Source organism: Gracilinanus agilis, chromosome 3 (assembly GCF_016433145.1).
Source record: "Gracilinanus agilis isolate LMUSP501 chromosome 3, AgileGrace, whole genome shotgun sequence".
Classification (NCBI taxonomy): Eukaryota; Metazoa; Chordata; class Mammalia; order Didelphimorphia; family Didelphidae; genus Gracilinanus; species Gracilinanus agilis.
Genome location: NC_058132.1, coordinates 519,252,862 through 519,324,950, shown reverse-complemented (window position 1 = coordinate 519,324,950; position 72,089 = coordinate 519,252,862). Strand labels below are relative to the sequence as shown.

General features: G+C 33.1%; 1 pseudogene; it reads left to right on the top strand.

Annotated features, from left to right (window-relative positions):
* Nucleotides 1-34,747: 34,747 nt before the first annotated feature.
* On the top strand, nt 34,748-60,082 carry LOC123241798 (annotated as a pseudogene).
* The last annotated feature ends 12,007 nt before the right edge of the window (nt 60,083-72,089 follow it).

Genomic DNA, 72,089 nt, shown 5'->3' with positions numbered 1-72,089 from the left:
TAATTTTTTATAACTCTTGCTTGGTTTTAAAATCTTTCCTTTCCCATAGATCTGAGAGGTATACTATTCTATGTTCACCTAATTTTCTGATAGTCTCCTTCCTTATATTCAAGTCATTCATCCATTCTGAATTTATTTTGGTGTAGGGTGTGAGATGTTGCTCTAAACCTAATCTCTCCCATAGTGTTTTCCAATTTTCCCAAAAGTTTTTGTCAAATAGTGGATTTTTGTCCCAAAACTTGAGCTCTTTGGGTTTATCATACACTGTCTTGCTGACTTCACTTACCCCAAGTCTATTCCATTGATCCTCCTCTCTATCTCTTAGTCAGTACCATATTGTTTTGATGACCGTGGCTTTATAGAATAGTTTAATATCTGGTACTGCTAGGTCACCTTCCTTCATATTTTTTTCATTATTTCCCTTGATATTCTTGATTTTTTGTCCTTCCAAATGAACTTTGTTATAGTTTTTTCTAATTCAGTAAAAAGTTTTTTGGTAGTTTGATAGGTATGGTGCTAAATAGGTAAATTGATTTGGGTAGAATGGTCATTTTTATTATGTTAGCTTATCCTACCCAGGAACACTCAATATTTTTTCAATTGTTTAGATCTAGTTTTAATTGTTTGGAAAGTGTGTTGTAGTTGTGTTCATATAATTCCTGTGGTTTTTTTTGGTAGATAGATTTCTAAGTATTTTATATTGTCTAGGGTGACTTTAAATGGTGTTTCTCTTTCTACCTCTTGCTGCTGTGATGTGTTGGAGATATATAGAAATGCTAATGATTTATGTGTATGTATTTTATATCCTGCAACTTTGCTAAAGTTGTTGATTATTTCTATGATCTTTTTAGTTTATTCTCTAGGATTTTTTAAGTAGATCATCACATCATCTGCAAAGAGTGATGGCTTAGTCTTCTCATTGTCTATTTTAATACCTTCAATTTCTTTTTCTTCTCTAATTACTATTGCTAGAGTTTCTAGTACAATGTCAAATAATAGAGGCGATAGTGAGCATCCTTGTTTCATGCCCGATCTTATTGGGAAGGCTTCTAATTTATCCCCAATGCATATGATGCTTGTTGATGGTTTTAGGTATATACTGTTTATTATTTTTAGGAAAGGTCCTATTCCTATACTTTCTAGTGTTTTCAATAGGAATGGATGTTGTATTTTCTCAAATGTTTTTCAGCATCTATTGAGAGAATCATGTGGTTTTTGTTGGTTTGCTTGTTGATATGGTCAATTATGTGAATGGTTTTCCTAATGTTGAACCATTCTGCATTCCTGGTATAAATACCACCATGATCATAATGAATAACACTCATGATCACTTGCTGGAGTCTCTTTGCTAGTATTCTGTTTAAGATTTTTGCATCTATGTTCATTAGGGAGATTGGTTTGTAGTTTTCTTTCTCTGTTTTTGATCTACCTGGCTTTGGGATCCGTAACACATTTGTATCATAAAAGGAGTTTGGTAGAATTCCTTCTTTACTCATTATGTCAAATAGTTTGTATAGTATTGGAATTTGTTGTTCTTTAAAGGTTTGATAGAATTAACTTGTGAATCCATCTGGTCCTGGGGATTTTTTCTTAGGGAGTTCTTTGATGGTTTGTTCAATTTCTTTTTCTGATATGGGATTATTTAAGTATTGTATTTCTTGTACTGTTAATCTAGGCAATTTATATTTTTGTAAATATTCATCCATCTCACCTAGATTGCTATATGTATTGCCATAAAATTGTGTAAAATACTTTTTAATGATTGCCTTGATTTCCTCTTCATTAGAGGTGAGGTCCCCCTTTTCATCTTTTATACTGATGATTTGGTTTCTTCTTTCCTTTTTTCAATAAGATTGAACAGTACTTTGTCTATTTTATCTGTTTTTTTCAAAGTACCAGCTTCTATTCTTATTTATTAATTTAATAGTTCTTTTACTTTCAATTTTATTGATTTCTCTTTTAATTTTTATAATCTCCAATTTGGTGTTTAGGTGGGGATTTTTAATTTGTTCCCTTTCTAGTTTTTTTCATTTGAATGCCCAGTTCATTGATCTTTGCCTTCTCTAATTTGTTAATATATGCATTCAAGGATATAAAATTTCCCCTGAGTACTGCCTTAGCTGTATCCCACAGAGTTTGGTAGCATGTTTCATCATTGTCACTCTCTTCAATGAAATTATTGATTGTTTCTATGATTTTTTCTTTAACTGGTTTTGGAGAATCATATTTATTTTCCAATTAGTTTTTGATTTGCCTGTCCAGGTGCCCTTACTAATTATTATGTTTATTGCATTGTGGTTTAAGAAGGTTACATTTATTATTTCTGCTCTTTTGCATTTGTCTGCAATGTTCTATGCCTTATTATATGGTCAATCTTTGTGAATGTACCATGTGCAGCTGAAAAGAAGGTGTATTCCTTTTTGTCCCTATTTATTTTTCTCCACATATCTATTAAATCTAATTTTTCTAGGAATTCATTTACATCTCTTATCTCTTTCTTATTTATTTTTTGGTTTGATTTATCTAAACCTGAAAGAGGAATATTTAGATCTCCCACTAGTATGGTTTTACTATCTATTTCCTTCTTGAGCTCTGCTAGTTTTTTCTTTAGGAATTTGGATGCTATACCATTTGGTATATACCCGATGAGCACTGTTATTTCCTCATTGTCTATACTGCCTTTTATCAGGTTGTAGTTATCTTCCCTATATCTCTTTTTTTAAACCCTTAACTTCTGTGTATTGGCGACTTGGTGGAAGAGTGGTCAGGGTGGGCAATGGGGGTCAATTGACTTGCCCAGGGTCACACAGCTGAGAAGTGTCTGAGGCCGGATTTGAACCTAGGACCTCATGTCTCTAAGCCTGACTCCCAATCCACTGAGCTACCCAGCTGCCCCACTTCCCTATCTCTTTTAACCAAATCTATTTTTACATTGTCCCTGTCAGAGATCATGATCACCACTCCTGCCTTCTTTTTCTCATTTGAAGTCCAACAGATTTTGCTCCATCCCTTCACCTTAAACCTTAAACCCCTCTGTTTTTATTTACCTTTTCATGTTTCTCTTGCTTTTTGTGGTTGTATATTGAACTTTCCATTTAGTCCTGGTCTTTTCTGTGCAAATACTTGAAAATCTTTTATATTGTTGAATGCCCATACTTTCCCCTGGAAGTATATAGTCAGTTTTGATGGCAGATAATCCTTGGTTGTAGACCCAATTCTCTTGCCTTTCTGAATATCATATTCCAAGCCTTGAGGCCTTATAGTGTGGAGGCTGCCAGGTACTGTGTGATCCTGATTGGTGCCCCTTAATATCTGAATTGTCTCTTTCTGGCTTCTTGTAAAATTTTTTCTTTACTTGGAAGCTCTTGAATTTGGCTATTACATTTCTGGGGGTTATCTTTTCAGGGTCTAGAGTTGAGGGTGATCTATGGATCCTTTCAATGTCTATATTGACCTCTTGTTGTAGAACTTCAGGGCAGTTTTGCTGAATAACTTTTTTTTTAGTATGGAGACCAAATTTCTATTAATTTCTCTTTTTTCAGGAAGACCAATGATTCTCAAATTGTCTCTTCTCTCTTCTAGACCTATTTTCTTGATCTGTCAGTTTCTCAGTGAGGTATTTCATGTTTCCTTCTATTTTATCAGTCTTTTGACTTTGCTTTATTTGTTCTTGCTGTTTTGAGAAATCATTGGCTTCTAATTGCCCAATTCTAGCATTTAGAGCCTGCTTTTCCTTTTCAATATGGTCTATCTGGTTCTTCAAGACTTCTAGCTGGTCATTTCTGGTCTTCAGTTTGCTTACCAATTTATTTGATTTCTGATTCTCACTTCCCAATTGTGAAATTCTGCCTTTTAAACTGTTATTTTCTTGCCAGATCTCTTCCATCTTTCTCATAACCTCAGATTTGAACTGTTCAAGATCTTGTGACCCATTTTTATTTTTTTGGGAAGGTTTGGATTTTTAAAATTGTTTGTCCTCCTCTGTTTTCTGGTTTTTTTCTGTGCAGAAGTTATCAAATGTTTGAGCTTTTTTCTTGGTCTTCTTATTTATTTCTTGATTGGCCTTGATTGGCATCATTATGTTTTATCTGCCAGAAGGCTGCGTAAGGCAATCTGATTCTCTTTGTATAGAGTTAGGGAGCAGTTTTTTGCCTGAGGATACTTTGTGAGTCTCTTGGCTTCTCTGGAGACCCTCCTGGGGTTTCTGGTCTAGCTGTTTTCAGGGTCAAGCCCCCATGTTCCTAGCTAGCTGCCCAGAGTTTGGGACTTGGCCCACTCTTGCTCCTCCATCTTAGATTTTCTCCTGAGTCTGAGGGCACTGGGTGCTGCTGCAGCCTCTCTCAGCCCCACTCCTGTGTCCAAGGTCTGAGTTTTCCAGCCCCTTGGGATTTCAGGTCTTGCTTCTCTCAGAGGCAAGCTCCTGGTAGTGCCAGCTAGCTGCCTGGGGGCTAGATTTTGTGCCCTCACTCGCTCTAACTCCGATACTGTGGGTGCGGTGAGGGAGGGTTGATCTGCTCACATTTTGATGGGAGCTATTTTCCCCCTTATAGAGTGGAAGTGCGCAAATCCCACTTACCTTCGATACTGAGCCCTTTTTGTGGGGTCCCTTCTTTCATCTGGATTTTATTTTCTTGTCCTTTTTGGAGGTATGCTATATCTGTTTGTAAGGAGAGAAAGTCACCCTGCCTCTACTCTGCCACCATCTTAACCCAGAACTCCCTTGATTAGCTTTCTAATAGGTCTCCTGGGTTCAGTATCCTGTTTTTTTCATTCCATCATCTACAGAGGTACCAAATTTTCTTTGTCCCATTTGGCTTTAGTATTATCATATTTCCCCCAGGATGAAATGCAGATTCCTCTGTCTCATTTAAAGTCATTCACAGTCTGGATTCAGCCCATGTGCTATTTCCTTTTGCAAACTCTTCCCAGGAAACATATTGAGTTTCTGTTCTTCTTGCACAATATTCCTTTTTCCACTTGTTTTCCCCCCATAGTCTCTTCTTGTACCTAAGTTGCTTTTCTTCCTCACATTTGCTTCCTGGCACTTCTATTCACAGTTCAATTGAATTGCTGCCTCTTCTAGAAGTTTTTCCCAGTTAACTCTTTGCATTTCCCTTCTTTTAAAATATATTCATATGTATTTTGTATATATGTTCTATAAATAAATATTCAGCTTTGTAAATATTAATTCTGAAAATTCTCTTCCAAGATTTTAAGCTTCTCAAGGTCAGGGACAGACTTTCCTTATTCTTTGTAAATTTTAACAACTAAAGACCATAGTAGAACCTGACTAAATCTAATTGATAGATTAAAGTTCAACAGTAACATAGCTATAACATCCAGTGGTAAGTTTTATCCTCTCACTATTTTTAAGGAAATGTGTCATTTTTCCATCTCCCTCATTTTCCATTTTGAAGTTATCAAATCTTCAAAAATCTTCAAGTCCCTGTGGTAAATCTGTGAGTGTACCCAAATAAACCGTCATATATAGGTTGGGATTAGAATTACTTGAAGAATATAAACATTGATGAGATCAATGAGTCATTGAAGGATTAAAATTCTTTGGCCATAAAATTAATTGATTGAATAATCAGACTAAATATTTTAATCTCTACTTACCCATTCAATCAAATGCTTCAAAAAAAGCTAGGCAAATATTCTACAAAAACATAATATTTAGGGTTATTTAGTTTACCATTTGGGAATAATTAATTTTAAAATGCTCTAAAATATATGTGCTGGATTTCAGTGTGAATTGAATGAATTACAACCAACACAAAATACATTTTTGATGCATTTAAGTACTAATGTTTAGATATACTATTATAATGCTCAAGATGGATATATTAATTTTCCTTTACAGGTCTCAATGGTAATGTTCAGAAAATATTTATAACAATCCTTAAGTCTAACAAACTAGAGGCTAGTAAATTATGGGAGTGAGGAGGAGTAAGAGGCAATACCAAAGAAAAGTGTATTTCTTAAATCAAGTACATAATAAAACAAATGGAACATTGTTTGAACATGTCTAACCTCTGTTCCCCACAGACAAGTTCCATAATATCCCATGAGACTGCTATTGTTTCTTCTCTGTGAAATATCTACTGATTTTGTTTTGAAGTAATAGGAAGGGTTATGATAAATAATCAACCTCTGTTGCTTTTCTATGTTGATATTTATGTCATCTCAATAGATGCTGATTTCACTAAGTATATTAGTAGATATTCAAAGCTTCTCATCTTTTGGTATTCTCATCCATGTCATCACATAAATACTCCACTGATCATCTACCTTATGGCTGCAGTCTTTCTTCTTGTTATGTAAATATTTCATGGGGACCATTATAGCAGTCAGGGTATGGCTGTTCTTGCTACACAACAAATAATAAAAATTAATATTTATGTAGTACTTTAATATTTACAAAGTACTTTTGTTTTTGGCTTGCAAAGGTCCTTTGTAGTTGGTAAGGTTAGATTGTCATGAGCAATGAAACTTATATTTTGAGATGCTAAGTGAAATGCTCAAGATCATAAGTATTTAATGGTGAAATAATGCCTCCTTAATCTAGAGCAAATATCCTTTCTAGGAAGCCACACTGAAACTCATGATAAATAAATCTTTATATTGAAAGATTGGTCTGCCTCATAACTGAATTCAGACTTTCTTACTCAGAGGCTAAATTGTTCTCTTTTGCTGATTTCTTCTTGAACTTCAACATTCAATTCCATTTCAAGGAAAAAATCATTTTTCCTCATATAATATTCAAAAATGAAAAAAATTCTGTTTCTAGCTAATACTCATTTTCTTCTGATTTTTTTGTCTTTATCTAACATAGAAAAAAATTGATGATAGACATGAAAGCAAAAATAAAAAGAGAAGCAAACATTTTATTGGTCAGTTTCACAGGAAAATGTATTTCTCTTATTCTTATATATAGCAGCAAATAGGAATTCCGATTTGATAAAATCTCAATTAGCTTAATATTGCAAGGGTTAGGAGACTAATTTGGATAATCAGGTTTTCAGATAAGGAAGAGGAGTTTCTAAAGTGAATGATGCATATAGGGAGACTTCACTTCATTCAGATAATTGGGCTGTTCAAATAAGAGATTTCTGCAATCAATATTTCCTGGGAATAAGAAACAAAAGGTAAGAAAGTCTCCCTATCTGAGAAAAAAAGCTAAAGTCTTGGACAGTATAAATAGTTTTTAATATATATGAGTATAAAAGTTAGACAAGACTTTTAAAGGAAGAAAAAAGACACAAGTGGCACCCTCCCTACTTCCAACAAAAGAAAATGGTTTTTTAACTGTTTAAATTATTTTGGATAAAAACAGTATAAAATAATGCAAAGGATGGTAGGAGGGATTTTAGGCAATTTCTCTCTCACTCTTGCTCTCTCTCTCTCTGTCTGATTGTGCGTGTGTGTGTGTGTGTGTGTGTGTGTGTGTGTGTGTGTGTGTGTAAACATACTTGAGAGGTAGTTTCAAGTTGGTAAGCCATCAGTCAGAGAAACTGGGGTTCTAGTAGTAATTTGATCACATGAATATGGACTGTGTGAGAGGGATAAAAGCTCTCAATTTCCCTAGTAGATTTTGAATACAATAAATTGTGCCAATCCACAATGAAAGAGGAAGTTTCTTCTTTAGGAATTCTGGTTACCAAGGAAATAACAAGACTGGTCAAAAGAAAAAAAAAGTTTACATAACAGCTAGCATTTTCATAGTAATTTAGAGTTTGCAAATTGCCTTTTAAATATTCCATTTTATCTTCACAAGGTTGGTGAAATTATTATCCCCAAATGCAGAACCCAAGAGAAAGTTTTTTATTTACCCAAGGATATATAGCTATTAAGAGTCTGAATCTTCTTTCTTTCTCCCTCTATCTTAGGGCAAAGACTTTTGAGACTATGCATATGCGTGTATGTATAAATATAAATGTGTCTGTGCATGCCCAGGTCTGTGTAGGTTCCCAAATACACAGCTGTGGATAGACACTTATATGTATAGATTCCTTATAGATTTACTGTTATTTAACCTCTGACTGCCTCACTTTCCTAATTTATAAAATGGGGATAATAGTACTATCTTCTTCCCAGTGGGTGAAGTCCCCTACCCCCTTTTCTTGATTTTTTTATTAGTAAGATTTGTTTTATTTAAATTATAGGTTTAGCATAGTTAATCATTGTTAGCATAGGCCTCAGTTTTAGTGAAAGCCTTAAACTTGGTATATTATGCATTCTCAGCTTGTGACTTGGCCTTACCCTGGAAATCTTAGTACACATCATTAACATCATGAGGTTTGGAAAGTACCCTGACCCCCTTTGTCTATCAAGTGACTTCTTCTACCAATGGAAAGTATTTATTAGTTGCCTCAACCAATGAACACTGATTGCACATACTTCTATTTTTAGATGGGTATACTTATTGTTTTACATTATCTTTTCATTGGCATATAACTTCTGATCTTCTTTGAACATAAAAGAAATGCTCTCACAAGACCCTTGGTCTTTCGGTCTTGACCAAAAGTCCAGGTTTATTGTGAGACTGACCCTTTCTTCATAAACCTATTTCTTTTTGGCTTGGAGACTTTTTTTTTAATTGTTGTCTCTGCTGTGTGTGTGTGTGTGTGTGTGTGTGTGTGTGTGTGTGTGTGTGTAATGTGTGTCTATGTGTTGGTGTGCATGTGTATATGTTTGTGTATAAATATATATACATATATATATATTAAATTATGAGTGTGTTTGTTTTCTAAAGAGAGGGCATTTAGGAAATAAAAGTCAGGATCAAATATAGTACAAGAGTAAATTTTGAGTTCTCATTACACATTCATGAATTATTAGACAGAGAAAAATAATACTTGTATAAACTTGGATAAACTTCCCTTCATTCCAATATTTTCTATACCTTATAAAAAATGGTCATCTATATGTTATTAAAATAGTACTCAAATTAGGGCCATTCAACCAACCAATCTTTGAAATAAAAAGAATTACATACGTAAATCTCATATTAATGGGAAACACTCAAGTAGTCAAGGCCGTTTTACTCTATGTGGCATTGCATATTGTTTTGTTGGTTTATTGTGTGAGCATGTGTGTGTACACAACCCAATTTCCCCATTCATTATAAATATAAAGCTACTCTACTATGTGTGGACAGATCTTAGAAATCTATTATTTGTCAACAGAAAAATAAAGATAGAGTTAGGGTCAGTTATATCACATAGAACCCCCTGGTGAGGAAAGTCACTTTACTAACATAGGTTGGCACTTTCTCAGCTATTTATAATCCTAGAAAATTGCCTCAATCAATGAGAGATTAAGTGGCATGCCCAATGTCATCTTTTAGAATCAAGACTTGAACCTTAGTCTTTCTGGCTATGTGGTTAAGTTTCTATCCACTAGTACCAACTGCCCTCTTGTAGACTTAGAGAGAAAGAAAAGAATTGAAAGAAAGAAAAGAATTCTAAATTCAAACATATGTGCATATATGTGTTTTTAGTACTAATAACTCTCATATATACTAATAGTAATAGAAAAATTCTTTTATTTCAAAATACTTTTGTTATGTACGTAAAACATTTGTGCACTTGTCTATGATTATATGTAATTGCTTATAATTTTATTATGTTATATAAATATATATTATAGGTTATTACATAAAGATAGAGATGTAATGGGAATTTAAAATATGTCTTTCCTTGGTACAAAACAATGTTGATAGAAATGATTGGCATCCCTACATTTCCAAGTCAGGTAAAGAGGCAGCCCCTAAAAGTCTAAGTAATCCATTCTTAATTCTTCAGAGAGAATGGTTTTTGAGTCCGAGAAACAAATGAAAAGAAATAGAGGTGATTTCCCAAACCTCTCCCAAGCTCTCTACTGCTATAGGCAGGAGTAGCTGTAGGAGGGCTCCAGTTCACTTTCAGAGGAGCATCAATTTTTTTCCCATTTCATTTCTCCTCCAAAAGATCCAATTATCATTAAATTCATTTCAACAAATGATATTATGTACCTATTATATATAGTAAATGGCACTTGGGATATCATTAATAAGAAAAATAATATATAGTCATTGACTTCTAAAAAAATTATAATTTGGGTTTTATGCGTGATACCAATGAGACTAACATGTGGTTTTTAATATTTTAGAATAAAATAAGACAAAAAGTACTTTTTTATTAGAATGCTTTTTCTGAAAATTTCTTTGTTTCTTTTACTCTTCACTTTTCTTTAAATCATTTTCTTTATCTGTGGACATTATATGCCCTGGCAGAGTATAGGTTCCTTTGTACCAGTCACCATTTATAAGACTCCTTCAATTCTGAATTGACCTCTAAACATGGGTCTTTGAAAAATAAGGAGCTGAGAGTTGTTTATTTCCTTGTTTGTTTAATCTCATGAAGATGCATCTGTGGATGACATTGCAATACTGAGCCTTAATCAGTCAAGGCAGCCCTTCAATTTTCTCTCTGCTTAATAATAACAACCTGCTTTTATATAATATGTTAGGGCTCTGAAATAATTTATAATGTTCTTACTTTATCTTCACAAAACCTTATGAGGTAGATGCTATTATAACCCCCATTTTTAAGATAAAAGAAGAAACTAAGGCAAATAGAGCTTTAGGAAGACTCATTCATGGTTAGTGTCTGAAACTGGCTTTCAAATTAAGATCTTCCTTACTCCAGGTCCAACACTATATCCACTATTCTACTCAAATGCCTCAGAATGCAATATAGATTGACAAAAATTGTAGTCTCTAGAACACTTAAAATACAAAAGAAAATTATATCTATACATAGAGGCATACACTTAGAATGATGGACCCTTAGACCCTCACTATTTTTGTTAAAAAGGTACGATTCAGCTCTCCTTTTCTCTCTCCTTCCTAGGAAATGATGTACAGTTGTGGTATAATGAGCCAATATACCTTGCCTCCAAAAAGAATATCTTCCCTTATTCATATCTACCCTCCAGAAAAATAGGATCCAAATATCCTCAAATTTAAATGCTCTCTACACAGAGATTCACTTTGGAATCTAGGTTTATTTCCTAAGAAGGGCCACTAATAGTCATTGCTACCACCCATACCTGTAAATCAAATGCCTTCCCTCATTCTGATAACAATTCAGTAAGAACTAGAAAAACAAAGATATGTATGAAAGGACATATGCAACAAAAGTCAAATGATATAAGGCATCACAACTCTAATCCTAATTTCATTCATATATATTTCTAAAAATAACTAACATTTATGTAGCTCCTACTATGTACCATGCATTATGCTAAGTGCCTTCCAAAACTTATCTCATTTGATCCTTATGGAAATATTGCAAGATTAATTGCTATTTTTATTTCCATTCCATGCATGAAGCAGCTTAGGCAAACAGAGGAGGATTAACTTGTCTATAATGGCACTGATAGTAGTGGCTGAAGCTCTATTTGAATACAGGTCTTCCTGACTCCAAGCCTGTCATTGTTTGTACTATGCTAAGTAGATTCCAATATTATAAGTGCCCACTCATGAAAGAAACTCTTCTAACTGCAAAAAATAAAAGTCAAACAACAACAACAAAAAAGAACTTAACTTTTTTCTTTCCTTTTTAAAATATTTTTATTTAATCTTCTACAAAATCACACAACTCAAAGTTCAGATTTCTCCATCTCTTACATGAACATATACTTTTTTCCTATCAAAAAACTTATGTTCTTTTTGTTTACACCTGGTTTATTCTTTGATTTAAATGATTAACTTAATGTAGAGCCCAGGAAAGCTTCACTCATAAATGAGGAAACTGAGTCCAGGAAAAAGAAACCTTTCTTATTACCCTCAAAGGACCCAGAGTGACACTCAAGCCTAGAGTTTAGGTCTTTTGGCTTTCATTCAGCACTCTGCATAGTATTCTATTCAGTTAAAAATCTTTCCTGGGCCAGGAAAAGGTGGATAGTTAGATGTTTTTGATGATGATGATGATGATGATGTTGATGATGATATTGCTCTAATGTTGATGATGATGATGCTGTTGTTGATGATGATATTGCTCTAATGTTGATGATGATGATGCTATTGTTGATGCTCCTGCTGCTGCTGCTGATATTGATGTTGTTGTTGATGATGATGATGATTGAATTTGTAGTTGGAGGTTTTCCTTCTATTTGAAACTTTATGACCCTTTCCATTGTGTAGATAGAATTCTCTCCCCAGGGGTCATCAGATCCAGCTCATCCTACTCAGCCTCCCATTTGTCTGCTTATACTGCGTGAATGCTGAATGAATGGATGAGCAAAAAACCAGGGATGAAATTCAGTCTTTAAAAATTAGTATCTAACAACTAGAAGCAAATGACTTCACAAGGCAGCAAGAATTTATAAAACAAAATCAAAAGAATGAAAAAACTGAGGAAAATATGAAACACCTCATTGATAAAACTACAGACCTAGAAAATAGGTCCAGGAGAGACACATGCTTCCAAGTGGGAATGCTGGGGCACTATCTGAGGGGCACCAAGACCCTTGTGCCTTAGACATGTAGGGGATTCAGGAAAGGCCTTGAAGAGAGAGCAAACTTCTAGGAGTAAGATAAGGCTAAACTTTCTCATTTAGCCCAACAATTAATAAGTTCTAATAATTAAAAAAATGAGCTGAAATTATTAATTTCTTCCAACACTCCAGGATTCTGGGCTATAAGATGGTAGCTTATGGGGGGGGCAGGGTTGCTTCCCCAAGGTGAAAAGAGTCAGGAGGATTATAAGCTAAGAATTGTTAAAAACAACAACAACAACAACAACAACAAAAAACCACGCCTGGCTTACCAGGCCACAGAAAGCAATGGCTTTCAGTTTAAAAGGAGAAAATGGGATTTAGATCTCACCCTTCCCTGCAAGAAAGACAAGGTGCTTCCAAAAAGCTCTTGGGAGGATAATCAGCAGTGGGAGACAGCAGTGGGAGAAAAGAAGTGTGCATGGCAGAAGGAGCTGGAAGTACCGGGAGGGACAGAGCTTCTAAAGATTTACTGTCTTCAGCCTCTCTCAATTGTTTTTTGAGTTCTTCCAAAGCCTGTGTCCAATTTGCTCTATGTCTGTGTTTTTGCTTGGTGTTCCTTGATCCTCCTCTATTCTATTTGCTCGTTGTTCATTACCTAGATAGCTGCTTTCAATTGCAATTTCTTTTTTTTTATTTTTCTGTTGTTTACTCATATTTTTTTCCTTCCTCTCCCCCCTGTCATTGGCTGTAATCTTGCTCCTCTGATTATTTGCTGGATCTGTGGGTTTGGGTTATTCTGTCCTGAAGGGGCTTCTTTTCTGCTCTGCAGATTGACTAGATTAGACAAATGGAGTATTAATGAGCCCTGAGGTCAAATCTTCCAGAACTGGCAAAAGAAGGTGAAGGTATAGGTAAAGGAGTGGAGGCTGAAGGGAGCTGTGCTTCCTGCCCTGTATTCTATATCAAGGTATTCTGTAGATTTTTCAGCCTTTACCCTAGGATCCACATCAGCAGGATTTTTACAGTGGCTCTCCTCACAGTTGGTGGGGGATGGGTGTTGGAGATTGCGCTTCCCTGCCCTCTGAAGGCTTCTTATCTGCCCTATTGATAGACTAGATTAAGCCCAGGCAGAGTTGGTCTGTGGAGCTAGATGTGCCCTGAGGCCAGAACCTCAAGAAGCTGAGACCCAAGATGGAGAGTAATGACTGCAACTATGCTGCCCTCCCCTGCAAGCCTCCATGCCAACTGTGGTTAGAGCCTTCAGCTCAGCTGTAGCAGCAGGGCATTCCCTCACCCCAAGATTCCAGTGACTGCTGCTGGAGACTCAGTACAGTAGGTGGTGAAGGGGTTCTGTTACCCTCCTTCTTCCCTTTCCTTGAAACTGAGAATTCAGCCTTCTCTGTGTGCCTTTTAAGATGAATAGAGCAAGAAGGTCCCCCAGCTCTGTTGTTAGATTTAGTATTCTGTCCCCTTGAAGCATTTTGCTTTTGATTGGTGTGGAAGGTTTTCACAGAAGTCTGTAATTTTGCTGCTTCTAAGCAGCCATCTTGACTCTACCCCCTTGACTTTTTTTCCCTAATTTTTATAACTCTTACCTTTTGACTTAGAATCAATATGAAGTATTAGTTCCAAGGCAGCAGAGCAATAAGAGCGAGGCAGTAAGGACCAGATTATTTGAGAAGAAAGCATTAACAACTAAGAGTAATAAAAAAAAAACAACTTTCTGGAGGAGCTGATATTCAAGTTAACTGTTTAATGAAACCTAAATATCTAGGAGTCAGAAGTGAGGAGTAAGCACCATGTAAGTGTGAAGAACACAGCCCTTCACAAACACAATGAAGTGAGAGATGGAAAATAGAGGAAAAGATACTATGACAGTAGGAAATGAAATGTGTGAGAATATAATAAAAATAAACAAACCTAAAAATCTAGATAAGAACTGAAGTGTGAAAGACTTTAAATGCCTAAACTAATTGTATAGGCTATGCTATGGCCCATGGCTTTGGCCTCTGTCAGGTAAGGTCTCTGAAGAAGTGAGACTTAAATGGGAATATGCCTAAAGGAAGGATAATACTTAGATAACTAGAGAGAAAAAGGAATTGTAATTGAAAAACCTGGCAACTTATGATAAATGATTTAAAAAAAAAAGAAATCTCTTATAGTTGGCAGGAAGACAGAGAGAAAGATGCAGAGTCTCCCTTATCAGACTACAGCAAACACCTGTTGTTTTTAATCTACCCATTAGCTCCATGTCTGGTTTAGAGAAAAAAAACAGAAGAAACAGATAAAACTAGACTTATTTTATTGGGTTTAGAATATACTTGGCTCATGTTTAAATTTCTTTTATTGTTTTTTTTATGAGCCAAAGTAAATAATAAAGGTAAAAATGAAGGAAAAACATAAATGAGTAAAAGGGGATGTAATCTGGGACTTGCATCTCCAAAATAAAATTAAATGCTTAAGCCGTTTACATTCTTAATACAATTGTGGTTAAAAATACACACACACACACATACATATAGCATTGTAATATGAGCAAATATATATTAGTGTGCCACCAATTTAGTGTATACATAGTGTCACTAAGAATATTATATTTGTAGAACTATGTATTTGCTTCATAATTTACTGTAAATTTTCACTTTAAAATGTAGTATTTTCACAAAAGCTAAAAATCAATATTTTACTCCTCAATAATAAAGCACTTTAGTGATTTGAGTTACCTGACTTATAGGTAAGCTTTAAAACTAAAAAAAATTATGTCATTTGATATTGAGCTGGTAATGTTGGCCCCTTCACATATATGTGTATTTCTAAAGAAATTCTACTCAGTCCCAGATGTAAATTCCAGGATCTTTTACTAATGGACAAAGCCTAAAATGAACACTAATGGTGCCAATTAACAGAGAGAGAGATTTCCTTGGGGGAAGAAATGGGTATCATCTCCTACTTAGATGATTATGATAGAAATGTTTGTAATAGGATCTTAGAGAGAAATGTTTAGAATCTGATAGCTCAAATATCCCTTGGAAATATTAAATTGCCATAGCTACTATTCATAAATGTTAAGTGACACAAATGGTCTTCTATCAACATCCCAAAGAACCCCCCAAAATAAGAAGTTAGTAATAAGATTCCATGCATTTGGGAACATAAGAGTGTGATTTCACACTTTGTCACTTGATATTTTGAAATATTCACACATTTAAGTCCAGTAAGGCAGTGTATCAAATGTAGCAAAAATCTGTCTATTTTAACCTACATGGAAAATAAAGGTAAGGTTTAAATGAAAAATCTGCTTATACCCTCAAGAGTAATATCAGTTTATTTTGGTAATAATAAAATAAAAGAAGTGAAACTTTTAAAATACTACGATTCAAAGATCTTTGCTTTTAATACACTAAATTACTAAGGATCATATTAGGTTCCTATGATAACTTGAATATCTATTATATAAAATTGGCTCAATTCCAGGATTAATAATCAAAACTTTCTTGGATTTGCAGAATCCCTTCTAACTAAAACTGCTATTTAAATATTGCCTTCCCTAGGAACTTTATGCTATTTTAAAAAACAAATTCATATTAACTTTTGAGGTAGAAGAGTGAAAAGCATGTTGGGAAAAGGATATACCTTACTGGCTAATATGACACAATATCTCATGTTTAAACATTGCTTGGAATTTCCCAAGTCTTGACTGTCTAGTCTATCACTGTGTAGTAACTCCCACCAAGCATCTGTTATTGATTCTCTAGTCTCATTCCTTCAAAAATTAAAAAAAAAAGTTTTGAGGGAGGTCAAAGGAATACTTGGCTAAAGGAAGAGTATTTTAAAAATCAGTGGCTTAATGTTTAACTTAAAACATTAATCATTTATTTGCCTGCTTTTGAGATAAAAAACCAAACAGTTTTTCTACATTTCTATACATGTTCTATAATAATACAAATCTACTAGTCTTTTTTTTTCCATAGTCATTGTCAGGTCACTGTTATTTTAGTAGATATTATCTTGCCAGCAATATTGGCCCTTATCATCTTAGAATTCATAAGTGCTAGAAAGTAAAAGAGCCATTCTATGATTGTGAGCACAAATATGATAGATTCATGTCAATGCCACACAAATAAAAATGAAGATTGCCAGTGAGCCTTGGATTTAGCAAACAATGATAGTCCAGGTGGGAACTACCACATCTTGGAATTACTTAGTGAGGAGGTAGAGAGAGGGATCAAGACAACAAAATGATTATATGAACATCAAATTTGTTTTCAGTTTGGCCATTTTAAGGTATAGCCATTGGTGGTTGCTGAAGATTATTTCATGCATATGTACTTAATTTTCACAATAAGTTTCTGGGGACAGTAGATATTGTGAAACAAATTTAAAGAAATTATCATAATGATAAATCCACAAAATGGCATACATACCATAGTCTCACATCCCTTATAAAGAGATATTTTCTGATTTTACTCATACATTTTGACATAATTATTCATTTCTTTATTACATATTTAGATGGAGTTCTTACCTTCACAAAATGAAAAAAAAACTGTTAAAGATTTTCATCTTATAAAAGACATTGGACTGAAATAGGCCTTTTATAAAAGGAAGGTAGGATGGGGAGTTTAATATTAATTTCCAATAAATTCTATAATTGGCCTAGTGGATCATTAAAATCTAATTTGCAGGCACTTAGAAAAGTAAGTACTAATTAGAATGCAGCTAAAACTTTCTAGGTGGCTTCTAAGGAGAGTCTCTACTGTTATAGTGGCAACAGAAATAGGGTGAAGGGGATAGTTTAGATAGATATTATGAAACAAAAATGAATAGGACTTGTTGCTTTTTTGGAAATGGGAAGTAAAGTAGATTGACAAAACAAATATATTATCAAAGTTCCAAATGAGGGAGAATAATATAAGATGGTAGCACAAAGAGAAATAAAGAATTAAGAAGAAATAGGTTTAGAGGTAAATAGTATAAATTTCAATTTTATGATGAGTTTAAGATGTTGGTTTGGAAATTAAGGTAGAAGTGATGTCCTGAAGTAAGGCATGAGTCTAAATTTATAGAATGAGAACAAAAGTGAAGATATAGATTTTTGAGCCATATGAATTTAGATGGCAGTTTTAGAAATTTCTAAGAAAAAATGCTAAGTGAACAGGAAAGATGGATGAATAGAGTGAAGGATTTGGACTCAGGAAGATATGGATTTTATTCCAGCTTCAGTCACTTTTTTTCTGTTATTTAACCTGACTGTTTATTCATATGAAAAACTAAGGAGTTGGAATCTATGACTTTTGAAGTAATTTCAAGCTTTAAATCAAGGTTCCTATAATTACCATATATTTTTGGTTTTAGTAAGAATAAATCATTTGATCATAATTTAATTTTCTTTTCGTTCCTTCATTTCTTTTTCTCTATATCTTTTTCAAGAAATGCTATAGACATAGTACATCGGTAATAAAGCAAAACAGCTGCCAAATTGTTATTATATTTGTGAATATAAAATGATCTGAATACTATGGTTTGGTATGGTCAGGATTGGATGACCTTTTGAACCTGGTAAGTGTTAATTAATGGGTCGATGCTAAACTGAAGATAGGTGTCTTTTGGTCATTCTATACAACATTCTTATCAAATACTCAAATTATGAAGTAAATGTTTTTGGAGTAAATATATATCAGTTTTGCTCATGATATCTATAATTCAGACAAACAGTTAATGCTAATGCATTTAGAAATATCTCAGTAGGCTAGGATGATGAAAGGGAGCTCATAAAATTTTAGAAATTTAAATTCCTGAGTTAAATTACAAAATTAAATTGCATAAGTACTACATGGGAAAGATAGGCATAAAAAGAAATTTCTATGCAACAAGTCTTAGAGATCTCAGTGATTTCTGATTTGCATATGCATTTTTTTATTTCATTAAGCTCCTTTATTTCCAACTTCACACAACTCAAAAATTATTGTCCACTCAGATTAGAGAATATTTACAAAATAAAATAGAATGTGAAAAACCTACCAAAAATGAATTAGTTGCTGCCATTTGTGTTAGTTAGAACTTTCCAACTTCTACTCTTCTCATTTCTTTGCTGACTGTCTGAATCAAGTATATCTCCACAGCCTCTGTACTAACTGTTATCTGGTTTCAAGAAGTCACTGAGTAAGTGGGGGGAATGAAGGTGTGTGGGAGGGATTTTCTTACCACCCTTCACTTATCCTATTCTCTTAGTCTTATTCTGAGGCCAATGATGATCATTCAATTCCAATTTTGTAGGAATACTAAATTTTTTGTGAATCAATGAATTAAACATTTTTAGTGACCATAATTTATAGCAAGGTACTAATTTAGCATCTTCTCCCAGTAACACCAATGTGTCTCCTCAGTCTTCAGTTTATTGCTAAGTGATGCTATCTTTACCTTCTCATAAGCCTTTGGTTATTTGGTATCTTTAGAGTCCTTTCCATCTCTCCCAAAAGGAAGTAATACAGGGTGATAGTCAAACAAAAAATAGCCATCATTTAAACACCTCCTACAAACTTGAACCCCCGAAGGAAAGAGACTGAATACCTTGATACAAAGTGAGAAGATGAATGTAGAAATGGAAGCAGGAAATGGTCTGCTCCTTCTTTTAAAAGGCCATCTACTGTACCACTCTCCTCTGAGACATCTTCTAGTGGTGCATTTATGAAGTGTGACTTCAAGTTAGAAAGGCCTAGGATCAATTTCTACCTGAAAATGACTGGTTGTGTAACATCAGAAAAATAACTTAGTATCTCAGGATCACAGGTTTCCCATCTTTGAAATGAGATAGTTTGATTCAGTGGCACTGAAGATCTCATCTAAATCTGAATCTATGATGGTTTTGAAATTACATTTTGAAATTTTATTTTACTTTTCTACCTTTCATTATATCTGATGACATTCCTAGTTACTGGAATACTTTTCAGACTCATCAGCCCTACAATTCATGAAAATCTATAAGATATGGACAGAACATTGGAAACATTATCTGCATAACAGCATACTGTCACAGAAAGAATTACAGGAGAGAAGGATAGAATGAATGGTGAAAAAGAATCTCAGATATACAAGAACTTATTTTCATGCTTAATTCCCTTTTGAAGAAGAAAATAACTTCAAAATTTAGTTAAGCCATTTTTACACATTTTGTTAGGTTATGTTTAGATGAATTTGATTTTCTTTAATTTATATTATACCAGTTATCTAATTACTACAAGCATAAAATAAATCGAATGCATAGAATATGACTTTCTATTGCCTAGAATGTAGTCAGGGCAGCAAGACATACATATATGTCAAACCTTAAAAAAGTAAAATGTTTCCTCTAATGTAGATCAACTAGCCTCCATAAGTACAGAGGAAACGAAAAACAAAAAAAAAAGATAATTAATTGATATTTTATGTTGCTAGTTTGGCCTGGCATATCTGAGTCACTGGAACAAAATAACCAGGGAACGAGTAGAAAAAAAAAGAAAGAAATGTTCTGGTCAGTAGTCATAAGTGAAGATGTAATAAGAATCAACAGTAGATACAAGGATATACAAGACAGGCTTCTTTATTCTTACATGTTCCCTTAGTAAATTACTTCTTTATTCTGTTGGGAAGAGATAGTTTAGTCAAAAGAGACAATGCTGGATATATGTATAAGGCTGCATGGGAGTAGAAGAGAGGTTGATCCATTAATACATAGTTTCAGATCCTAGGTTAACACTATTTTGATATCATCACAGTCATGTTTACATCACATGGTGCTCACAATACTGCCTTCCCAAAAAAAGACTAGGAAGAACTCAGAAAATGCCTATTTCAGATAGTGGTAAAACATCAAATCTTATTAATGGTATCACAGCATTAATTTTCTATGCTGGCAAGTGCAATATGTAGAGGAGGGTATGGGGAACACTACTTGAACTCCCCTGGCATATTATCATGGAGACTTTCCAATCATGGCCCAATGATTAGTTGGGGAAAAAATGTATGAGAAACATTAATAGACTCAATATACACTGTATTATGCACATACAGACTCATTCAATCTTCTTACTTTCTACCCAGACATCTTTTGTTTTTTAATAACTCTTACCTTCCGTCTTAGAATCAATATTAAGTATTGGTTCCAAGGCCAAAGAGAAGTAAGGGCCAGGCAATTGAAGTTAAGTAATTTGTTCACAGTCAAAATTAGGAAGTGTCTGAGGTCAGATTTGAACGCAGGACTTCCAATCTCTAGACATGGCTTTCTCTCCCCACCTTGTTACTCACACGTTCCAAACTCTTACCATCATATATCTCTCCAAACTAGATAATAATTCAATCTTCCTGTCCCATCTCTGAAATATTTTGCCAATAGATATGTAGATACAACTCATCTAACAATCACATAAAATGAAGCCTTTCTACCCACACTTCTTGCATTTATTTTATCCCATTGCAATTCTCAATCCTCAAAAGGACTAGTCTTGTCCCTTAAACCTTAAATAGGTCCTAGAAAACATAACAATTTTGCTCTTTTTTCCAGACTTTCTCAATGCTTGAATTGGATGAATGAATTTAGATTTACTCACATAGATCAAGACAAACTAACATTCCTTACATATTTTTGCATGTGTAGGTGGAAAAGAGGTGAAAATTTGGTGATAGATTTTCAGAAAAAACAGATCTCTTCTCTCCTATGTATATATACACACACAGAAGCATAAATCTGTGTATACATACACACACATATATATATGGGTTATATATGTATATATGAATATATATGTATTTATATACCCATATATGTGTCATTAAGAAATTTATATACATTTTCACCAGTAGGTGTGTATGCATATATATACATGTATACATGCATATACATTAGAGAAACAGAAATCCATGATGTATTTTTGTGTGTGTATATTTATATATTTCAGTACCTGTATGTACACACGTACATGTGTATAAATACATGTTATGAATCTACATTAATGAATATTAGTGAGGAGAGTCTGAAAAAGCTATTAAACTGGGTCAGTATTCATTTTTTTTATTTACTTCTATCCCAAATTTTCCATGAGATGAATGAACTTTTGCTTGGGGAAGTAAATGTAGCACAATATTTAAATAATGTTTTCTCTCCTTTATGAAGGTTTAAAGGCTTCTTATCTTTTTTAAAATTCTTAATGTTATTATAATACTCAGTATTCATTCTGTTTTCTTTAAAGATCATTATATTTATTAATATAAATGACAAATAATCACTATGAACAGCAGCTGAAATGGTCTGGGCAATTTTACAGGATAAATTTGCTACTTTCTGGACATCTGTATCTATTTCAGATTTTATCTAGACTGTTTATTTCCCTTCCTTGAGTATAATCCCTAAGAAATCAGCCTTCAGTAGTCTGGGATATTTCCTTACACAATTACTTGTTTATTCTGGGATCAGGGTGGAAATGAGCAGTAGGATTAGGGATGGATGTCTTGTTTGATAGTTGAAAACATGAAAACATGAGTATTTTCAGTGGACAGATACAATGGGTACAACAACTAGTCTAGGAGGTAAGTGGAATAATAAAAGCCAGCTGGACAAAGCTGTTGGAGACAGGTAGAATTTTACAAAGCTTATTTTAAGGTCTATCTGTTTCCTCCTGAATGTGGGGTGAAGAAAAGTATTTACTCTTGGTAAAACTATGAGAATAGAGAAAATCGTTTGGGATGAAATTTTTAAAAGATAAAATCTGAAGTTAGAATTTGGCAAAGTAGGACAGACTAGGAAATTATAGAAGATATTAGCCCAAATTCAAGGAATAATTGAGTTATAGGCTTAAAACAAGATTTCAGAGGTCATCTGGGCCAGCTCTCTCATTTACAAATTAGGAAACTGAGTTGTATGTTAATATTGTCTTCTTTAGATAATAAACAAAGAGCAGCTGATTCTCTTCAAAACATATCCTACCTTTTTATAACTTACAACGTTAGAACATTTTATACTAGGTAAAAGTGGTGTCAATGCATGAGATCACCTCTCTGGCTGAGCAAAAAAATGCTAAAAATGCTCCTTGTCTAATCCCTTTCTAAGCAACAATAAAAATATTGTCAGTATCTCTTATTTACTGAGGTGAATATTGTTTTAAGATGCATTAAAAAGTCCATTAAAACAACAACTACCACTAAATGCTGATGATTAGAATGTTTGAATCACATTAAAACTGTTAATTTGCTGCAGTAATAATTTAGGATTTTAATTATAAGCTTGAAAAACAGATTTAGAAATGTAGTTGGCACAACTAATGTTAATTTGTCCTTTAACGTTTATTGAAAGCAATATGTCCAATGTAATTACAGTGCATGTCAAATAACTCACTACTTTATTTTTTAAATGTATGATTCCTTAATTTGCTTGATTAAGATGACTTGCCATCTGGTAAGTTTTTTTTTTCTTTTCTTTTTTTGGCAGGTTTATCATTACTTCCAAATAATAAGAAGTGATATGAAGCATTTCCTTTCCTTCCATTCAATATGCACTTTCTGGATGCTACTCCATTAAGCTTTTCTTCCATGGCTTTCATTTTAATTTTCTCCATGGTTTTTACTCTAAGCATCATGTAATATCCACTCCCTTAAACAGAACAAATGTATTTTAGAATTAGGCATGTACTATCATAAAAGCCATGTAATCAGTGTCAAACACCCAGTGTCATGATTCCCTGAAAAAAGTTGTACATAAAATATTATGAATATATATGTATATATAATGCACATTTTTGTTCATATATTGTGTGTATATGTGTGTGAGCACATATATATACATATATATATATATACATATATGTATGTGTGGGTTTGTGTATATATATATATATATATGTATATATATAACACATACTACAAATCCTTTCAGATGATTTTCAAAAATTGACACAATATTGAACACAAGATGTCTGCTTCTAGGCAAATTCATATTATATTAACCCTCATTTTTCCCACCCTTTAATCAGAGTTCCATAGGGTTCTACAAGCATTGTTAATGCAATGTGTAGTCAATTTGAGTCTAATGAGATTATATTCTTAATGGCCTTGGCCAGAGATTCAAGAGAAACCTTGGGCATAATTATGCATGTGCATGCCCTGTATAAATCTCACTTGAACTTGAAAATGCTTTTTCTGTCAGCATGCATGAACATTTTCTTTCTAATTTTCTTTTGTAGTTCTTCTTAAGTTTCCAACACACTGACAGGCTCTACCAGAGCATGGCTGCTCTTCAATCCAACCAAACTGTATTCACTGCCTAACAGATTTAAGACATTAAACTATAATGAATGCCAAATGCTTCCATTTGGAAAATTATGTCATCAAATTTTATCTGTTATTGCACACAATGGATTTCATTGATAGGTGTTTATTTTGCTTCATATTTTCCCATAGTATTCTGTGGTATCAGATTAGCAATTTACAGCCTCTACTTTCACCCAGAAAGGTATAGAATGTTAGACACAAGTATACAATTATATATTTTATCCTCATCCTCATCAGTTCAGTTTAGTTTACTTTTCATTCTCTTACTATTCTATATTCTTCAGAAAAAAATCTTCCCAAGAACTCATTCATCAGAAGTAAGATAGGAATTCCAACATTCTTTTTAAATGATGATGTTATGGGTAATATAGAAGTATGTTTTGTATGACTTCACATGTATAATCTATATCAAATTACTTGCCTTATCAAGTAAGGTGGAGGTATAGGAGGGAGAGAGAGAATTTGTAACTCAAAATTAAAAAAAAATAGTTAAACTTTTTACACATAATTAGGAAATATTTAGTGAAATATATTAAATAAATTACAATTTAAAAATGATGTCAGTTCATTTTATGACTGGGAAATGTTCACAATGAATGTAGATCTAGAACAAATATATATGTACATATGTTTATATATACATACATATGTGGTAGAATTATTTTCCTTGACTCTAGAGAACAAAACTAGAAACTATAATTTGCATTTAGAGAGAGACAGATTTGGGTTCAACATAAGGGAAAGCTTCCAAATAAATATAGCTATCTCAAAATAAAATAGACTCCTTTAGTTTTTAATAAGTTCCTCATTAGTGGAATTATTCAAACAGAGTTTGGACAACAATGTATAGAGGTTATTAAAATTGGACTTAGGTTTCAAGGGAGAGTTCAGTTAGTTGATCTTTGTCTATAACAGTGCTACGATTCAATAATTGTATATTTATCTGAAAAAAAAGGAAACAAAATTTTGAATCCTCTCTCTTTTTTCTTCAACAACTGTATTGAGTGAGGCCATTGGTGGTATTGGTCAACATTTTGTGTTCTCTTTTTGTAGCCTCTGAAAGAAAATAAATAATTTGTTTAATTTGAAGAGAACCTGGCTTTTCTTATTTTTCTCCTCTTCTGCACATATGCGAATACAAGATTAGGCATTATTTGTATGAAGTTTATTTTTTAATTCTTGTTTCCATAAATTATATCCCGTTTGGAGTAAAAAACATTAATACCTTCAAGGAATGCTTGTTTCTACCTATTGGGAAGTGGTAATAGAATCAGAGGGAAAGGTTTTAAGGAAAAGCATAATTAGTCCAGGCAAGTTCCCCAAGATGAATTCAAACTACTTTCACAAATGTAGTAAAGAAATTAATAACAGTTGATTCAGAATAGGAAAAGCAAAGTCATTTTCCATTTTTAGGGGGAAAGAGAGTACTGTAAAATTTGTAATCAGGGTCTAATCGCTGAGTTCTACTATAGACAAAACTTTCATTGCTCTAAATTTAAGTGTAGTCACTATATCTTAGCACTTTAATCACTGATATAGCCTTCCAGTTCATTAGATAATAACACAATTATAGAGACATTTGAAATACCATTTAGGTAAATAGGGCATCCATGTATGGGCTAGAGTGGAGGAAGAGATTTATAATAGAAAAAAGTATGCCTGTAATAGATACTAGCCTTCTTTTCTCAGTAGTGCTCAGTGGGACCCTTTCTATGTCTCTTTGTCTCTAACTATCTCCCTGTCTGTTTCTGTGTCTTTATTTCTAGATCTGTTTCTCTGCCTCTTTCTTACATATACACATATACATACACATAAAGTCAATCAATTGATAGCAATCTGTTGAGTTTGGTCTCACATACTAAAACCAAAACTTTATTGACCTCTATAAATACCATTCAGCATATTAGAATCTTTTTTCTAGTAATAGCAAGCTAATATTTTCCTTTTGGAAATAGAGGATGAAGGTCTTTAGGCTACTTCATGCCCTGAGGCAGATGATCAGGATATATTTGCTTTTAAAGGACTAGGAATAATAAAAGATATATAATGCTCATAAAATAACATTTAGCATTTAGATAAAAAATAAAGACATTTTCTAGGCAAAGATCACTCTAATTTACCTCAGAATTCACATTAAAGAAAAAATCAGGTTTGGCATAGGAAATCATATTTAACTAAAAGCATTTTTTAAAAAAAATATATTAACAAATTAACTGGGAACACATCTCTTCATCTGACAATCTTATGTACTTAATGTGAATGGATATACAAATCATATTATCATCACTTTCCATACCTTTATCAAATATCATAGCAACAGCTGCCCTGGTAACTAAGAGTATGCCTCAGGCTAAAGGGGACATCTGTTTGCTGACAATTTCAGATCAGATGACAAATGGTAAACAGAGATGTCAGTATTTGGCAAGGTCAGAAGCCTTACCTATTTGTTAGGTTCAGTTGTAGACATAGAGGTTTTCTCCTTTTGATGGACAGACAAGAAAATGGCCAACATCAAAGCAACTAATGGTTATACTAATTCTGATTCAATTAAAATTAAGTGTGGTTAGAAAAAGGAAAGCTATTATATCATTCTGATGGACAGGTGTTTTTTGATACATTTGGTTTCTGTTAACCTCCAGACTACTATCAACAATTACAATAATGGCAGGCTTTTATTTTTTTAGTTCATAGTATTCATCGAAATCACTACATATTTAATTCTATTGTAAAAAGGAGTTTTCTAATTCTAAAAGCAGAATTTAATATATTCATCTAAAATTTTTAATTCTAAATTTAGAACTTTAAGATAAGATTAAGCAGGGTTATGCATGTATTATCACAAAAACATCTTCATATTATTTATTTTTAAGTGAATAATCTTATAAAACGAAAACCCCAAAACATATATCCAAATAAAAAAGAGATAAATCATGTTTTAATCTACATTCCTACTTCAACAGTCCTTTCACTAGAGACAGAGAATTCTTTTTCATAAGTCCCTCAGAATTGTCATGGATCATAGAAGTGCTGTTAATAGCAAAATCTATCATGTTTGATAGTACCACAATATTGTAGTTACTCTGTATAATGTTCTCTTGATTCTGCTTTTTTCATTCTGCATCAGTTCATGTAGGCCAGAAAATAATTTTGTGTAACTCTATCATTTTATGAATGAAGATACTGAAATCCCAATAGATTAAAGAAACATTTTCAAGCCATGAAGGTATTTAAGAGCAGAATTAAGAAGCAACACTTTATGTAGAGGACAATATAGACAGTAGATACTTTTGAAAAAATATTATATTTTCCCAGTTACATGTAAAAACATCTTTAAAATTCATTTTTTATTTTGAGTTTGAAATTCTGTCCTTCCCTCAGTTCCTCCCAACCCTTCCTCCATCCCTGAAAAGATAAACAATCTGATATATATTTTTCATGTGCAATCATGTAAAAATTTTAAAATTTTAGTCATTTTGTGGAAGGGATATAAAATGACAACAACAAAAAAGAACAGAAATTATGGTCTTCATTCAGACAGCATCAGTTCTTTCTATAATAGCAAATGGCATTTTTCATCATGATTCTCTGGGTTTATCTTGAATCACTGCATTGCTTAGAATAACTAGGTCGTACCCAGTTGTTCATCCAAAATATAGTTGTTATTGTGTACATTGTTTTTCTCATATTGCTCCTTTACTTTGCATCAGTTTGTGTAAGTCTTTCCAAGTTTTTCTGAAATCACCCTGCTAATCACATCTTATATTACAATAGTATTCCATTATAATCATATACAACAGCATGTTCAACCTTTTCTCATTTAATAGATATCCCCTCTTAGCTACCACAAAAAGAGCTGCTATTAATATTTTTGTACAAGTAGGTCCTTTCCTGCTTTTTGAAATCTTTTAGGATACAGGTATAGTAGTACTATTGTTGGATCAAAATACATACACATTCTTAGAGTACTATGGGAATAGTTCTGAATCGTTTCCCCAAATGATTAGATTATATCATAACTCCAGCAACAGTGCCTCAGTGTCACAATTTTCCCATATACTATACAACATATATCATTTTTTTCCTGTCATGTTAGCCAATCTCATAGGTGTGAGGTAGCACCTCAGAGTAGTTTTAATTTGCAATTTTCTAGTCAAAAGTCATTTAATTTTTTTTCAAATTGCTATAAATAGTTTTGAGTTCTTAATCTGAAGTCTGGATGTTCATATATCTCCATGATTTATCAATCACAGGAAGATTCGTATTTTTATAAAATTTTACTTGATTCTTTATGTATTTGAGAAATGAGATTTTCATCAAAGATACTACGGTATTTCTGCCCCCATTTTTCTTCTTTCAAGAAAGAAATTTTGGTTGCATTGGTTTTATTTGTATAAGAATGTTAAACATTTTATTTATCTTTATCTTTGATATATATATTTATTATATAAATTTACATTTCATTTAATAAGAAATTTTAAATATACCCATTCTATAAATATTTAATATTTATTTATATTTGATATAATCATAATTATCCATTTTACATTCTATAATGCTCTCTATTTCTCATTTGGTCATCAGTTCTTCCATTATTCACAGATATGACAGGTAAACTATTCCATGTTACTCTAATTTGTTTAGAGTATTATCCTTTATATTTAAATCATGTATCCTTGTTCATGTTATCTTGGTATGTCATGTGAGTGAGACATTAATCTATCATCAGTCTATGTCATACTATTTTCCATTTTTCCCAATAGTTTTTGTCAAATCTTGATTTCTTGTTCCTGAAACTTGGATCTTTTGACTTAATCAAACAGTAAATAACTATGGTCATTTATTACTAGGTATTTTATACTGAATCTATTCTACTAATCCACCACTCTATTTCTTAGCCAAAATCAGATTATTTTAATGATTTATCACTTTATAATTCAGTTGGAGAACTGGTACTTCTAGGCTACCTTCATTCTCATTTTTTTTCCATTTCTTCCTTTGATATCATTGACCTTTTATTCTTCCAGATGAATGTTATTATTTTTTCTAGTTTTATGAAATATTTTGGGCAGATTAATTGATATGACACTGAATAAGTGGGTTAGTTAATGCTGAATTGTTTTTTTATTATGTTGACTTGGGCTACCTAGAAAAAATTAATGTTTTCCCATTGTTTAGATATAAATACGTGTGTGAAAAGTGTTTTGTAATTTTGCTCATGTAGTTCTTGTTTTTGTCATGGTAGGTAGACACCAAAGTATTATATATTCAGTGCATTTAATTTAAATGGAATATATTTTTCTATCTTTTGCTACCGGTTTTTGTTGGTAATACTTAGAAATGCTGATGATTTATCTAGATTTATTTTATATCCTACAACTCTGCAAAATTTCTCAATTATTTCAACTAATTTGTATTTGATTCACTAAAATTCTCTAAGTATATCATCATATTATCTGCAATGAATGCCTGTTTTGTTTCTTCGTACTATATTCTAATTATTTCAAATATTTCCTTCTCTTATTTCTATAGAAAATATTTTAATACAATATTTAATAGTAGTGGTGATAACAAATGTCCTCATTTTACTCCTGATTTTATTGGGCTGGTTTTAGCTTTTACCCATTATGGATAATGCTTGCTGATGATTTTACATAGATAATTTATTATTTTAAGAAAAAAACTTCACTCATTTCTCTGCTCTGTAGTATTTTTTTTTTCAAGAAAGAATGTCATGTTTTGTCAAAATGCTTTTTCTGCATCTATTGAAATAATTGTATCTTTCTTGGTTAGGTTATTGACATGGTCAATTATGGTCATATTTTTCCTAATAATGAAGCTGCCCAGTATTAATGGTACAAATCCCACTTGCTCATAGTGAATGATGCTTCTGGTATATTGCTGTAATTTCTTTGCTGGTATTTTATTTAAAAATTTGCTTTGCTATTCTTTAGGAAAATTGTTTTATAGTTATTTTTCTCTATTTTTGCTCTTCTTGGCTTAAGTATCAGCACCACATTTGTGTCAAAAAAGGAATCAGGTAAGACTCCTTTGTTTATTTCTTCCAAGCATTGAAATTGTGATTATTTTTTAAGGTTTTGTAGAATTCACTTGTGATCACATCTGGCCCTGGGATATTTTTCTTGAGGAATTCATTGATAGCATGTTTAATTTAATTTAATTTAATTTTCTATGATGGAGTTAAGTACTCTTCTGTTTGTCTGGGCAGTTTATATTTTTATGAATATTCATTTATTTCATTTAGAGTATCAAATTTATGGCATCTTACTGGATAAATTCACTCCTAATAATTGCTTTAATATTTTTTCATTGGTAATTAATTTACCCTTTTCATTTTTGAAAATATTAATTTGATTTTCTTCTCTTTTTTATATTAAAATGATTGATGCATTTCCTATTTTATTGTTTTTCCCTCATAAAACCAGCTTTCAGTTTTATTTATTAGTTCAATGGTTTTCTCAATTTCAATTTTCTCAGTCTTACCTATTTCTTTAAATATCAATTTATTATCTGAAGGATTATATTCATTTTCAGAGATTAGGGAATTCTTGATTGTAATCCAATCTTTTTTTTTCTTTTTGCCTTTCTGATGATCATATTTTAAGCCTTCCAATCCTCCATTGTAGAAGCTGCTAAATCTTGTTTAATCCTCAGTTTAGGTCCTCAATATCTGAAGTGCTACTTTCTGAGTATAATATTTTCTCTTTACTTTGTGAACTCTGGAATTTAGCTATACCATTACTCAAAATTTTCATTTTTAGATCCCTTTGTAGAATTGATCAGTTGTTTCTTTCAGTGATCATTTTACCCTCAGGTTCTAGGATATCAGAGAAGTTTTTCTTGAAAATTTCTTAAATAATATGTAGAGGATTATTTATCTTTTATTGTAAATTTTAGTTAGTCCAATAGCTCTTAAATTATTTTCCCTTGATCTTTTTTCAAGTCAGTTGATTTTCCAGTGAAAAAGTTTACATTTTCTTCTATTTTTTCCCATTATTCTGATTTTGTTTTATTGTTTCTTCATGTCTCATAGAGAAATTAGCTTCTCCCTATCCAATTGTAATTTTTAAGATTTTGTTTTCTTTGATGAGTTTCTAGACCTCCTTTTCCATTTGGCCAGTTCTTCTATTTAAGTTGTTTTCATTAGTTAATTTTTCTATATATTTTACCATTCTTTTGTGATTCCTTTTCCAAACAGTTGATTTATTTTGTGATTTTCTTCCATTACTCTCATCATTTCCCCAATTTTTCTTCTCTTTGATTTTATTTTTAACTTAAGAAATATCTTCCAGGAGTCTTTTTGGGGACTGACACCAATTCACATTATTTCTTTTAGGCTTCATATTAAACAGTTTTTTCATCTAGTTTTTTGTCTTAATTTTTCCTGTCACCTTCTAGTTTAGACTTTCATTTTTGTTCATTTTTTCCAGTTTATTATATGTAAATATATGTGTTTGTGTATGAATATATATATGTATGTATATATAATTCTTAATATATGTATATTTAATATAGGTGCATACATACATACATACACATATATGCATATAGTTGGGTATATATATACTTATGTAGATACATATATATTCTCTACATATTAAAGTTGGACTTTGTTTCCCGTTTGGAGAAGAGAATTCACCAAGCTTCATTTTCTGTGGCTAATTGCTTTTGACTTGCATGGGCCCCAGTGGGAAACAGACAGCTTGCATATTCAAGGGTAGGTGGGAGGTGGGGAAAGGAACTGATGTTGGCTTGCACTTTGAGGGCCATCTCCTCAGGCTTACCCTAGGTTTGGAATCTTCCTTGACTTACATAGTGAGAATCCTTGTTTATTGATTACAATTGTGGGGTGGGGCCCTGATAGATGTTTAGGTCTCATTGAGGTCTCACTATTCGTTTTTTATAGTAACAGAACCTCATTGCCAATCTTTCCTGTGGATGAGACCTTCTGCTGATCTCCATTGGGTGAGATCTTGCTCGTATGGAGGCAGAGTTATGCCTTGCACTCACTGTGATTCAGCCTACCTTTATTTAGACTCACTGCTCCAGAATTTATTCCATTCCCACCACAGGGATACACACTTTTTTCCTTCTGATTCTCCAAGCAGTATTGAGCAAAAGAAAAAAAAAACTGCTATATTATTACAAAACTCAATTAGACATTTTGCTTTAAAGTAGTTTGAAGCAAAATTTGGAAGAAATTAGGTAATTTCCTTCCTCAGTCATCTAGGTAGCAGAAGTCAGAGACAGGAAATTCTAAATAAGTATTTGCTAAGTATGAGCAGTATTCTTTGTTTTAACACTTCAAAGAGGATTTTTTTTAAAATTAGAGTTACTATTGCATGCACTTATACAAGGACCAATGCTTCTAACATGATTTAAAATAGCCAAAAGAGTTTATTAACTAGTGTGTAAATAGAATTAGCTCGATCCCATTAATAGTCAAAAATCTACTCAACCCAGGCATGCTAATGAACTCACTCTCACCTCCCTTAGTGGGGAGGGGAGACGAGTTACCCACACGTGACAATAAGTAACAAATCAAGAATAAGGGACTGCCCTTTGGGCAGTCCAAATCAATGTAGAAACTGCCATTTGTCCATTTGAATTAGAGGCGGACCACAGGAAGTGATGAAAGACACTATCTCTTTAAGTAAGTGAGTGAACTTCCTGTGGGGGAGTTGCCATCTTGAACTGGAAGAAGAAGCGTCTCCTGAGACCACAGACAGCTTACACTCAATATTGTCACGTGGGTAAGTTAGGCTGACTTCCTTGGCCTAACTGGGCCAATTCTAAACTCTGCCTATCTGGCTGTTGGGCCTTGTGGCTTACAGCTTCATTTATTTAGCCTTTTAACCTTCTCCCTCCGTCCAGGCCTTTGGCCTGGACTAGCCTCTCCTTTTCTCTTTATTCCTACTTTTACCTACCGATTGTAAATAAACTCTGCAACCCGATGCTAACTTGGGTGTGATTTAATTACGGAATCAACCTTAAATTGTTGATTCCTGGCGGCCACATATTTTTAATATATATCTATAAATACCTAAATTTTCCCTCTTACACTAGCAGATAGGCCATGGGACCAAGTTCATGAAATTAACATATAGAAAGTACAGAATTATAATGATAGCTTATATTAACAGTTATGAAAGTCACTGTAATAAAGAGTTCATTTGCTACTCAAATGAATTTTTCTTAATTAATTAAAGGGGTCAGAGTGAGCAGGATACTGGAAGTAGAGTCAAGAAAATATGGGATCAAATCTCACTTCAAAAAATACTAGTCACTGGAAATATCACTTAACTTTCCTCTGCCTGAGGTTTTCCATCTGAAAAAAAAAATAAAAGTAAGTTGGTCTATAAGGCTTTTAAAGTGTCTTTCTGCTTTCAATTTATAATCCTATCAAGGTATGGTTATCTGGTATCAGAATTAGAAAATTCTGAATTAAAACCCCACCTTTGACACATACCAGCAGTGTGATCCTGTATAAATCATTTAATTTCTCAGTGTCCTAAATAACCCTTCATTAGTTTCTATAAGTTTGTAACTTTCAGAAATATTTCTGAACTCAGTTATAAAGATTCTCCTTTTCTGAGAGCTCTCTATACCAATGAAATCATACATTAATTTCTAATCCTTATCCTGTACATTATAATATGGATTTAAAGGACTTTCCTACTGCTGTCTCAAGGTGCCAACATTACCATTTACCGCTCTGTTAACCTTGTGACCATCCTTCTTGTGATAAACATTGCTGAATTTTAGAAGCCTGGCCCTGGAACAATCACACAATTCTTTACTAGTTCTTGACTTGAAGCTTTTCCAAATGGGTAGAAATTGCCAAAGCTTATATTATATTGGCATAAATTTTAACAACCCAGGGTCAAATTTATGTCATAATGAGGCATCATGGTAGGAATGTTGTAGAATCTGAAATCTAAGTTTCCTAAATGAGCATAACTTCTAAATTGCAATGAAATTTTAATTCAGACTTTCATTTTTCTATAATTTTCTTTTATGGAATAGATAATAAATAGCTTGAATAAGAAGGGAATTTCATTTGCTATCCACATTTTCTTTATCAAAATGTTAATATTTAGTTTTAAGAGAGGACTTGGGTTTAATGTATATATGCACACACACACACACACACACATATATTTTTGGATGAAATCATCTTGAAGAATATTGAAAGCTATTACTTATCAAATTGTGTCTCATATCATGGCAGAGATGGATACCATATCCTGGGAATGCTCTTGATATTCAAAGTAAGATATCAGTCCTTACAGATGCAAATTAATATTATTATTATGGTTGTGGATCCAATTGTTGCATTCTCTCCAGAGTTCTGAATATATATAATAGCTCAGAAGACTACTACTAAATAAAATCCCATGTTCTTCAGGAAGCCTTCCTCAACCCCTAATTCAAGTGCCTTCTCCTTGTTAATTATTTCCTATTTATCTTGGAAATGGTTTGTTTTGGATATATTTCTTTTCCTGTTGCCTCACAAAATAAATTGGAAGCTCCTTTAGGGCAGGGGCTATCTTTTACCTCTTTTTGAAACCCCAGGACTTAGCAGAGTAACTTAAATAGTAGGCATTTAATAAATGATTATATATATATATATATGGTTTGACTAACAAGAAATACATTCAATAGAATTTTTTTTTGATTTGAGAAATAAAGAGAAGAGAGGGCTAAGTAGCATGTTGGGAATTTATCATTAAATAAGCTTTTATTGAAAAACACAGTTAGGTAAAGAAGGTTAGCAGTGAGAAAAGATAATCTAATTTGACAATTAATAAATCATTAGTGCCTAGAAACAACAATTTTGTGACAAATGGATTTCATTATTTGAAAAAGATGGAAAATTTTAATCTAATGCACTTAAAAGGAGGATAATATCAGTGATAGATATCAGTAAAGAGAGGATATAGGAATGACAGTGGAGAGCAAGAAGAATTCTGACTGGCTTTCTGAGATTAGATACTTGACAACCATTGATGAAGATTTAGTCAATGCCAACAAGGATGACAAGGAAAACAGTATCATTTATGGAAAGCCAGAACTCAGTGAAGCTATCCATGAAGTGTGAGATAAAGAAGTCCAGAATGAAGATAGTTGTGTTGTGTTCACTATTTTCCCTCTCAGCAAAGAGCCTCAGATAGGAACTAGATTATAGTTAGAAATTTTTCTTAGTGGCTTCAACAATAGTAGAAAATTGAATGAACATTTGAATGTCTGTATATCATGTCCAATTGGAAGAACTCAAGAAGTGCTGTCTGCTGTAGACAAACATACACCCACTCTCACACATCCCTAAACAATCAATATTGTATTTACATGAAACAAACAAAGCATATTTAATTGACTGAAAGCATCTAGGGGAAAAATAAAAGGTGGCATATTTTGATGATAGACCAATGTCTAAATAAAAGTTTATTTATCTGGTGTGTGAAAACATATGTGTATAGATGTGTATGTATGAATACATGCATGTAGTATAGTTTATTGACAAGAGGGCTGGATTTGTTGTTTAGCAGATCTGGGTTCAAATGCTACTTTTTACATGTCCCCATTAAGTAACACTTAAACTTCCAAGCAATTTTTTTTAAACTACAAGTATCCAAGCAAGTAGAAAGTCTTCATATGTACTGGTAGAGGGCACACCTCATTTTAAACTATTATATGTTTTAATATCCATCTCAGATGTGTTTTCAAGCAAAATTTCATTAAATGTGTTTAAAGATATTTATCTATGACCTAATCCTCCATCTGTTCTCTCTCTCTCTCTCTCTCTCTCTCTCTCTCTCTCTCTCTCTCTCTCTCTCTCTCTNCTCTCTCTCTCTCTCTCTCTCTCTCTCTCTCTCTCTCTCTCTCTCTCACTCACTCTTTTTCTCTCTGAAGTATCTAAAAGAGTGGGTTCAATGTACTGTCATTGTTATTCCCTTTAGATCCTGCAGAAATAAATGAATACCTTCCTTCCCTTAGGGAAAAATATAAAGGGGAATCTTTGTTACATACAAAGAGAGTAATTGAGATTTGGAAGAGCAAACATTTGGTTTGCAATATTTACTCTACCCTTCTCCCTTCAAAACACTGTTTTATGTATATTGTACCTGAGAAAATATTAAAACTTATAATATTTTAATCCACTGATATCTAATCAGAAAGTCTGGTTCAGGAAAACTCCAAATATGACAAAAAATTTGAAAAGAAAAAGAAAAACAAAAAGACAATAGATGGTTTGCTTCATAGAGCAGTTTGTGCAAATAGCCTTATTGGTCAAATCTCCAAATAATTTTTTAATGGCAACATTTGAGGATTCCTCCATCATCCCTGAAAATATGATGATTATACCATAGGTCACTGGGGCAATGCCCAATGGGCTTCTGGGCAATCCACATCTGAGTAGAACTAGTTTAAGATTAAAACGCTAACACCCACATTCTGTGCAACAGTTAATTCCAGTTCAAAGTATTTGCTTGCTATCATGTAGATTCATGCTATCAGACCTACAGGTAGTTTCCATTTAAAATGCATATAATTTTGAATTATTTAAAGCTATTCAAAGAATTCAATTTTAGAATAGCAAATGCCCATTGTGGTCTACCACTGAGGCATTACCTTTTACTATAGATATTTTTTCACTTAGTTTACACTCTAATTATTTTCATATTCCACATATTTCTGCCAATCCTTTCTGGTTTTTAATGAAATAAAATTTAAATAAAAATGTTTGCCACAGAAGGCAACAGTAAGTATAGAAACTGGGAGTGCCAATACCACTCAAATATAAGAGTTAATAGCATCTTTTTCTAAAAGATATATGTTAAAATTTAGCTTTCATCAGAAGCCATAGAATTTACTTGTCACATGAAATCCTTTTACTTTGGAAAGTCTTTGAACTTTACCTTGGAATACACAATAAAAGTACTATATGAGTATCCATGATTTTTTTAGTGATCTTTAAAAATTAAGACATTTCTTTCTGGGATTTACAACAGAAGTATTGACTAATTTATTCTTCTACGAAGCTACATTAATGTCTTAATACTGGGATTTCCTCAGCCTTTTGGAATCCTCTACTTTAAGTTGTCATTTTAGTTACATTACATAGCAGTCATAGAAAAAATAATCTCAAATGATAAAGTATGCAGGCCCCTAGATTAAATATGTCCCTTCAAGGGATTAAATTACTATATTATTTCAGGTGAAAATTATCATTCAAGCCATAAAAATTCACACTTAGAGTCTATTAAAAATACATCATGGGGACAGCTAGGTAGCTCTGTGAGTTCTAAGAAGCTTCAATAAAAAGGGAAGAAGATATTATCTTCATGAAGGACAGATTATTCAAGAACGAGAAATGGAATGCTGAGGTTTGGGAAGAGCAAGGAGGCAATTCTGGATGAAATGAAATATTGTAAAGGAGGTAATGTTTAATAAATTTGGAAATATCCCACAGCTTCAATTACTAAGTGGGATAACTAAAATCTTCATTTTTAATTTCAAACTCCTCATTAGTTCCACATCAACTTTTTGCATGTTTATCATCAGGCACTTCAAACTCAACATTCCCAACTTGATTGATAACTTTTCCTTAAAACCTATTTTATCTTTTGACTTTCCTTTGTAGGATGTTACCTATCAAGGAATAAATGGAGTATTCTTTGACTTCATCTCATATCTAATCAATACTATTACTTGCTAATTCTGTTTCTGTAATAACTTTATATCTCATCAGTCCCTTCCATATCTACTGGTTTAGGTCCTTCGTATGTTTTCTTTGAGTATTAAATATTGACTGTAATGGGATAAACACAACTAGTTTCTGTATTTATTACAATTCAACTAGAACAAATGAAAAACTCTGTTAATTTATGGAGACTTTGACTTCCCACTCCCACTCCAGGAAAAAACAAAAACAAGAACAAAAACCCAACAACAACAAAACAGAAGTCTAAGTTATTAGGAGCAATTTATTGGTCTATAAGCAGCACATCTGAGCACAAACCTCAAAATCAGCTACAGTAAAGAGAGCCCAGCTCTAATGGCCAAGTAATCAAAGGCACAAATGCAGAGCAACTGAAAATAGTTTCATAAAATTTACTTGAACACAACAGACACTTAATAGATGTTTGTTGTGTTGAATCAAATTATTTCAGCTGGAATTCCATGTGTCCTCAGCTTCTGACCAATATAGAAAAGGTTGGACTGTGTCTATGTCAGCTGGCCCAGGGAAATTTATCTATGCTAGTTATAGGCTTAAAGTTAGTTGGATATGTGTTTGATATATGAAGGGATTACTCTCTTTTGAACAATCAAAGTAAATTTGCTCTCATATGTAGCAACATTTTACTTCGTTTTATATGGATTTTTGAACATGTGCAAATATGAGTTCTTGTAATTTCTGCTGGATTGCATTTTAAAATCACTTATGTTTAATTTATTTTATTTAGGTTTTTGTTTTAGTATTTTTATTTATACTATATATATAAAATATAAATGGTATTATTTAGTATTTAGTATTTTAGTTTTACTTCATACTACAGTATCACTCATATAATACATGTTCAACAAATGTTGGTTGGATGTATGAAAAATTTAATTAATTATTGTATTTTTGTCTTCTATGACGAGTTTATAAGTTTCCATTTAGACTGTTTTTCTTTTGTTGTCCAGACTTTTGTAGAGTAATCTCAAATAATAAAAACTACTACAAACACCAAAAAAGTCAGTGTAGTAGAATTATATGGAATTTAATACATCTCCAATTATTGCAATGCCAAAGATTCATGTCTGAAGTCCATGTCTAGACTGTTCAAGCACAGTATGTCCTTGCTACATTTTCCATATATACATTTGAGTTTTTTGTAGCTTCTTTTACAGTAACACTGTTTTTTAATAATTTGTGTCTATATTTCTTTCACATTTACCCATTCACTTTTCCTTTCAAAATCTTGGAATCAATGTGACAGGTCTATTTACAAAGACTTCAGCAAAACATTGAACTTAAGAGATTCTGTGCTTGAGGTGATTCTACTAATGAAATTATAGAATACTAGTCCTGAATTTGTTCTCAACAGAATTCTTGTAAGCTGATAACTCCTTTCTGCTATTCTGTCTGCCAATTCCCGTCTCATTCTATTGGTATGGTAGATAGATTGGTTTACGTAGGGAAAATTTTGGAAGTGGGAACTGATTCTTCTGTTCATCCCCAGGAGTTTGTATGAATTGTTTGTTACCATCTTAGTTGGAGTAACATGTAGCAAACTATATGTTAGAGATGTAAATAGCGAATAAATTCTTGCTAATCCACATTTCTACTGCTATTTGCCTCATATTGAATGACTGGGAAATTTTAAAAGTCATCCCAAGCATCACATAACAGGTTGATGCTAAAATATAACTAAAATTGGAGAGCACTGGGTCAAAATCTTATTCTGAATAATGATAATGCAATTATAGATAATATGTATAAACAAGGCTAATGTTGATATACAGGTGAAATAACTGGTAAAAGGAAAAATATTCAATTATATATATATATATATATATATATGTATGTATGTATCAATGCAGATACACAGAATGCTAATCAATTTTGACATTTAATTTTGGTGGTGGTTGTCATTATTTTGGTGATATTTTTTCTAGCATTCACTTCTGCATTATATTTAAGCTAGTTGGTAAATGAGCACAATAATGCTGTAATAGCATTTAGTAGTTCTCTAATTTGGTAGTCTTTATGAATATGATAGTAATAGGTGATTAGTTAGATTTTGTGATTCTCAAGATATCATGGAGCTAAAAAATACTACAATAGCTAATGTCTTGAATGTTCCCAATATCTTATTCCTTTGGATTTTAAAACTTGAACTTCATTATTGAAATTTCAATAATCCTATGAAGATCAAAGTTTTAAACTATTACAAGTAATATAAACCTTAGCACGAAATGTTTTGTTTTTGTTGTTGCTCTTTTGTAGTTTAGTTAAAAATTTTATTTTTCAGAAAGAAAAATCCAAGTTACTATTGGTTGATCAGTCAACACATCTGGTTGCAAGGTTCTAATTTCTTACTTCTTTACTGCTGATCCACCAGCTAGCAGGCCATGTGAACAGCTAGTCAGGTATTCGAAGAGGTGGAAGAAAGTAAGAATATAAATCTACATTTAGGAACATACAGTACAAAGGCTTAGTGATGGCATATAGAATGTCATTTTCAAGTAATAGCAAGGAAACCAAATCAGTGATTGGATATTATAGCATAAGGAAAAAAGTAAATTTTGATAAGACTGAAAAAGAAATATATAATGGAAAGCTTTAAATGGCAAACAAAAGAATCAATCCTTGAGGTACCAAAGAACCACTTGATTTCATTAAGTTAGGGAAATGACATAATAAGGTCTATATTTAAGTAAATTACTTTGAGGGATCAATGGAGTATTGATTGGATGGAGGGAAAACTTTAAGAAAGTGAAACTAATTAGAAGGCTATTGAAATAGCACAGGTGATAAGGTTCTGCAATAATATGATGGGTTTATGAGTGGAGACCAGAAGGGCATATACAAGAGAAGTTGTGAATGTTGAAACAATACAATTTGGTATCCAATATGTGTATGTATGTGAATGTGTCTATACATGTGTGTGTGAAAGACAGAGAGCAAGAATGTATGGATGTATAGATAATGACTTGATTAATAATGGGACATTTTTGAAGAAGAGAGGGTTTGGAGGAAATTGAGTTCTATTTTCAACATGCTGAGTTTCTGATAAATATGATTCATCCATTTCCAGATGTTATTTCGGCATCCGTTTATGTGAGTCCAGTGTTCAGGAGACAAAATAGCTCTGGATATATAAATCTGGAAAGCAGCTTCACAGAGATGATAATTGAGCCCTTGGGTGCTAATGAGTTGAGCAAATGATATTGTATAGAGATAAAAAGGAAGAAAATCAAGGTAAAAATCTTTGTATATGACTATACTTAATATGCTTAGCTTAGATAATGATCTAACAAATCAGTTCCAGAAAGAATAGTTAGCAAGATTAGAGAAGAACCAGAAAAGAGTGGAAACAATCACCAACAAAATCCAAGATAAGACTATAAAGAGGAGGAAAAGTCTCCTTAACAGTATTGCTGAAAGATCATGATTAATTAGGAGTAAAATAAATGTAATCATATTTGTCAACTTAAAAATTGTTGATAACTTTGGAGAGAGCAGATTTAGTTGAGTGATGAGTTTATTAGCCAAATTACTAAGATTAGAGAGTGAGGGTAAAGTGGATACAACAAAAATAGATAGCATTTTTATAGTTTTTTATGAAGGAGAAGAGAGATATAGGACACCAAAAATAAATAATGGTAGGATGAAGTGAGATATTTTTATTGAATTGAGTAGTTATGAGATATCTGTAGACTTTATGAAAGGAGCCAATAGATACCATCAATGATAGCAAACCTTATAGAGATGGAGTGCCAGGCCCCACCACAGATCAAATGCCATGCCCACCCCACAAAAGTCTGTGTGCCATGCCCCTCCCTCCACCACATGTTGGGTATAACCTGCCCCCCTCCTTATCCCACAGAGAAAGTGCTTCCATTGGGCTGCTGGGCAGAGGGGTGGGTGAAGTGAGGAATGTCCTCAGCCAGTGTAGAAAGGGTGAGAAGAATGGCTGGATCACTCTGCTCACCTCGAGCTCTGCCACTTTGAGATACCCACCTTAACCACTTTGTGTTCCCATTGGGTTGCCTGGCAGAAAGATGGGCAATATGAAAAAAATAACATCAGGCATGGTGGAGGGGGGAATAGCTTCACCTGAGGACCTCTGCCTTTCTAGTAACAAACTCTCAGATTGGTGGGGGGAGAGGGAGGGTAGCTGAATACTCACTGAGTGTTCTCTGCATGCCATATTTGGCACCTGTGCCACAGGTTCACCATCACTGAATAGGATAAGATTGAAAATCAGAGTCAGAGTGGATATGATAGTGGGAGGGGGGCAATTTGTTACACAAATTGTAATGTACAAAGATCAAGGGTGCATGAAGATAAGTTGGCCATGGCAACAAAATTGACACTGCAGAACTGATATAATACTGGAAAGAAGGAGGAGGTGACTGGGGAGGTGGATCCTTGAACGAGTCAGCTGAATGTTGTCTTTACATAGTTAAATAATCTCATTTGCTGAAATAAAAAAAAAATTTAAAAAATTGCATACTAACATTATAACATGATTCTTCACTGACAGAGAAATGCTTTAATAGAAAATGTAACATTATAGAAGAAAAAGAAATCGCATATCAAGACCTTAAACATCACATTTATATTCTGTAGAAATCTATTAAAGTTCTGTTTTTAATTTACTTTAGATTTTTCTTATCTTCTTTTCCTATTTGTGCCTCATCTTCCTCATGATATATCCATATGCTGCTTACTACCTTCCCAAAGCAATGAGAATATAAACTAACATAGGAACTTTTTCCTTCAAAATTCTATGGTCTATTTAATACCTGGTATATATATACCAGATGCTTGCTGTTAGCTTTAAGAGGTTTGCTAAGTGCCATATTTCCAGAGCCCACCTTATGTAACAACTGGCCATCTGAACTGGGATTACTTCAAGAGGTCTAGAAATTTGGTTTCCTGAAATTTCACATGCATAACATGCACATTCAATAAAAGTCTCAAAGGTGCCCAGATTAGCAACAATCGGCTATAGCATTTACCAAAGAGAATTTGTGATATAATGAGCACAGCAATAGCAGAAAAATGGGTGATCACTTTGCTTATTGCAAAAGTAACAAAAGTCCTCCTTTGAAAGAGGATATTTAGATTTTTCAGAGTAATGTAAAGGCATATAAAGCCCACAGAATGATTACAAATTTAAATATATTCCTCATAAGTCTGTCAACACAAAAAGCATACCAAAAGTTAACATACATTTTCCAGCATAAACAAAGCAATAGTGTTATATATGTACCTTTGGGAGAAGACTGAGAGCATGGTAAAGCTATTGACGAATGACCTTGGTGTCTTGAGGGATTACAAAGGGTTTTAATACTGAAACAAGGTAAGAATATACTTCAGTCCATCTCTGAATACATCATTCCAAAGAAACATTACAAATGAAATATTCTAGCAACAGAGACAGAGACCATAGAAAGCCAAAATTCTGCATAAGTGCCTATAATTGCTCCATTTGGCCAAAAAGTAGCAATATTGTACCATTTCTGAATCAAAGTACATTTTTTGTGGGCAAAGTCAAAAGCTCAAAATGAAAGATTGAAGATTGCTATGCCTCAAGAATTTTTCTCAGAAGGGGACTGTCTTGTCTCTAGACTATTATATTTAAGGCTATTCACATTTTCCTAGCCTTTAGTTCTAGAAACATATGGTTTAAACATGTTTTAGGGCTCATTTGAATTTGAAGATGACAAGAGTAACCATAGTCAGGCTGAACAACATATTCAATTGAGAAGATGCCTTAGGTAGACCAAACAAAGGAGAAGGAAGAAAGACAATGATAGCACTCATAATTGCTAATTGCAGGCAGCAGAATCTATCTTAATGCCACATCCTATTGTCAACATTATATATTATATACCCACACATTGTTGTCTATGGTATATATGCTGATATTCTGATGAGAATAAACTAACATGCATAATTTGTGTGTAAAAGACCTGCAGTGTGATATGCAATGATATTTAAAAGTTTTCAGAAAAAAAATGAAAGTACTTCCTTTTACCGAAAAAAAAATGGTTTGTGTATATGGAACCTAGATGATACAGTAGAGATGAGACACAACACAAGACAGAAAAAGTGTTGAAGAATATTAAAAATGCCTTACAATCACAGGGATCACCATTTGCTCATTGTTTGTATTCAGATTTTTCCAGCCATAAGACAAAGGGCACAATCCTAGATCAACATTCATTTGAAGAAATCCATAGTCATCTTTCCTTACTGGGAAACAGTGAGAACCAGGAATACTCAGAGTTAACAAAGAGGTGTTAGGTATGCAATTAACACATTCCTTTAGATAAGCTCTGGGAATCTGAGGAAACAGATGGTAAGAGTCCAGTAACTGAGAAAAAAAATATTTGGATAGTCCCACAGGTGAATTCAAGCTTTAATTATACATTGTATGATAATAGTGGAATTAATTGACATAGTTTCTTAATTTATATGAGTGATTTGTTATTTTAACCTTGGTCTATCTTGCACAACAGGCTGTTATGAGTTATTGGGTAATCAAAATATAGGCTACTAATTTAGAAAATTGATGATTTTTGTGGGGCGGGTGCACATTGGCAATAGTAATTTTTGTCACCTGATTCTCACAGGTATCAATACCTGATGGGAATCAACCTGTTAGATTTAGACACTGTTCTATTAAAACTGAAATGGGGATCATGGAATGTTAGAACTAGAAATACCTCTTGTTTGTGTTCACTTAGTTTAAGCAATTTCTAGGGATACACCCCCAACGTATATTCAGAATCACACTGATCTACATGCACACTTACTAGCTCAGATCTCCATAGGATAACTGACCACCATTAAGATTTTAGGGGTTATCCTGTGGTACCATATTTCTTAACATCACTCATGAGCCCTCATTCATGTGATTTCCACAATACTCATAAAATTCGCTTAATTAAATTTTGGGGAAAAAACATTTATTCAGAAAGTAAGACAATTACTTCTAAAATGTTATGAGGAAATACTTGAGGTACACTTTCTATAGCTGTATCTATTTACAAATACCCATATTCACCCTCATACATATAGATAGATATATATTCCATCAGAAGCATAGCCTCAAACTCAGAGCAAAATAGTAGTTAGGGACACTGTAATGAGCACGCTGGTCCTATTAATTAACACTTAGTATTAGAACAAAATAAGAGATCATTCAATAGTTAAATGATGGAAGGCTTTACCTCACCAAAGAGTACAGAGAGTATTCAACAAAAATTCTGAATTTTTAAAAATTTAGATAGATTTCTATACACAAACCTCACATAACTATAAAATGTGTGTAGTCAGCATTGTAATGCTCAGGAATGATGTAACATTTTAGGGAAAAAGAAAAGTCTAAATTTTGTGGCAATGGGGAGGAAAACCTGATAGATAATGATCTTCTACTCCTTAGTGGAAAGGGCCTAAGGGACTTTTAGAGGGTCTCATTTTGCATGGTCAATAATATGTCATTTATACCTTAATTCTCTCAGAAAACCAACCATTCTTGAAATTTCTGGCCACCATAATGTGTCAGTATCAAGGAGAGTTCAGGTAAACCTTGGGAAGGTTAGTAAAGATATGCTGGACTGCTCAGGTGAAAGCAAATTGTTTTCATCTAGTATTTTCCATAGCAATAAAGAAAGTCATGTTAGTGAGGGCAATAATCCTATATTCTATCCTTTAAGCCTGAGATAAATGGTGTTGCATTTATGAGATTAGGAAGAGAAACAGTGATAACTGTGCAGCTCCGTGTAATCCAACATAAGCCTCCAGATGTTACTAACTTTCCCAAGATTAAAACAAAATTATAAAAGAATTTGGTAAAATGAAATACTCAGGTACTTGACATTCAAGTCAAGTCAACAAGGATTTTTATATTGTGTTAGGCATTGTCCTAAGGATGCCACGGAAGTCAAAATACTATTAATATTCTACTACTACTACTACTACTACTGAAATAACAACATAGTCCTGTATTTAAGGATATCAGAATCTATTAGAAGAAACCATGTATAAATATCCATGTAGAAATAGGATATATCCAGAAAGAATTAGAGATAACTTACAGAGAATAAACTAATATTAAAAAAGATTGGACAAGACTTCTAACTGAAGGTAGAATTTTAGCAAGGAATTGAAGGAAGCCAGAGAAACAGGAAGACAAAGGTAACTGGGAGAGGGAGTTCTAGGTATGGGAGATTGTTCCATTTTTTTTAAATTTTATATTCCTCTCCAATCCATTGTTTAGTCATGAATTCTTCTATTTAAAATATATTTAATTGTAAATAAAAATAAAAATAATAAAACTTGCCTAATCATTATTTACAGTTTAAAACATATAATATCATAGCACTTTTTCATTTTTTCCCTCTGTCTCCTTTCTTCCATTCATGTTCATTTACTTTTCAAATTACAATTATATTTAATGTTTCCTTCATGATTCTGTTTCTCTCTTCTGGCTTTTGTTTTATTTCATAAAGGTCTCTCCAAAATACTTTTGAAATTCTTCACACTTCTTTACAGTAATTACATATTAAATTCACCTTACATTAATATTCATTAGTTATTGAAATTATTTCTTAGGCCTTTACTGAGAAGATAGGGAAAAAAGTATGGTAGGGTCAAGCCTATTTTTTTTTCAGAGAAGGTATTCAAAATTTAACTCCTGAAAAACAAGAGTTATATCAAAAGTAAGAACTAGGTAGTAGAATATAATTTTTAAATGTAAATTATGTTGACTTGGTTATAGTCTCATTTAAGATTAAAAAACAAACAAACAACCTAATTCCTGGAATTTCCCATAATGTATCTAATGTTGTAGTTTTTGTTTTTAATTTCTACCATCTCTTCATTTTTTTTCAGAGAAGGAACAAACTTGCTTACAAACTTAGTAAGCGTTAATTTTCTGAAGTCATTGGGCTGATATTACTTTGTGTACTTGGGCAAAAGTAATTATCAATGCCTTACAGATAATAAAACCCAAAGGCCTTTCAAGAATGATATGGGGACATTAAAAAACAAATCAAAATGTAGCAATCCAGAAAGGATACTGTCTATTGAATGGATCTCCTTTAGTTTCAGAGAGGAACAACAAAGTAATCTTCCAATATTCTCCATATAAATAGGACAGTAAACTGTGTTAGAAAAATTGTGATTCTTTAAAACAACAGTAAGAAACTCAAATAAAAATAGATCTTTTGGACCCATATTAATCTTGAAAGTCATAAATTAACATTGAATAAAATATATTTTATTTTTATTAATTTTTTTAAACATTTGCAAATAATAAAGTTTTATACGTACTAGATGGATACTTTTGTATTCACTAAAAATATGCATGTATAGTAAAAAATACGACAATTTGAAGACAATCATCAGCAACACTTAAATGTAAAGCTTTTTGTGTGGTTTTACACACCCTGGAACCTGCTTTCCTCATTTTTTGTTCTTCAATTATTTTAATTTTTTTACAATTTGATACAGTTTTTAATAATTATTTTCTGATATTTTGTGGTCCATGTTTTCTCTGTCCCTACCTTTCTTTCCTCTAACTTCCTCAGAATGATAGGTAATATGATATCTTTCTACATGTGCTATTAAGTAATACCTATGTCAGTATTCATCATGTGAAAGATGATACATATTGCATTATATAAGAAAAAATGATAAAGTAGATTAAATGAAAAATAGTGTGCTTTAAATTGCTTTCAGACTTCATTAGTTCCTTCTATGATGGTGAATAGATTTTTTCTACATGAGTTTTTTGGAGCTGTCTTGGATCTTGGCATTGATGGCAATAATTGTTACTCACAGTTGATCATTGTACATTATTGCTATTACTGTGTATACTTTGACACTTCACTTCATATAAACTTTTCCAAGTTTTTATTTTTATGATTACCTTGTACATCACTGCTTATAGCACAATAGTATCCTATTATAATCATGCAAAACAACTTTTTTTTCAACCATTCCCCAATGGTGGATATCCCTTCCATCTCTAATTCTTTGCCACCTAAAAAAGAACTGCTATAAACATCATAAACATCTTTGTACAAATATGTCCTTTGCCTATCATTGATCTTTTTGGAATACTGCTTTCTTTAATGTTATGATTTGGAATGTCTTCCTATTTATCTTCAATTCAGAACTGTACAGAATTTAAATAGCTATCTTCTTTACATTTGATCAATTATTTTAATTTTTTGACTTAGGGAGATTTGCCAAATATTGGCAGTTTGCTCACAAAAACAGCCTTTTCACATACCTTAAAAGACAAAAATACTTAGTTATATTACTTCTACACTTTAATTTTAAGCACTGCTTTCTAAACAGTTTTGATGAAAATTGAATTAAGGAACAACATGGTCAAAATTATCTAAGCTAAACAATAGTAAGATATTAAAGCCTGGATACTTAAATTGAATCTTCCTATTAACCAAAATATTTCAGAAAAAAATCAAACTAATCCTATGAAGCAATTAAGATACAGTTTTCTAATGGAGCTTACACATGCCTCTTAATTTACTGTTTGATTTTTATAGTAAATGCTACTTAATAGATTCATTTTTATCTCCCTTAAGATTTTGTAATTATTCTTACATTGTACTGTTTGCTTTTTGGCTTTTAATTTTAATAATCAATCTTTGCTTGCTAAAACAACTTGATAATTCACTTGCAATCTGACATTTGTAAGAGGAATAGTTGATCTAAAATGTATATCTGGAGAAAATGACTGACATCAGTTACAGATATTTCTATACAAAGATATATCGAATAGGAGATCCAAAATATTTTGTATTAATGAAAATATTAATTTCTCTAGTGATCTCCAAAAGTTATTTTATTGTTCTGAAGTATCTTCATCCACAATCTTTTTCCTCTCATAATGAGTGTTTACTGTTTTCTCTCTATAGCGTTCTTGAATATTTTGATGTATTATATGGAAGTTCAAAAGGACAATATGCATAAACCAACATATTTTGGTTATGAAAGCATACAATTTAAAATGTCCAGACAGGTTTTCCAAACGCATGCTCCATCCAATTTTTTTTTCCAGCCATTGCCTACAAATGAATTGCTTTTCTCCAAACTCCAGTATACACATACACATGTTTCCCTTGAGGATTTCTGCAATCTACCTAGTTTTGATCTTATTTGTCCTGACTACTAGGAAATTTCTTTCAGCTGAGTAAAAAAGGCTTGCTCCTGTTTCCCATATCAGGAAAGATCTATGCCTTATAGGCAGCATCTTTGGTCTGAAATCTTTCTCTTTATTGACACTATGAAAAATGATTCCTAAAGACTTTTTGAAACCCCATTCTAATTTTTTGGTAACAATGTCCGAGGGGCCTTCTTTAGTGATCACACAATTTTACTGAAGAACCAAATGGTTAGTTTTTCACAAGAGACTGTCATGGTGAGAGTAGAAAGTACACTCAGAGGCTTTTTTCTTCTTCAGATAATTCTGGTCCATATTCCTCTTAGGTATCCTGTTTCTCAGAGAGCTGCATTCCCTCAGCAGTGCCATACCTTGACAAGACTGTCAAGAAGGGCAACTTGCCTCACCTTTCATAAACAGCTAGTTTGATGTATCCCTCTATCTTTAGTGTCACCACATCCCAGTTCAGCCCCTTAGTAGCAAGAGATTGTTTCTTGTCTCTAAATGATGAAATCTGCTATTAGGAAGGCATCTGAACTAATGTTTTTATCTTAAATGGGAAGTTACTTCCTTTTGTCAATTCCAACTTTATTATTTTGTAGTAAAGAACTTGTTCCCTGTTAAATAAACATTAGACATGTCAGTCATTATTAGCATTCTTTGAGATTGGGTCAAATAGTAAAATATATCTAAAAGTCACAGTTTTAAGCCAAATTCAGTTCACAGGGCACATTCTTTCAGGCCAAGAAAACTTAGTTTATTGGAAGGAGATATGTTTGGCACGAGAGTGGAGACTAGCTTGGGAGCCACACAAATAAAGCACCTGTGGTGGAACTAGGTGGTGATAACAGAAGCAGCAATAGATTTGGAAGTTTCAGAGCAAGAAATGGTGAGGAAACAACATCTATTCATGAAGAGATTACAAGGGACCCCTTTGGTAGGAATATATGTTGTTTGGCAATTCTATTACCCAAACCAACTTCTGAGTCACATTTCAAGGGAAGAGAGGAGTTCTTTCAGTTAAGAGATAAGAGGGGCCCTGAAAAAGAATATTCCTTGGGATCCCAAGGAGGAAGTGGCCCCTAAAACGGTATTGACTGTTATACAAAAGAATTAGGGTCTCTTCCTTGGTAAGAACCAGAGTATAGACTAAGAAAGCAGTGAACACACCTTTCTACAAATCACACCACCTTAGAAGCACCAAACCAAATTTCTTTCAGCTGAATAAAAAGACCTGCTCCTATTCCCCATATCAGGAAAGTTCTATGCCTTATAGGCAGCATCTTTGGTCTGAAATTTTTCTCTATATTGACATTAGGAAAATGTTTTCCCCAAAAGAGCACTATCTCTGAAAATGACATGAACAAGTCTGAATGTAAATATAGTGCCTGTGCCCTGTCGCATGCTGGGAAGAGAACACAACTTTCAAGTGAAGTTTAAAGTCAAGAAATAGGGAGTGAAAATATGAGGAAACAGGGCAGATAGGTATCACAATGAATAGAGCAAAGCTGACTTCATACACCTATAAGTTGTGGAACCTTGGAAAGTCACATAATCCTGTTTGCCCCTGTTTCTTTATCTATAAAATGAACTGGAGAAAGAAATAATGAAACACTCCAGAAACCTTGCCAAGAAAACCCCAAATGGTGTGATGAAAAGTTGGACAGACTTGAAAAATGACTGAAGAAACGTTATAACACTGGACTTAATGGCAACTTGTTAGGAGGTGCTACACTCTTTATTTGGAGTGGTTCAAGATATTCATCCTCAAAATTCCTTGAAAGATATAATGACAGAAACAAATCTGACCACTCACCTTCTGATCATTAATAACAAGTATGTCATAAATGATAGCTAGATCTTCACTATAGAGATTCACTATGGAATAGAATTGTATTTTGTTATAGACAGAACTTCCCATCACTAGAATAGTAATAATGCAACATTTATATAGTGCTTTAAGCTTTGCCATATTCTTTGAAAATATTAACTCGTTTTATCATCGTAATCCTGGAATATGTTATATTTTATTATCTGCATTTTACAGCAGAATTCTACAAATCTTTACTGCTCTTTTAGCAAAGCCCAACTTGTATTTTAAACAATCCTAATTGCAACCAATACTGCAGTGTTTTCTGGAGCATCTGAATACTTTCTAAAGTGATTTTTGCCTCCTGAAGAATTTTTCATAGTTCCTTTTTAAAACTTACTTGTAAGTTGCTGAAAGTTTCTATTTGTTCTCTAAGTTCAGAGTAAGGCTCCTGGATGTGTAAAGAATTTTTGAAAATGCCTACTTTTTAGCCAATTTAGCATCTCCTACTCCTTTCCTGCTTTCATACTAATAATGGTACAATACCAGCAGCTCATTCATTAACTTCACTGAACAAAGTAATTAATATCTACTGTGTGTATCACAATACCAGGAAGTAGGGAAGATAAAAAGTTATAATATCTACCCACTGAGATAAGAAAAACATATTCAATAACATAATTATAATGTAGAATAGTATATGATAAATATATTATAAAGTCACAGAGTGAAGTGCTGTATGATGTCTAAAAGAAAAAGCATAAGGCAGAATAATGCAGTGAATAGAGAATTGAAACTGGAAATAAAAGGAAGTGAGTTCACCTCACTATGTCTCCTTGGGTATTTCTGATTGTTGTCCTTGACTCTCAAAGTAGACCAAAATGATATCACTATGTTGGGGTCAATGTACAGTGCTTCCAACTCTGGCTGATAAGACAAAAATGAACTCTGAATGTTCTTCCACCAAAGGTCAGGCACATATAATCAATATAAATTATAAATAGAAAAATTTACAAAGCATATGTCTCTAAATTGCTCATCTAATTTTTTATTTTGAACTACTGCATGGAACACAACACTTTCTTTGATATGGGCATGCCATGCTGGACAATCCTCTGCCAGTGTCTTTCACGCCTCACAATTGATAAAATTCTTCAGAGAGACCTTTAAAGTATCCTTGTTCCTTCTTCTGACCTCCGTGTGAATGCTTGTCTTCTGTGAATTCTCCACAAAATAGTGTTTAAGGAAAAGGTGTGTTTGGCATTCGAACAACATAGCCAGCCTATCTGAGTTGCAATCTGCAGTACAGTTTAAATGCTTGGTGTTTCAACTTGAGAAAGGTCCTCAGTGTCCAGTATATTTCCTTGCTAAGTGATCAGAATCCCTCTAATAGAATTCAAATGGCAAAGTGTTGGTATTCTGTTCAGGTTTCATGGGCATATTACAATAAAGTCAGCAGAATGACCCTGTAGCCCTTCAGTTTGGTAGGCAGCTCAATAACTCTTCTCCCATATTTTCATCTAGAGCTTCCCAAATACAGAGCTTACTCTGACAATGTGGGTATCAATCTCATGTAAGGATAATATTCAAGAGATTGATCTCTGTTCAGCAGTTGAGCAGCACTTCCCCCTGGGAAGAGTCTGGTGCTTTAGAAGAGGCTGGTGCTTTAGAACTTCCAACTGAAAACAAGCCTAACTAGTGCTTCTTTGAGGATATATATTTTAATATATCTTCTTGATGGCTTATTAATTATATTTATCTGACTTCAAATTAATACAGAATGATCCTGAAGTTATTTTGAGTTAATCTCAGGCAAGAGTTGATGATTAGCCAGAGAAAACCCTCCACAGCCAGGAATCAAGTTCAACTGTCAGAACTGTACAGTGAGAATTCTTGGAGATGATGGACTAAACTAGAATCAGTTCTTAGCAACAGAAAATTATTTTAATTTGAAGGTAACAGAAATATCTTGAGGGGGTGAGGATCAAGGAATGATGGGTGAGGATAGAGGTCAAAAGGATTAAACTAAATTTAAAAACTAACTGATAAACAGCTAGGCAGATCCCCTTAGGGAAAAACCTTAAACACAATCCCATAACCCTGGTTTCACAATCTTGGCCTAGTAGCTAAACTAAACTTGGTTGGTTATAGATATGGGCTGATCTTCAGAGATGACTTTCTTGATGGTTTTGATGAATATGGTTGTTGATGATGACTGTTGACAGTCCAAGGTTAACGCAAACACCAAAGAATCAATCCATGTTCTATTACATCTCAGTGTATTGAGTGTACAGTTGTCTGAAAATGAAAAGTCATGTACCAGCTCTACCTCCACTTTAGTTTTGACTTGTAGCCTTTTCATGTCAAATAATTTACCATCAGTATGATAGATGACCTTGAAGCTGTTTTCATCCTCATCGAAGGTGTCTGACAATGACTTTGAAAACATCGGGTTAAAATCCATATGTGTAAATACAAAGACCTATTTAACTCTATTGGTGATTAGAGAAAGCATAAAAATCTCATCCCTTATCCAGAGCCCATGTAGGCATGCACTCACGGAGCTAAACTACAATGTTGTTAGACTTCTCTGGACAAGCAAATTTTGCCATGACCTTCCACAAGCTCTTGATTGATAGTATCAAATTGGTCAGATCAAAAAACCTTGTGTGCAGACCTCTATTCTGCTTCTGGCATTTCTCCTGGAATTTTTGGGCAGCAAATGCCATATCAACCATCCCTTGGCCCTTTCCAAAGCTACATTGGATCTTGGATAAGGGACTATCTTTCTAGGTGAAGAATCAGCCTATTAAAGGTGACTCTGGCAAGAATATTGCCAGAAATGACTGAGAGAAATATGCCCCTGCCCTCCATGATTGGCACAGGATAACCCATTTCCTTTTACTTTATAGAGATACACAATGGAAGCATTCTTGATCTCTTGGGGGATAATATCCTCTTGTTGTATAACCTGAAAGATTTCAATCAGCTTTTTTATGGGTAGGAGACACCATGACTCATAAATCTCTCCTAGAATGGAATCAGCAAAAGCCACTTTTCTATAGTAGAGGTGCCTAATGTCTTCAAAGCATCTTCTTAAGTTCATCTAGATGAGTGATTCCCAAAGTGGGCTCCACCATCCCCTGGTGGGTGCCGTAGCGATCCAGGGAGGCGGTGATGGCCACAGGTGCATTTATCTTTCCTACTAATTGCTATTAAAATTTAAAAAAATTAATTTCCAGGGGGCTAAGTAATATTTTTTTCTGGAAAGGGGGTGGTAGACCAAAAAAGTTTGGGAACCACTGATCTAGATAAAGCATTGCCTTCATCCTGAGGTTAATAGCTTCAGTATTGATTGATGATGGTCTATTGAAAACATGGAAGTGTTCAGTCCTTCTCTTCAGAATCATGTCCTTATCACTGCTCAGTGTGCTTCCATCAGTGCTGAGTAGCTGAGTTCCAACATAGGTCTTTGGCCTATAAATAGCCTTCAGGACATTGTACTAGTACCTTGGATTGTTATTATCAATGTAAAATTAAATTTCATCCATTTTCTTACTGATTCAATAAATTTTCATTTCTCTAAACTTTATTTGAACTTTTTATTTCTTGGAATTAAAAGCTACCTTCCAGGACAGTGATGGTGAACCTTTTAAGGAACAAGTGGCTAAACTGCACCCTCACACCATATGTGAGCCTCCCCCTTATCTCAGACAGGATAGGTAGGAAGCATTCCTATTGGGCTGCTGGACAAAGAGGTGGGTGAAGTGAAAAATGTCCTCAGGCACAGTGGAGAGAGGGAGGAGAGGGACCCCCTCCAGCATGCATGCCCTAGGTTTGCCAACATGGTTCTAGGATATGGGTAAACTAGATACTGGTAAACCCTGTGGAATTCTCATTTTTTATTAAGTAGCTTTTGAATTTCCTCATCTTTTTCATCAAACCAATCCTGATGTTTGTGAATATTCTGTCCCAAGTGAGTCAGTATACCCCAAATCTCTGATAATTATTTACTCCTTTTCTGTTCCACTGTTGCCAAGCATGAGATTGCTAAGTTTTCTGTTTTCTCACCAAAAAGGACTCTAATCTGTTAACATTAATCTTCTGGCAATAGTCTTTTCCTTGAACTTCTGTTTTTGTTGAATATAATATTTAACTTGGAGATTATGTGTCTATGATTAGTTTAACACTCTGTACCACACAACACCTTCATCATTCTCACATCTAGTTTGTCTCTTCTTTTTACAATGGAAGAGTTTATTAAATGCCAATGTTTGTTTCAAGAATGTGTCCATGAAGTTTTATTGCATTTAGGTAATCAGAAGATAGAAGTGGTGATGAGAAGGTTATGAGATGCATACTTTTTAGTCATCTTTGCTATTGTTATTTATAACTCCATTCCTCACAAGGATTCTCTGCCAAGTTTGATACTCTGTGCCTGACATAAAAGTCAACCATAATTATAAGTTTGTCCTTTTTTTTGGAACTCGGTTGAAGAGGGTGTCCAGGTATTTTTTTTACCTTATCAGGATTCATCATGAAGGGAACAAGGGAACATATACAGTGTACTTTCCTGCAAGTGTCAATCACATTGTTAAAACTCCATTGTTCACTCAATTTTGGAAATATCATTTGTTTTGAAAACAACAATTTTGAAAACTTGTTGATTATATTTGATTGCAAAACTAGGCCAGAAAATTAGAAGGGAACAGAAAAGACTTTCTGTAGAAGGAATCATTTGAACTATTTATTGAAGGAAGAGAGATATTCTATGAGATGGAGTTGAAGAAAAAGAGAATTCCAGGTTTTTCCCTCTAGCACAGATGATACCCTTCAACTCTTCACCTAGAGATGATGTGGGGTGGGATGTTATAGGGATGTTTGTTTGTTGACATTGGTCTTACCTCTCTCTCTGGGTGCAGGGAATTGGCAAGAAGAGTGAAGTAAGCTAAATTACTCAGAAGGCTGACCAACCCTTTGATTTCTCACTTTGAGTCTTCTGCTTTTTGCTGGATACACAATAGAATCTCATTCTTAGAAAGGGCCTTCACCATCTACTTCAGGGATTCTTCATCTTTTGGTGTCATAGACCCTTTTGGTCATCTAGTGAATCCCATAGGCCTCTTCTCAGAAAAAAAAAACATGCTTTTAAATGATAAAATACATCAGATTTGTTTAGAATTGGAAAAGAACTCAGTGAAATGCGAAGGAGAAGATAAAAGAACCATCTAGTAGTGTTCCTTCAAAGAGATAATTCCTCTATTTAATCTACTAAAGGGAAATATAACCAGGAAATACTTCCACCAATGACTGTCTACCTGAGGTAAGGAAGTCTATTGCCAATCTTCCTTCATTAAAACTTTGAACATTGGGTTTACAGAAATTGAAAGAAAAGAGAGGTCCATAGGCTTATGCACATTCAAACAGAGGAACAGCATTTTGTTTCCCAAATGAGTTCCTGATTTATCTGATTCGAAGTAGAAGAATTTGGGCAAGATTGGCTGGTTTAATTCTTCAAATGCTCAACTAAGTTATGAAAAATGACATTTGAGAATAAACTTATTAGAAAAGCAGAATGACTGATTTCCAAGCCTATTCTTTTACATGAAATATGAATTTCCACAGGGTACCTTCTCTTAGCCACAAATACCTTAGCCCAGAATTAAATCTACAGTTTGATTCAAGATAGGAAAAAATACTTTCTTTTTAGCCACTCCTTTGAAAAATTTACAATTAAGTAAAAATTTTATGTCCAGTATGAAGCTTTTGACTAAGATTTTTTCAGTGTCATTCTGAAACTCTTTATTCTGCTTGCTTCAAAATTTCTGAGGTCATATTCAGACCTCCTAAAAAAAAAAGACATTTTAAAAATCCATTATCTTTGGAAGACTTCACTCCACAGGTACAGGACAGTCTCATCTCCATAGTACCAGAAAGAAAATTTTTCAGAATGAGTTTTTGCCCTCTTATCACCCAATTACTTTTATGAAAAAAAAACACTGTTTTACTTATATTTTTCCTTATTTTGTCTTTCAGATTTGCCATCTTTAGTTTTCTTTGAATCTTGACAGTGTTAGATACAAAGCAGATACTCTTATCACTGTAGTAGCCCACTGTAAATAATCCTTAAAAGAACAAATCCCTGGTTTTAGAGTTTAGGGTATATATTAAATCAATAAAGATGGAAAACAATAAGAATTCAGAGCACTTCCAGGGAGAATAGGTGAAAAAAATTAAATACTCTTTTTTCAAGGAATTAATAAAAACTATAAAATTCATTATATTCATGGTAACTATCTTGTCATAAGATAAAAGCAAATCCAGTAATTGTTCTGCCTGTAGGTAATGATTCAATACTATCTGATTATAAAATACAAATGAAATTAACCAGAAATGAAAGAGAGGCCTGATAAATATCTTCTTCCTGAACTTAAATGTGAATACTCTATGCTTTTTGAAATATTTAGTACTTTTTATGTTCAAGACCACTTAAGTTGCTTTTGATTTGGCTTATTTAGAGCAAGCATGTTATTGAAATGTGGTCTTCTGCTTGCCATCTGACCTCTGGGATTCACTATCCAGTAGTTATATTCAATTTGTTTCATTTTTGGTAAGGCTGTAAGACTGCAGTTGATAGGGGACCAGCCTTTATTGGAGTCAGGAAGGCATTGGTTCAAGACCTGCTTTCAAACGTACTAGCTGTGAGTGTGTGTGTGTGTGTGTGTGTGTGTGTGTGTGTGTGTGTGTGTGAATATATGAATCATTTAATGTTCTTGTGACTTGGGCAACTTTTTAAGCACAGTGCCTGGTACATAATAGTTGCTTAACAAATGATTATAGATTGATTTTAAAATAGAGAGGAATTGCTTATCTTCATTTGTAAAAATATTTTTAATTTTCCTATAAGAAGTTCCCCACACTGATAACTTGAATGGATATTATTTCTATTTCTTTCTCTTTGTCTGTCACACTCTTTTTCTGTCATCTCTAACTCTCTGTGTCTCTGTCTTTTAATCTCTGCCTGTCTCTCTTCAAACCACCCACATCCATATACACATAATGCTATCACTGTATATTAAAAATATTAATGCTATAAATTTAATATGAATTTCATTTGAGGAGGGAACAAAATGGAGTTGGAGATGATAGCCATGTTTTATTTTTGTCTCTCCTGATAGGATTCATCATCTGGATTTATATTATTAATTGAACTCATCACCTTGGGGAATTAAAATTCATTATCTTTGGGGAGTAAAATAAATTAACTAATAATTATAAAGGCAATAACGTTAGTATATGTTGAATGCTTTTTGTCCAAATACTAAAATACTTTCATATTTAATTGTCTTCAAAAATTAACCCTATCAGTGCACAAAACATTTATTAAGTATAGAATATGTCCTGCTTAATGTACTGTTATAGGTTACAATGAAAGGCAAAAATAGTCCCTGCTCCTAAGGAGTTCACATTCTAATGGGGGAAGACAGCATACGTAGAAGTTAATTCACACAAAATACATATAGAGTAGATAGAAAGTAACTTTAGACAGTAAGTTATTAATACTAATTTGAGGTTAGGCTTGAAAGAAATTGAATTATTTCAATATCGGTGGTCAAAGAGCATGATAGGAAACTTCTTTCTTTTTTAAATCTTCTGGAATAAGTAATCTTGGAAGATATTGCTTTCTTCAAATAATAGATAAAAATATTATTGAACTAATTCTAAAATAAGACTGGAAATAATTTTTTTTATTTTTAACTCAATGTTCTGACAACCATCAAATGAATGACATCCTTATAAAAATGTATAAAGAAAAATAGTCTTATATAAATATATATTTTATATGTAGATATAGTAATAATAAATATATAATGATTTAACTAATAAATGTGCCAAAATCCTCACTTGCATTAGAAAATCAGCTGTACTGACACACCAACTTTGGTTATGATTTACCAGTTTATAATTGAAATTCAATGAAAAGCAGAAAAGATAAGAGATCAACATATAAGGAGAAAGACCAATAATTTAATTGTCATCAGAAGAGAAATTATTAGAGAGGACAGCATAAATGTGTAGGGATGCAATTGTTTCAAATCTTCCTTTGGTCACTTACTAATAAACTCTGGATGAACCATAGAAACTACATGTCCTCTTACTTGATAATATTTCCATTGTGCTCACTTATCTCTGCTCCATTTCCTTATGCAACCTAACTGCAATGCAAATATGTTTTACCTTGACTTCATTTTGATTTTTTGATTTTTGATTCCCTGACTCCTCTCATTGCAACTTCTCATTGCAATTCAACTATGTCAATCAAAATCTGATATCCTCAATATATCCATGTTGGCTGCTCATCCAGTTGAGCATGCTTGACAGAAATTCATGGTTTTGACTTCACTTTTGTGATCATTTGATGCCAGATTTTGTCATTCTGATGCATATAATCCAATAGCTAGAAAATTCCTCATTGGCTAGCTTGTCTAAATCATACCTGCATATCACTCCTAAAAAATCCCTAAAACATAATCATGCAGTCTTTCTTGAAGATCCCCCCAAAAAGGAATTTGTCACTGCCTCTCACTACAATACTTTAAAAAACTGGATAGTCTTCCAGGTTAAGATGGCTGCAGAGTACTTGCAGAACTTTTACCCTCCCCACCACCAACCTGTATGATGCCTCAAAAGAACAAAAAGGCCAACTTCAGATGAGTGAAGGGACTCCACAATAGGGCACTACATCGAAGGTATGTGGGATTTGAGCATTTCCACTCTAAAAGGGGGTAAATTAGCTCCCACCAAAAAGTGAGCTGATCAAACCCTCCCCCACCCCACTGACCTGGCAGGATTCATAGCTGGTGCCCTAGAATTAATGCAATGGGGAACAACCTCTAAGTTCTTGGCAGTGGATCAAGAGCACCCCTGAGAGCAGCTAGACCTGAAACCCCAGGAGGCTGAAGAGTGCTCACCAGCTTCTTGCTGCAAGCTTCTGCCTTAGAGATGACGCGAGCCAGTTTGGCTCTGACCCGCCCAGCTTAGGCCGCAACTATGCCTCAGCGGCTTGCTGACCCCTGATGTCCAGGGCGTGGGCACCGCGGCCCCAGTCCATCATAGTGGAGGCCATGGAAAGAGAATGTTTGTCATTAAACCTTCTGAATTTCATGACAAGAAATTTTTGAAGTTGTTGAGATTTTATTTATTGTTGACTGGGATTCCAGTAGCGGTTGGCATAACTTTGGTGAATATATTCATTGGCAAAGCTGAATTAGCAGAAATCCCAGAGGGCTATATTCCAGAGCACTGGGAGTACTACAAGCACCCTATAACCAGGTGGATTGCATGCTATGTTTATGAGCCTCCTGAAAAGGATTATGAAAGAACCATGGCCATCCTTCAAATAGAAGCTGAAAAGGCTGACCTGAGGTTAAAGTATCAAGCAACAGACAGACTTATGAGAGAAAGAGGTCATCGATGGACCGTGGTTTCATTATCCAACTGTTGATAAAGCACTTATGATCACTATCCAAAAGCATCACCTGACTATTAAGCTATTGGATGGTGGTAAAATCGAATGTAATGGGCTTCTCAACTAGCAGCAATGCAACGATCTAGAACAATGCTGAGTTACTTATGAGAAACAAAACTATCCACATCCAGAGGAAGAACTGTGGGAGTAGAAACACAGAAGAAAAACAACTGCTTGAACACATGAGTTTAGGAGGATATTATTGGGGATGTAGACACTAAACAATAAGTCTAATCCAACTATATCAATAATATGGAAACACATCTTGATCAATGCTACATGTAAAACATAGTTGAATTGCCTGTCAGCTATGGGGGGGGGGGGATTGAGGAGAGGGAAAGAACATGAATCATGTAACCATGGGACAATATTCTAAATAAATTAATTTTTAAAAATCTGGATAGTTCTAATTCTTTATTTATTTATTCATTCATTCATTCATTTATTTATTTGCTTATTCATTCATTCATTCATTTATTTATTTATTCATTCATTCATTTATTTATTTATTTATTCATTTATTTATTTATTTGTTTGTTTGTTTGTTTGTTTATTTATTTTTACTGAAGACGGCATCTGGGTGGCTCTGTAGATTGAGAGCCAAGCCTAGAGATGTCAGGTCCTGGGTTCAAATATGGCCTCAGACACTTCCTAGCTGTGTGACTCTGGACAAGTCACTTAACACCCATTGCCTAGCCCTTGCCACTCTTCTTCCTTGGAGCCAATATATAGTATTGATTTGAGTAAAAAAAATTTTTTTTAAACCCTTAGATAGTATTGGCTCCAAGACAGCAGATAAGGGTTTAAAAAATTTTTTTTTACTCAAATCAATCTTAAAAAAATGTGTGAACAAATTTCCCCTCATTTCTGCAAATTCTCTTCTCTGAAACTGAACGTGATCCCCTTTTGCCATTCATAGGAGAAGCCTTCAAATATGTGTAGATTAACAACTTAACCCCATACTTCAAAGATTTCCAGGTTTTATCCGCATGGTTATTTCCTCCATGACTTCCAGCCTCACAATCATAGAATCATAGTCTCAGAATCAAAAAAAGATCAAATTAGCCGCTATTTTGACCCATACCTTGCAGCATTTCCCAATACAAATTACTTGATTTCTGTTAGAAGTCCTTCTGTGAGGAAGTGGATAAGACTTCTTAGGTATCATTCTATTTTTAAGTAGCTCACATTTTTAGGTAGTGATTCCTCACATTAATCTCAAATATCCTACTTTGTACTTTCCACCAATTGTTCCAATTTTTTTTTTGATAGTTTTGATTTCTTTATCTGAAAATAGCCTATTCCTGTCCCTTGTCCATTTATCAACTGGGTAATGGCTTGATTTTTTATACAACTGATTTAGCTCCATATATATATATTTAACATTTATTAATAATCATTTTTAACATGGTTACATGATTCATGCTCCTACTTTCCCCTTCACCCCCCACAGTCCCCCCACCCATGGCTGACGCACATTTCCACTGGTTTTGTCATGTGTCCTTGATCAAGACCAATTTCCAAATTGTTGGTGATTGCATTGGTGTGGTAATTTCGAGTCCACATCCCCAATCATGTTCCAATTTTTGTTGTTATGAAGTTTAACAGAGCAAGCTCAATCCATACCATGATTCAAATTTTTCTATTTTTTGACATACTTCCAAAGTATAGTGGGGAACTGGAACATTTCCATTTAAGACTTCTTGGGTTGTGACATCACTTCCAACTTTTAAGCTTCTGAGCATCTAATTTTACTTGCTCTTAGATATAATTATCAGGACTATTCTGAAAAAAAATAGTGAAGTATATATTTTACCTTATGCCCTAGTCGAGTATTTGCTTTGGCTAACTATATAAATCATCTAGGACCTAGTTTTGTGGGGATGACCAGTTTTCTGCTTAATTAAACATTCCTTTACATGACAAAGACACATTCCTTTTATGAAAATGGTAAGACCTTCCATAAATTATGTTTCAAAACTAACTTTCGATGTCACACTAAAATATCAGTATAGAACTTATAACAATAATAACATAATAACACAACCAAAAACCCAAGAACAACAAAAATCAATGAGATTGTGAGTTTATTTATTAAGCAAAATTCCTAGTCTTTGTCAATAAACATTTTTATTTCATTTACATTGCACTTTTGTTTACCATGAAAACTCCATGAACCTGTGAGAGAACAAATAAAAATTTCCAGTACAAGGGATACTTTTCTATCTTATGAATAAAATCATCTTAACCTATAAACACTTGTCAAAAATCCATGTGATACATTTTTCATATTTATTATATATTTCTATTTATCTACCAATTTATATCATGTATATCATTTATATATACCTGTTTAAAGTTTGCTATGGATTTTTAAAAATTATTCACTTATTTCTTCATTTATGTGATATTTACTTACAAATATTTAATCCCCACAACCTTTTGGAGTACATACTATTATTACCATCTTACATAAGACTCAAATGAAAGAGTTAAAATAAATGATTTGCTGAAGTTTGCATAACTACTGTCTAAATTCAGATTTGAAAACAGCTCTTTTTTTTTTTTAAACCAAACCTTCTGTCTTGGAGCCAATACTAAATATCGGCTCCAAGGCAGAAGAGTAGTAAGGGTAGGCAATGGGAGTCAAGTGACTTGCCCAGGGTCACACAGCTGGGAAGTGTCTGAGGCAGGATTTGAACCTAGGACCTCCCATCTCTAGGCCTGACTCTCAATCCACTGAGCTACCCAGCTGCCCCTGAAAACAGCTCTTTCTAATTTCAGGTACAACACTAAATCCACTGTACTAGCCATTAATCCTAAATTGATAGATGACATAAAATCCATTTATCTACTTGAGTGATAATACAAAGTTTTCCTAACATGTATACTTAATACTAGTTCTTAAAGATATAGAGAGACATATCGTGATTTAATTTTTTTCCACTTTATAATACAGTGCCATCTACATACAGATCCAGAACAACAACATCAAAACACTCCTTTGGTTATAGAATTAGTTTCAACTATGAAGCATTTGTAAGTTAATTTGATTCATTATTAGATACAAACTATCAAGATTACTCTGAGCAAATAAGTGAAATGAAAAAAAAATTCAGGGATACCCTTTCTCAATTCCTAGAAATGAGCTTATTTAACAATATGGAATTTGGACAGGATTCTGAAGGCCTAAGTAGCCTTCTAATCACATTTTCATCACTTTCACCTGAAGGTAGTGATTTTAGAATAGAAAGGAAGATCCTGGAGATGCACAGTGAAGTGAGATGATGACATTAAAGAACAGGATTTTGATTATTTCAACAGAGATTAAGATATAGAAATGATGGACTCTTGATTAGAAATATAGTATTTCTAAGATGGGCCAGGAAGAAAATATTTTAGTTATGACTTACCTATAGGATCAACAGGGCTTTAAGATGAAAATATAAGAGGAGGCACATGATCATTCATAAATGCAAAGCTGGATTCCATAGGGAGTAGCAAGTGTAGTGCAAGAAGGAAAGTAATAGAAAGGACTTAGATTTCATAGGACACAGCATCAAGAAGACAATATGAAATCATCCATAGGGTAATACATTCATATTTTATATATGCATGTAGACACACAAACACATGGCCTATACAAAGAGCACATGTAATACATAAACATAATAATACACAGAATGTAGTTAATAATCAAAATCGACTAGGGTTCTCAATGAAAAACATAACTATTTTGTCATTTTTCAGGGTGATAAGTAAAACTTGACGCTTGTTTTAATTTGCATTTCTCTTATTAATATGTATTTTATATGGTTGCAAATTTGTGTATTTTATATGGTTGTGTGTTATATGTAAACTTGGCAGTTCTTTTGAGAACTGCTTGTTCATATCCTCTGACTATTTGTCTATTAGAGAAAGGATAATAGTTAAATATATTCACTAACCTTTCTGCAAATTTACAAGAATATCAAAAAATTACAAGAATCATTGTTGGAGGGGGCAGCTGGGTAGCTCAGTGGATTGAGAGTCAGGCCTAGAGACGGGAGGTCCTAGGTTCAAATCTGACCTCAGACACTTCCCAGCTGTGTGACCCTGGGCAAGTCACTTGACCCCCATTGCCTACCCTTACCACTCTTCCACCTATAAGTCAATACACAGAAGTTAAGGGTTTAAAATAAAATTAAAAAAAAAAAAAAAAAAAAAAAAAAAAAAAAAGAATCATTGTTGGAGTCTTTGTGGAAAGATAACCTCAATAGAATATTTATGGTAGAGCTACAAAATATTACAATTATTTTGGAAAACAATTTGGAATTATAAAAAAGGGACACATCTATACTGGTTTTACATACTTATTAATTTCCTGTGCATATCATTGTGCTAAGTAGTGAAGATACAAAGAAAAACAACATTGTCCTTCCCCTTAATGGTTTCACAGAGGGAAACACATACAAACATATAAGTTCATAAAATGTATAAAGTGTAAATATAAAATACTTTGGCTGTGCATAGTTGGTTTTGGAGGGAAGAAATCTCAAATGTGGAAATTAAGAAGGGGTGCATTTCAGGGGTGTGGAATATCCTTCCTATACAAATGAATGGCTATGGAAGATGGACTAGCATTCATAAGCAATGGTAAGTAGGTCAGTTTGTCCAAACTGAATAGTACATTTAGTGAAAAAACATAGGAAAGGTAGAGAGACAATGGCTTATGACAGGTTTTAATACCAAATAGTCCCATTTTAATTATAACTCTTTAAGAAATTGAGAGTCAGGTGGAAGAAAGAGCCTTTATACTCTACTTAGGTCTCAGATGAAAGACCTAAAATTACTTAGTGAGAGATGTAGAGCAAAGAGTTTTTGGCTTGTTTGAAAAAATATTTTCTAATTAAGATTTGAAAAAAGTTAGGATATGCTAAGTAATGAGGTAGTTTGTTCCCCATGACCTGAAGACTACTAGTGAACTCTTGACATTCACTTTTCAAGAATGTTTTAGAGGAAATTTAGATATGGACTGGACTACACAGTATTTATGTTCTTTCCAGTTCTTAAATTTTATGAATTTTCTCTACCAACAAATTATATTTGTCTGACTGAAATTCATGATCATTATAATTTTATGAAAGAAAAGGATATTAAAATCCTGACAAATGATGTTTAAAATATATGTTTCTAATAGTCAACTCTATAATTGACAAATCTGCAACAAAATATTTTTCTTTCTGTATTCATAATATAAAATTTGCCCAAGATTAGTTAAAATAACATTGAGAGACAGATAGTGAGACAACTCCAATGCCAGAGTCCCATCTATATCACCCAAGGCAAGTCTCAAACTTTTAAACCTGTTTCCTCATCTATAAAATAAGGTGATTGTATTGTACACTACTTTTCTTAAAGAGGCAATTGTTTTTTAGGAAAAAAAACATAAATGGGACAAAAAATAGGAAAATATTAGCCCAAAGTGTCCTGAATCAGAGAAGCTAGAAAATCAACAGCAAAGGTGAGTAATTGCTAGTCTGATTTACAAGTAATAGAGTCAAATAGTTTTGTCTTCCTTTGAGTGGGTATACTTACATGATGACTTTGACAACTCTGGTATAATTAAAATAAGGTTATTATATTTATTATATTTAATAAATCATTTTTATAATGTCATTTCTTGATTTTGCAAAGGAATGCCTGTTTAAGCTTTTTAGATAATTTACTAATTCTTTTGAATAATGAAAATTATTCAGAAACATTCACATTTCTGTCAGATGAAGATTAAAGATATATGGGGAAGAAATTAGCTCATGAAGAATATTATTTTTTCTTAGTTAATCAAGGTCCAGATCACCAGCCTGGACTTGAAATAAAAATTCCATTCTATCATCTATTTCTCTCTTTTTTTAAGTTTTGTCTTGTTGGTCTTTTGTCCTCATTTCAGAACATGACTAATTTAAGTTACTTGCAAGTACTTAATAAACTAATATTTTTTCTGTGATATTAGAGATTCTTGATGATAATGTTTTTCCCTTCCCTTCAGGTTATATATTTTAATGATTAAATAGTACCTTAATGCAAAAGGAATTCATTTCAGTGTTAAAATTTCAGATACTACAAAAAGTTTTTGGAGATGATTTTTGACAGTTGGGTTTTTACTAGCTTCCCTCAAATTGCACTGAAAATTTGTTGAAAAAAGAATTTATAAATTACTTCCTCCCTATAATTTAGGATTCTTTTTAATGGAATGCATATAAAAACATCTACACATCAAAGTAATTTTAGTAAAATACAGTATGAAAAGCATATTATGGAAATTCAAGATAGTCAAGATGTTCATTCATAGTTGGATCAAAGGTTAAGCTCTAATTTGTGTAGCTATAGACTTCTTCCATGTTTCCTGTGACCAGACATCCAAACCATAACAACGAAAACCCAGCAGTCTCTGTGACCTTTCACACTTCCCAGGACTTTGATACTCCCTCCATCTGTTCAACCTTTAAAAAGCAGGAGGTGTCTGTTTGACTGTTGTCCTTGGAGAAGAAAGCTATTAAAAGTATACGTATCTTTAGGGACTTCTCAAATATACTCCACATCTGGTATTGATATTTTTCAAAATCAAATGCATTATGAAGATATCTAATGGGAGGCCAGCTAAATTGCCATGAGAGGAATGATGACCATGGAGTTCTTTGAGATGAGATATGGTGCAAATAGTATATTTTCAAATATAATGATATGAGGATTTGGGTGGTCATTAATGCTGTTAAGGACATCTGAATCCTATAAATAGAATTGTTAATATTTTTGTTGAAAATTTAAAAATTTAGGACGAATGAAAGTGCATATGACATGTATCTGTATTTTAAAGCAAATTTAACAGATTTATATTTTGTTTAATTAAAATATATCTTCTCTGTATACAAAGAAAAAATGTTTCATGATTTATCTGGATTTTATGACTATAACATTTAAACTTACCACTTTAGGAAGTATTTTCTTTTTATATGTAAAAGTTACACCCATTAAAAGAGACAGGAAAAGGGATCATCTTGAAATTATTCTATTTTTTTCATGTAATATCATAGGTAAAGTCTCCTAGATAGTTTTGAAAAAAGTTTTTTGAAAGTCTTTATTCATTTGATAAAATAATTTTATGCTTTAGAAAAAGTTTTTGAGAGGTGATTGCAAGTAACATTTGTCCTAAGAATATTATCAGAATTCCTTCATCTTAAGATTCCTGGACTAAATTCTACAGGAAGACAATGTTCCCTTAGCAATTCTGTTCTTACAAGGTAGCATCAAGGTCCTTGGATTTTTTTTTCCCTGAAAATATTCAATCAAACACAACAAGCAATTATTAAGGAGAGCCTATGTGCAAAGCTCTATTTCTAGTAGGAAACAACAGGGAGAAATACAAAGATTAAAATAAAACAATGCCATGAGTGATAACTGGGAGACAATACATATGAAAAAACTACAATAAAAAATGGAATGTGTTAAGTGCATAGAAGAATAGAGAATAAAAGTTGTAAGAAATTTGTGGAAAAAGAGATCATTTCCATTTGGAATAGATCATTGAAGAATGATATTGAAGCTAAATCTAGAAATATGAATTGGAGTGACAGATAATTGAGTGCTGTTCTTTTTCATAGAAAACAGAGTTGGGTTTAGGAATGGATTTAAGGTTCCAAAATCACATCAGAATTTGCAAAGATTGTTTCAATGTTTATTTTAAAAAGGATCACTCCCTTTCTAACTTGCGTGTCTGCCTAGATATACCCACAACATTACAGAGCATTTTTATGGTGATTGCATGTGCATGACCTAATGTGCCTAATACTTTATATCGTCCTATAAAAGCAAACAACTATATAATCACAGAAACAAAACCTGAAGTATTGGAAATAACTGGAAATATGAGTTTAATCCATGATATGTCAAATACAGGAATATGTGTTGTCTCTTTTTTATAGCAGGACTTCATTTAACATTAAACATTCTTTAAGTATTATATAAATTTTAAAAATACATTGTAAAGAAGAAGTGGTAAGAGAATCTAAATGGGAGAAAGGAATTCCTGGTGTACTCAGCCTCCTTGGCAATTCAAGTCAAACTCCTTGACATCTCAAGTCAATTAAGACAACAATTACCATTTCATTCTCTGAATTTCTAGATTATTTGTAAATTATACCACATATTCTTCCTTCCTTCTTTCCTTCCTGCCTTTCTTCCTTTTTTTCTTCCTTCCTTCCTTCATATTTAGTCCAGGAAAATATGGAAATTTACGCTATACTGAATATTAATACTAATACTAATATACTATGCTGAATAACTAACTTAATTCCACTAATTAAGAAATCTAAGCATGAACTAGTATAAGTCACTTCTGTTACCCCAGAATTATACCAAAATCTATCCAGCAGTTCATCATCAATAAGAAATTGGCATCAGCAAAGCTTGCACCAGCACAGGCTAACAGTATAGCATAACACAGGTCAGAAGTATAAAGATGTCTAACTCCTCGTTTTCTGCTTAAATGGTACTTTTTTTGGGAGCTGCAGATTCTGAATTCTTAGTTGTAGTCTTCGTGGGTTACTTCTTCATTAGTTCCAATCTATCTTCTACAGGTATCAAGAGCTACCTGTAAGCCTTAGTTGTGTGCTCAGCTTTAGCCTCCTTGGTACGGGTCCTTGCCATGATAACCTCCTCCTTTATAAAAGGGTCAAAACGATTATCAGGGCCCAAAGGCCATGGTAAAACAGATCACCCTGATGTTTCATGCTCCTTATGTCTATCTAACCATATCTTATTGCTTTGAATGGAAAAATGTAATCCTGAAGAACATTGCCAAATATTTTTTAAATCAATCCCACGAGGAGTGAGAATGTCATTGAGATGTTGATATAACTGCAAGTTAATAAGGCAGCTAAATTTTCTTACAAGGAATCAAAAAAGACACCAGTGGGAAAAGGGATAAAATGTAATGGAAAATAATCTGCATGTAGAGAAAAAATGATTGTTATTCAAATTTTTAAATATGATAAGTGACAAAAAATGATCCACAATCTGCATGAACTGGCAAACTGCATGAAAAGACACATAAGACCCTGTTACCCACCTGTGCAAATTATATCTGCCTCTTAAGGCCCCACCACCATCATTCTGCTATGGAATACTTTCTTTTTGATAAGCATACACTTGGAGATAGTTACAAGAACTAGAACTTAATCAAGTTTCTCCTACAGCTATCAAGGACAGGAATCACTTTGATTCTCTAGCAGTAGACAAATATTTTGATTTTCTGATCCTGTCATAAGCTATATAAAACCCATGCTATTTCATCCCAATAAAGTGACTTGGTAAATGATGGCAGAAAAATAATTGCAGCTGATGATACCTGCCACTAGATCTCAGAGGACTATCATGAGGATTAAAAGAGCTAAGAGACAGAAAAGCTCTTTGAAAATTGTAATGTGGAAGACAAATACAAAGAAGTATTATTATTATTTGGCATGCTTATGACTAATCCTCTTTATCTACACACTTAGAATTATAAACACAAGAATATAAACATATTCAAAACCATTGTTTTATATGGGTTTGTGTGTGTGCATTTTGAGTGTTATATCTTTAAATAGATTTACTATGAATGTTCTGAAGATAACATAATCCACATCTTATAGATTCATTTACACAAAAATGATTACAATCTAGCACAATTTGAAATGTCATTTATTTCTTCAAATAGTTTGATCTTTTTCAGTAATGAAATAAAAACTAAAATGTATTGGCACAGTTGGAAATAGGATACTCTGGTTGCCTGAATGTTCTTAAAAATGAGGTTTTCTTAGTTCCTCATTTCTTGCCCCTGATTTTCTTCCCTTGTTCATCTTGACTTTCCCTGGGCCCTGGCTCTCTTAAGACTTGGCATTGATAGTAGCCTTTTTTTCCCTTTTACTGACCACTTTCAGTCCTTTAGCCTGCAGATGTTTTTCCCCATCAATCAGCCAATCATAGCATTGAATCTAGCATCTAACTCAGTCTAGCAACTTATTGTATTAACTTCTTTCTGTCACTTAGAATCATAGAGTACTGCTGTTACTGCTGGAAAGGACCATGAGATTGAATCTACACTCTTCAGAAGAAATGTAAGTGAGTTCCAATAAGTTTAAATGACTTTTTTTCTGTTGGATTATAGCAAAACTGGGACTCAGACCCAGATTTACTAACTGCTAGATCAAAGAACCCCCTAGAAAAAATATCATAGGATTATAGTTTTAGGTGTATAGGAAATCTTAGAGGCAACCTAGTACAGCCCTTTCATTTTACAATTGAAGAAACAGGCCCAGAAAGGTAAATGACTTTCTCAAGATCACAAAAAAGGGACAGAGGCAGGAATTAAACACATTTTTTATTTCTTTAAAATGATGTGAAACTTTAAAAAACTGCAATCAGAGTCAGAATCTAAGCTCAAATCCTTATTTTGTCATTTGGGCAAGTGGATGAAGCTTTCAGGGTCTCAGTATCCTCATCTGTAAGATTAAGTCGTTGAACCACATGGTTGTGAATGCCCTTCCATTTTCAACTATATTTCTGCAGCAAATAACTATTCCATGAATAAACAAAATAAATTACAAAATATATATTGGTAGGTTATCTATTATAGCATTTTCTAGACTATCTTTGCAGTTGAATTTTGGGAATAACATAGTCTTTTAGAGGTAGAAAAAGCCACAGAAATTATATAGTCAAAATTCTTGAAACAAACTTTAACTCAGAGAGGTTAAGTAAATTGCTCAGTCTCATGGCTAACATATCACCAAAACCAGGCCTGAAAGAGTGGTGTCTCAATTCAGTGCTCTTTCCATTACTTCAGGCTGTCAACTAAAAGCATTTGCTGAAATCCTGTCATAAATTCACATTTTGGGGACATTTTATACAAGAAATATTTTAATAATTGGCACTTTATGTATCTGTGATATTTTATACTATAAGCATCGATCTTCTTGGTTCTCTAATGCGTTGTTGCATTACAATAATGCTTAAACCTATTTATATACACAATATCAGAGATTTAGAGTTGGAAGGAGGCTTCAGAAGTGATTTAGTTATTTTATTGATGAGAGAAAATGTGCATTGTTGTAACATCCATGAAGGCAGGATCTAAGTTTTAGTTTATAGTTGTATATTCTGCACTCTATAAGCATTTGATAATTGAACATTTTTATTGAATTCAATAGGAAACCAAAAACCCAATTTTACAAAGACAGCAATATAAGTTATATATAAGTTTAAATAAGTAGGTTTACCCTTCATTTAATTATTTACTCACTTAGAAGCCTTAATGAGATTCATAAATTCAGAACCAAATGATATAGTTGATTTTCTCCAGTGCATGAGGAAAGTGGACTCAAGTATGTACTGTAAGGAGTACCCTCTACACTTCTCTATGAATTCATTTTTGAAGCTTAGTCACAAATGATTGTTTATTCCCAAGACTCACGGTGCTCAGATGGAGGTAATTCCGATATTTTCCACATACATATAACATATGTATAAAGAAGAAAATCTTCTGATCCATAGTAAAGGGTTTTTTCCCCATTAGTTTTGACAAAAACTAACCAAAACTTTCTTTATGTCATTTAGTATATATTGAGCAGATATTTAAGTGACAGGTGGAGTATAGTTATATGCAGATACAGATATCTGATTATAATCATCTAATATTTATGTTCTCTTAACTAATTGCACTATAAGTATTAACAGCTTTTAGAATCAGTAAAGATAAAGTTTAACCAGTGAAATATCCATATTTGTCAAAATATAGTCTGTGTTTTCTTATTTAGGCTTTCCAATTTGAAAAATCTTACTTTGGGGCAATTAGTTTATTGTATACCTATGTGTATGTTTTTTCATAGATCTTATGCCCCATTAGGGAATAATTTGGGAAAAATAGGATCATCCAAACATATAAATAGTAGATAACTATATAGATCAGTGTCACAGAAAGTTAGAATTAAAAGAAATGATCTTTTTAGTG